The 71,762-nt window shown below is 46.7% G+C and overlaps 3 protein-coding genes across 4 annotated transcripts; all 3 read left to right on the plus strand.

The window, feature by feature from the left end:
- Positions 1-27,860: 27,860 nt before the first annotated feature.
- On the plus strand, positions 27,861-33,628 carry LOC112902645 (receptor protein-tyrosine kinase CEPR2-like). Of its 2 annotated transcripts, none has more exons than XM_025971789.1 (3): positions 27,861-28,192; positions 30,355-32,978; positions 33,052-33,628. In XM_025971789.1, exons 2-3 carry the CDS (start codon positions 30,440-30,442, stop codon positions 33,426-33,428), a joined length of 2,916 nt encoding a protein of 971 aa, XP_025827574.1. In that variant the 5' UTR covers positions 27,861-28,192; positions 30,355-30,439; the 3' UTR covers positions 33,429-33,628. The 2 variants fall into 2 exon arrangements, with proteins under 2 accessions (XP_025827574.1, XP_025827575.1); XM_025971790.1 differs by lacking the exon at positions 27,861-28,192 and adding an exon at positions 30,127-30,246.
- Positions 33,629-41,611: 7,983 nt separating this feature from the next.
- LOC112902879 (aquaporin SIP1-1) lies at positions 41,612-45,014 on the plus strand. The gene is made up of 3 exons (XM_025972069.1): positions 41,612-42,089; positions 42,236-42,514; positions 44,643-45,014. The coding sequence occupies exons 1-3, from the start codon at positions 41,775-41,777 to the stop codon at positions 44,796-44,798; spliced, it is 750 nt and encodes a 249-aa protein (XP_025827854.1). The 5' UTR covers positions 41,612-41,774; the 3' UTR covers positions 44,799-45,014.
- A 1,974-nt stretch (positions 45,015-46,988) lies between these two features.
- Positions 46,989-48,973, plus strand: LOC112872468 (60S ribosomal protein L18a-like). The gene is made up of 4 exons (XM_025935557.1): positions 46,989-47,087; positions 47,206-47,321; positions 47,419-47,482; positions 48,369-48,973. The coding sequence occupies exons 1-4, from the start codon at positions 47,073-47,075 to the stop codon at positions 48,708-48,710; spliced, it is 537 nt and encodes a 178-aa protein (XP_025791342.1). The 5' UTR covers positions 46,989-47,072; the 3' UTR covers positions 48,711-48,973.
- The last annotated feature ends 22,789 nt before the right edge of the window (positions 48,974-71,762 follow it).

Raw genomic sequence — 71,762 nt, forward strand, 5'->3', positions numbered from 1 at the left:
GGGGATAGCCTGGTACGATGCAGGATCCGATCTGGAGTTCGACCCCAACAACGACGGATGGTACGACTGAGGCCCGAGCTAAGCTCAAGTCGCCTGTGGAGGAGGTTCCCAAAGATGAAGGACGGTCGAAGACCTTGTCAGACCCGGGGCCACCGGGCTGGGCACATTATGTAGTCTAAGAGATTGTCACACCCGGTTTAGAAAAGGTAACCGAATGCATCCCATATATGCGCTAGGATCAAGTTCCGCACATACAGTAGACGTCACAAGCAAATATTCGAGGCAATGCATTAACGAATAAGAGTATAATAGTACTTTATTACATGACCGACAGTCTTAATCTTAACCGAATAATCAACGTCGATAAATAGCAGCGGACTTCAACTTCACAGGCAGTTGACTGGGAGACACTCGCCTAGAATTCTCTAATATCTTCGGGAAACTCCGGAAAGTTATCTTGTTCTGAGCAGCATTGGTTTTAATAAAGCAAGCGTGAGTACACTTATGGTTGGTACTCAGCAAGTGGAGTAAATTATATGACATGCAAGGCCAAATCAAGGATAAGCTGACATGGTTTGACTGCGATAAGCATTTTAGTTGGTCAAGTTTTATTTAGCAAGCATTGACTAGTTTTAAGTTTATACCAACCCTTATACAAAATACTGATTAAATAAACAATAACATCAAATAAAGAACAACAGCTTAAGTCATCTTTAAGTTCAATTATCATGTGAGGGTCCAAGCCGCTCTTAACCGTGAGCACGGCTGATATATCAGTTTTCACTCTGCAGAGGTTGTACACTTTACCCACAGCTCGTGTTTCCCTTTATGCCCGGGTTTGCAAGGCCCTTAAACACTTCCAAGGTGAGTGGCAGGGATTCACTATGAGGCCTTTACAAAGATTCCCTAACTTATGACAATCCGCTAAGGTTTCAAGTCAAAGCGGTCATAACTCCTCCTAATGAGGTGGACGCCTTACCCAGGATCATATCACACCTTCAAGAGGACCGAGCAATACCCCGACGATGCAACCCCTCTTGCCCTTTCGGTAAGATCATCATAAGACAAAGTTTCTAATTAATTAGCCAAGACCAGAGCCATATAGTACTGTGGTTATACTATTTTCCTGGGTGGTTCTCCAAGTTCCAATTCATTCAATAATCTTATTCATCGCCATAACAGTATACCAAAGGACATGAAGGATACAGGAGGTAACATATTTTCCAAACATCCAAAAACTACTAATAAGCAACTAGCGTAGCTATAACATAAGAAAAACAACCCAGGTTTGAACAAGGAAGTTTAAATGAAACTAGGCATATCCTTAATTTGGGATTCCAGCATATTCTAGACACATGCATGCATATAAAGTAAAGGTGTGATTGTGATATTAATAGGATCGAAAACATGATCAAGGACCACTTGCTTTCATTAGCAAACTGTTGCTGCTCAGAAAATTCTTCAAAGTCTTGTCCCTGCGGATCCTCGAGCTGTGCACCGTCTAACGTCGCACACAAGCACATACAAACAAACAAACAAAATAAAATAAGAACAGTACACCAATCAATGGAAACAGAACAAAATAATATTTTAGAAACATTGTATAAGTCGTAAGGATCGCGTGAGCGCAAGAATCGATGAAATCGGAGTTAAAACGGAGAAGTTAGGGCTAAAACAGGGTTTTAGGGGCCTATGTGCGAAGATTTGGATCTAAAAGGACCTAAAACAAAAAACCAGGGGCTAGATCATAATTAAACCCTAGACTGAGGGGTTAGAACGCTAAACCGAGGAATATAGGACGGCGGGTTCGATTTTGAAAAACTTCAAGGGCCTAAACAGAAGAAAAAGGACCTAAACGCGAATACTTTTGAACTGGAAAGGACGACGGGTTGAATTCGGGAAAACTTAAGGGCTAAACTGCAAAACTGGCATGGTTGACCGGTATCTAACTTATTTGACTTGGGTTTAGATCTGCTGCGGGCCGTCGGATCTTGATCCGACGGTGGGGGGTGCGCTGGCGGCGGCGGGGCGCCGGCGGTGAGGTGGAGGCGGCGGCGGCTCGCCGGAGACGTGCGATCGTGCGCTCCCGGCCTCGGTTTCGCGCGCGGGTTGGACGGGGAGTTGGCTCGCGACGCGGGGGTTCCAATTGGGGCACTTGGAAGAGGCGAGGACGGCTGTGGACGGCGGCCAACGGCGAGGGGCGGCGCGGCTCGTCGGGAAACGTCGCGCGGGCATGGGAGAGCGGGAGGAAGAGGGAAAAGCGGCCGGGAAGCTTCCTCACCACCACGTGGTGCTCCGGGGGCGGTCGATTGACGGCGAGCGGCGGCGGGGCGGCGGTGCAGCGGCGGCCCGAAGGGAGGACGGCAAAGCGGCGGCGGCGGCTAGGGTTAGAGCGGGCGGTGGCTGCGGCTAGGGTTTAGAGCGGGCGGGGGGTTGGCGGCGCTTAAATAGGGGCGGCCCCGGGCGCCTGGGCGTGCGGGCCCGAGGCGGAGGCGGCGCGGAGGAGCGGATCGAGCTCGGACTCGAGCTCGGGTCCGGCTCGGGCGCGGGGGAGGGGAAGACCCCGACAGGTGGGGCCCCCCTGCTAGCGCCAGAGAGAGGGAAAGGGAGAGAGCGCGAGGGAGGAGCGGGGCGCGGATCGGGCCGGGGAAGTGGGCCGTGCGCGCGCGGGGAAGGAACGGAGCTGCGGGGGAGAGAGCGGGTTGGGCCGGGGCGAGGGAGGCTGGTGGGCCGCGCGCTCGGGAGAGGAAGAAAAGGGAGCCACGCGCGGGGGACTGGGCCGGGCTGCCAGGGGAAAAAAAAGGAGGAAGGGAGAGAAGGAGAAGAGAGCCGGCTGGGCTGGGCCCAAAGTGGAGAAAAGAGAGGGAGGGAAAAAGAAAGAAAGAGCAAATACTTTTGAATTTGAACATGGAAATTGAATTTAAGACTTAAATCCAAATGAACTACAACCAAGGAAACGATGCAAAGAGCATGAATGCACATATCATATACTTTCCCTTACATTTATTTTTATACTTTAAGAAAATTGTTTATCAAAATCTTGTAACCCTTTAACCTACCATGTTATTCAATTTATTTTTGTACTTGCAAAATTTAGGGTGTTACAAACCTACCCCCCCTTAAAAGGAATCTCATCCTCGAGATTCGGCTGGGCTAGCAAAGAGCTGGGGAAATTCTGCCTGTAACTCATCCTCTCGTTCCCAGGTAGCCTCATCCTCTGAATGGTGACTCCACTGAACCTTGCACATCCGAATTCTCTTACTCCGGGTAATTCTCTCTGCTGTATCCAGTATTTTGGTCGGGTGCTCCTCATAAGTCAAGTCCTCCTGCACATCCAGTTCCTCTAGTGGTAGCTGCTCCTCGGGTACCCTCAAACATTTCTTCAATTGAGAGATATGAAACACATTATGTACATCTAACAACCGTGCAGGTAACTCTAGTTGATAGGCCACCTCGCCTTTCCGTTCTAGAATCTTGAACGGACCAGTGTAACGAGGCGACAATTTCCCCTTGACTTTGAATCTGCGCAAACCTCTGATAGGTGACACCTTCAGATATACGTAGTCACCTTCCTCGAAGGTCAACTCTCGTCGTCGAGTATCTGCATAGCTTTTTTGCCTCGACTGAGCCACCTTCAGGTTCTCACGAACAACCTGTACCTGCCTTTCAGCTTCTTTAATGATCTCAGGCCCGAACAACTGACTTTCACCTATCTCACTCCAATACAGCGGAGTCCTGCACTTCCTGCCATACAGTGTCTCGAATGGTGCCATCTTTAGACTGGCCTGATAACTGTTGTTATAAGAGAACTCTGCAAACGGCAAACTCTTATCCCAACTGCCTCCATGTTTCAATGCACAAGCTCTGAGCATATCCTCTAACACCTGGTTCGTCCTTTTGGTCTGTCCATCAGTCTGCGGATGATAAGCGGAGCTGAAGTTCAACTTCGTATCCATTGACTCATGCAATTTTTGCCAGAATCGAGGCGTGAACTGAGTACCTCTGTCTGATACTATTTTCTTAGGTACCCCGTGCAAGCACACAATTCGCGAGATGTACAACTTTGCCAATCGTGCACCTGTGTATGTAGTCTTCACCGGTATAAAGTGAGCCACCTTGGTCAGTTGATCCACTATAACCCATATCAAGTCGTAACCATCTCGAGTACGTGGCAACCCCACAATGAAATCCATACCGATTTCTTCCCATTTCCACTCCGGCACCTTCAAGGGCTGTAACAAGCCGGCGGGTCTCTGATGTTCTGCCTTAACTCTCTGACACACGTCACACAATGCCACGTGAGCTGCAACGTCACGTTTCATGCCATACCACCAATACCTTTCCTTCAAATCCTGATACATTTTAGTACTGCCAGGATGGATAGAATAAGCCGAGTCATGGGCTTCCTGCAAAATTTTCTCTCGGAGGTGGTCCACATTTGGCACACATATCCTCTTTCTGAACCATACTGTTCCCTGTTCATCTTCAGTAAAATCTGGTGCCTTGCCTGCTTCTATCGTTTCCTTTATCTCCTGAATCTTAGGGTCCTCAAGCTGACCCTTTCGTATGTCTTGGTCGAGGGTCGGCTCCACCTCTATAGTGATTCCTTCCGTATGAGCGATGAACCCCAGGTTGAGTCGTTCAAATTCCTTATACAATTCCCGAGGCATCTGACTAATCATCGTCGCGTTCACATAGCTCTTGCGACTCAAGGCATCCGCAACCACATTTGCCTTCCTTGGGTAGTAATGTATCTCCAGATCATAATCCTTGATAAGCTCTAACCACCTTCGCTGCCTTAAATTGAGGTCATTCTGAGTGAAAATGTACTTCAAACTCTTATGATCGGTGTATATCTGGCATCGGTGACCCAATAAGTAGTGCCTCCAAATTTTTAGAGCATGTACCACTGCTGCCAACTCCAGATCGTGCGTGGGGTAGTTCTGTTCATGCTTCCTCAATTGACGGGACGCATATGCAATCACGTGTCCCTCTTGCATCAATACACAACCAACACCCTGCTTAGATGCGTCACAGTAGATATCGAAACTTTTGTAAATATCGGGCATAGCCAACAATGGTGCAGTTGTCAGCCTCTTTTTCAGCTCCTCGAAACTGTCCTGACATGCCGCTGACCATATAAATTTCTTGTCCTTCTCTAGAAGTGATGTAAGGGGTTTCACTATCTTAGAGAAACCTTCAATAAATCTCCTGTAGTATCCCGCAAGTCCTAGGAAACTCCGGATTTCCGAAACTATCGTGGGTGGCTCCCATTTCAACACATCTTTTACTTTCCCTGGATCCACTGCAATACCTCCGTCTGTGATGACATGACCCAGGAATGAGACGTCATTCAACCAAAATTCACACTTGCTGAGCTTAGCATACAACTGATTATCCCTGAGCTTCTGCAAAACGAGTCTCAAGTGCTCCTCATGTTCCTCCTCATACTTGGAGTATACCAGAATATCATTAATGAATACCACCACAAACTTGTCGAGATACTCCATGAACACTTTATTCATCAGGTACATAAAGTAAGCCGGAGCATTAGTCAACCCGAACGACATCACCGTATATTCATATAATCCATATCTGGTAGTGAATGCTGTCTTGGCAATATCTGAAGGCCGTATCCTCAGCTGATGATAACCTGACCTCAAATCAATCTTTGAGAATACCTTGGCTCCCTTCAACTGATCAAACAAGTCTTCTATACGCGGCAATGGATACTTGTTCTTGATAGTTACCTCATTCAAGGCCCTGTAGTCAACACACATCCGCTGTGTACCATCTTTCTTTTCAACGAATATCACGGGTGCTCCCCAAGGTGATGAACTAGGACGAATGTACCCCTTACCTAGCAATTCTTTCAGTTGTTTCTTAAGTTCCTCTAATTCACCAACTGACATTCTATATGGCCTCTTAGCAATAGGTGCAGTGTCAGGTAAAAGATCTATAATAAATTCAATGTCACGTTCGGGTGGCATACCTGGCAACTCATCCGGGAAGACATCCGGGTACTCGCTGACAACTCTGATATCCTCCATCGAACTTGCCTTTAACTGATTCACTGCACAATCTGCTGCCGACGGAAGCGTTGCAACAAACTCGAATCTTTCACCTTCTGGACTAGTGAGAGTACTGACCTTTTGGCACACTGAATTACTGCATCAACTTTGCTCAGCCATCCCATTCCGAGTATGACATCGATTCCGTTGGAATCCAGCACCACAAAGTTTGCACGGAACTCTCTGCCCACAATCTTGAAATTGACTCCAAGACACTGATACATGGCCCTCATATTTCCCCCAGGTGAACTAACTAGCATGTGGTTTGACATAGAATGCACGGGAATGCCATGTTTTGCAACAAACTGAGCGGAAATAAAAGAATGCGATGCGCCGGAATCAAACAAAACTGATGCAGGGGCAGAGTTGACTAGGAACATACTGAACACAATGTCCTGAGCTTCCTGAGCGGTCTCCACAGCGACATGATTCACACGCCCGTGGACGTAGTTTTGCTGACCCTTGTTGCTCTGGGGCGTCTGCATGTTGTCTCAGGGCTGTTGCTGCTGCTGCGGTGTCTGCCTCTGTCCGCTGTTGTTAAACTAGCCTGGAGTGTTCTGGCCATTTCCCTTGGGACAACGGTTTGCATAGTGTCCTGCTTCACCACATCTGTAGCAAGTATTACCACCGGCGGGAGCAGTGGCATTGTTTCTCATCGGTGTGCCCGTGGGGGTGCCCTGGCGATTCTGCTGAAAGTTGGAGCGCTGCACTGACTGACTTAAATCCAAATGAACTACAACCAAGGAAACGATGCAAAGAGCATGAATGCACATATCATATACTTTCCCTTACATTTATTTTTATACTTTAAGAAAATTGTTTATCAAAATCTTGTAACCCTTTAACCTACCATGTTATTTAATTTATTTTTGTACTTGCAAAATTTAGGGTGTTACAGAGATTAAGCCCGTCTTATCTCTTATTCATTTCCTTTATCTCTTGTTTATCCCGTTTAAATAGGAGATAGAGCTAACCAACACGGAGAGGATCTACTCGAGATATGCTCTGGTATGATCCCTTGACGGAGGTTGGTTAGCATCTTTGTAACTCTGACCTCTCGGATATATAAGGGAGGTCAGGGACCCCTCTCAAAATAGAACATCATTAGGTCATTCTACACCAAAGGCAATACAAACCATACAGGACGTAGGGTGTTACGCTCCGTGCGGCCCGAACCTGTCTAAGTCTTGTGTTCCTTGCACCTTCGAGTTCCTGATCTCGGCGTCTCCTCACCCAAAACTTACCACCTTGGGTATATCCCTCGATGAGCAGCCGGTTAAACACCGACAGCTGGCGCGCCAGGTAGGGGGGCGCGTCGAAGATCCACCGGCGAGCTCGATGGCATCTTTCAACTTCATCAAGTCAGTTCCCTCTCAGGGCACGACATTCGTTTTTGGCTCGTGGGTTTGCATCGCAAATGGTGCGGGCAACTTTCAGCGATTCCTCGTCGACATGACGCCAAAAACCTTCGCTGCGGATCCCCGCAACGGCCTCGACAAGTTCGTCGACGAACTCGACAACTTGCCGCTCCATACTTCTGTAGCACATGTCGAGGTGAAATCTGCTCCAAGTTCGACTTCTTCTGGTGTTGTGGCAGCTTCCCCTGGTTTGGATTTGTTCCAATCTAGGGATCTGCATGGTCAAACTCAAATCGGTCCATGCAAATTGGCCACTGATCTTCAGGAGGCCAACATATCTGGATCCCTCTCCATGTTAGAGAAGGATCTGGACTTGCTGCTCCAGGACGGAAATCCTGAAGCCACCGCACGTTGGGGGGCTTCGGGTTGTTCTGGTCCCGGTGATTTGGTAATCACCTCCTTGCCGAAGGGGCGCATTGTGCATTGGAGGGGCATGACGTTCTCCAATCTACCCGAGGCAGACGGTCGCCTTGTGGCTCACCTCGAGCCATTGCCCTTCCAGGAGGGCAGGCCATTGGCCACCGCGGCGAAGGAGTCGACTGAACTAGTCGACGAAAGCTCTCATGACCTTTCCGCCCGCCAGGTGCTGATGGCCGAAGAAGGCGAGGACGGTGGGGACTTTCCCATCGACAACTTTGAAGCGATCTCCGAAGATGAGATCACGGCCAACGCCGGTAACGAGAACGACACCGATCGCGAGGCGCGGAGGGCCAGGAACAGGGCCCGCACAATCCAGCGGAGGAGGGCTAACGAGCGAAGGCTATCTATGCATTACGAGCTCGACCCTGAGTTTGCTGCCGTAAGCGAGCGGGGTTTCAGGACTCCAGTGGCCAACATCGCCAGGGTAACGGCCATCCTCGAACGCAGCCATGATCCGGAGGTACATCAAACACTCCTCTACGTGCAGAGGGCTTGGATCCAGCAGGATCAATACAATTCGGCGTCCATTATCCGGGAAGAACGCGTGGACGAGAGTCGAAGTAAGGCTCGCAGTCAAACGACTGGTGGCCGTCCTCAACATCAGATCAGCAACGACAACGCGCGTGGGAGCCAGGCCCCTGTCGAGAGGCAACAGCCACCACAAGGGGGTCATCTGCGACAAGACAATCGACGACCTCCCACGGAGGACCTGCGCCAGCACATCAATGAAGGTCGCGACGCGCGCACCGTGATCTCCTCCAGGCGCAAGACCCGCGAAGAAGTTGAAACTGAAGGTACTGACTGTAGCGATTGATTCCCTGCTTTCTCTGCTCGTTTCAGCAGCTACAAGTACCCAGAGGGCTTCAAGCCGATCGGTATCACCAAGTACGACGGCAAGCAAGCCCCCCAGCAGTGGCTCCGTTGCTACTCCACGGCCATTGAGGTTGCAGGGGGCTCAAATATAACCAAAGTCGTCTACTTTCCGATGGCTTTGGATCCCGCACCGCTCACTTGGTTGGAGAGCCTCGGCAGCAACTCCATCGACTCCTGGGAACGACTTAAGAAGGTCTTCATCGACAATTTCCAGGGAGCGATCACCCGTGCAGGTACTCGACATGATCTTGCCCAGTGCAAACAAGAGCGTAACAAGCTTCTGCGGTCCTACACGCGTCATTTTTTTGACGTTCGCGCCACCATCGCGAACATCTCGGAGGACGACATCATCGATTGCTTCTACAACGGCATCACCGACCTGGGCATATACAGGGATTTCGGGCGGAACAGGTCGAAAACTATTGCGGGCCTTCGTGATATGATGCACGATTGGTCCGAGCGGAGGAGAAGATGCGGGAACGGTTCCCGTGGTGTCAAGATAGCAATCTGCGGCGCCCAAACGACAACCGTAGCGACAAAGGCCAGCGGGACTTTTCGGGGCCACCCCGGAAACGAAAGCTAGATGATGTCATCGCGGCTATCGATCGTCCTTCGCGGGGCAAGAAGTCGACAACGCAGGAAGAGTTCGAGAAGCTCCTGCAGAAGAAGTGCCCATGGCATCCGGGCGCCAACCACACTGCCATCGACTGCTACCACCTCCGGAGGACGTTCAGCAACTCCGACAGCGGAAAGAAGAACAAGAAGCCTGCTGACAAAGAACCCGAGGATGCTGATCTAGAGGATCACGGGCGCAACTCGAAGTTCCAAGACACGTCAAAGGTTGTCAACGTCATCTTCGGGGGAGACGAGGATTTTTGTTCCAGACGGGATCAGAAGCTGCTACTCCGGGAGATTTTGTCCATCGAGCTGGCGGTACCACGACCACTCCGTTGGTCAGAGGTCCCCATCTCGTTCTCTCGTGATGACCAGTGGACGAGCTTTTCCGAGCCTGGCAAGTTCCCCTTGGTCCTGGATCATGTGGTGGCGGAGGTCAAGCTTACTAAGGTCCTCATCGATGGCGGGAGCGGACTCAATCTCATCTTCGTCAGCACTCAGGATATCATCAGATTGCGCTCAAGGAGGAGGATCAAATCAAGACTGCTTTCATCACCTCGTACGGGACTTATGCCTACAAAACAATGTCCTTCGGGTTGAAAAACGCAGGAGCAACATACCAGCGCACGATCCAGATGTGTTTCGCGGATCAGCTGCACCGGAATGTTGAGGCCTATGTGGATGACGTGGTCATTAAGACCAGGGATTCCGATAACTTGATCGTAGATTTGGAAGAAATATTTAGCAGTCTGCGCAGATTTCGGTGGAAACTCAATCCCACCAAGTGCGTCTTTGAGGTACCTTAAGGGGAAATTGCTTGGGTTCATTGTCAGCAACCGGGGCATTGAAGCCAACCCTATAAAAATCATGGCCATCACTGATATGGAGGCTCCGGCCACAATCAAGGATGTGCAAAAGTTAACAGGTTGTATGGCGGCCCTGAATAGGTTCATCTCCCGACTCGGGGAGAGAGGACTACCTTTCTTCAAGCTCCTGAAACGCCAAGATAAATTCCAATGGACGGAGGAGGCCGAGCGGGCATTGCAGGACCTGAAGCATCATCTGCAGTCACCCCCAATCCTCTCGGCACCGTTGCCCAGGGAGGACCTACTACTTTACATCGCGGCGACAACCCATGTTGTCAGCAGTGCTATTGTAGTCGAGCGAGGCGAAGAAGGCCATGCGTTTGGAGTGTAGAGGCCTGTCTACTTCGTCAGCGAAGTCCTCTCCGAATCCAAGGTACGGTATCCAGCTGTCCAAAAGTTCTTATATGCAATTTTAATCACATCAAGAAAGCTACGCCATTACTTCGACGAGTACAAGATCACTGTGATCACGGACTTCCCGCTGGCGGATATTCTTCATAATCAAGATGCCACGGGTCGCATATCCAAGTGGGCAGTGGAACTGGGGGCTTTGTCAATCGACTTCAAGCCACGCACTGCAATCAAGTCACAGGCTCTAGTCGACTTCTTGGCTGAATGGAGGGAGAATCAAATCCCAACCCCAGTGGACAAGCCAGAGCACTGGACCATGTATTTCGATGGGTCTCTCAAGCTCGACGGCGGCGGTGCTAGGGTTCTGCTTATTTCTCCACGAGGTGAGCAGCTGAAATACGTCCTTCAGATCCTGTGGGCGGTATCCAACAATGAAGCCGAGTATGAAGCTTTGCTTCACGGGCTTCGTTTGGAGATATCACTAGGGATCAAGCGACTACTTGTATATGGCGACTCTCTTCTTATCGTTCAACAGGTCAACAAGGAATGGGACTGCAACAAGGAGACAATGGATGCCTATGTACAGGAAGTACGCAAATTGGAAAGCAAATTCTCCGGCCTGGAGGTTCATCACGTATTACGAGAACACAATGTTGGCGCGGACACCTTGTCCAAATTGGGGTCCACGCGTGCCCAGGTCCCATCGGGAGTCTTCGTCCAGGAGCTTAAACAGCCATCCATCAAGTCTTCTTCGCAGGTAGCCATCGACGTGGGTCCCCAACAACCCGGTCGAGAGGTTATGGTGCTGGAAGAGGACTGGCGAGGGGCTTTTATCGACTTCATTCGAGATCAGCGATTACCAGCGGGAATCGACGCCAGGAGCGCAGAAGCAGCTCGCATCTTACGACGAAGTAAGGGTTTCGTCCTAGTCGACGGCAAGCTCTATCGGCGAGGCGCTCGGTCAGGGGTTCTCATGAAGTGCGTCACAAAGAAAGATGGTTACGACATACTGCGGGAGATCCACGATGGCGTCTGCGGCAACCATGCGGCTTCAAGAACGCTGGTGGGGAAAGCATAGAGAGCCGGTTTCTGGTGGCCCACCGCAGTGACCGACGCGGAGGATCTCGTGCGCAGGTGCCAAAATTGTCAATTCTTCGGCAAACAGACGCACGTTCCAGCTCACAGCCTCATCACCATACTGCCATCCTGGCCTTTCGCCTGTTGGAGTCTTGACATGATCGGGCCCTTCACGACGGCGCCAGGCGGTTTCACCCATGTTCTGGTGGCTATCGACAAGTTTACTAAGTGGATCGAGTACAAGCCGATAGCCAAGCTCACGCCAGATCGGGTCGTCGACTTCATTTTAGATATTTTACATCGTTTCGGCTTCCCCAACACCATCATCACGGACTTGGGATCAAACTTCACGGTGAACCAGTTCTGGGAATTCTGCGAGAATGCTTGCATCGAAGTTAAATACGTCTCAGTCGCACACCCAAGGGCCAATGGACAAGTCGAAAGGGCGAACGGCTTGATAATTGACGGCCTCAAGAAGAGACTTCATGATGAACATAGCAAGAAGGGAGGCAAATGGGTGCATGAGCTGCCACATGTCATCTGGGGGCTTCGGACTCAGCTGTCCAAAGCCACAGGACAAACACCTTTCTTCCTTGTGTATGGATCTGAAGCTATTCTACCAGCCGATATCATGTGGAAGTCTCCAAGGGTCGAAATGTACAACGAAGGCGAGGCGGACGAGGCGCGGCAGTTAGAGCTCGATTCTGTGGAAGAAGCTCGCTGCACCGCTCTTGTTCAGTCAGCTCGGTACCTGCAGGGGATCCAGCGATATCATGATTGCAACGTCAGGGAGCGGTCATTCAGTGTTGGTGATTTGGTCTTGCGTCGTATTCAGGACGAATCCGGCCTACACAAGTTCAATTCAAGGTGGGAGGACCCGTTCGTCGTCAAGCAGGTTACAAGGCCCGGGTCTTATCGACTACAATATCCTGAGGGTCAGGATGTCCCGAACTCCTGGAACATTCAGAACCTGCGCAAGTTCTACCCTTAAGTCGAGGCCCGGTGATAGCTGAATCCCCGGGGGCTGAGACAATTTCTTTTCCCCGATTCAATTTGGAGGCTACGAGCTACAAGACTCGGGTTGTACATCCCTTCCTACTTGCATGACGGCCATGGTCACGTGCAAACACTTATATAAAAATCGACTTCTCGTCGTGAATAATGCGGGGGCTATGGCCACGCTCATCCCCCTTCGACTTCAGTTCCTGACGGAACCCTCGGCTCCGTCTAACTCCTCTATATATCGAGTCCTGCCGCGACCTCGGATGCTCGCACGCGACAGCAGTCGCATTTTTTCCAACGCAGTCGATCCGCTCGACTAGCTTAACAGCAGTATGCTGGAAAGGGCTCGCATAAAGAGCTATCTCGACTACATCCTGAGTGGCTGCACTCAGAACAGTCTTATTTCTGCCAAAAAGAATGGCAAACTCGCGGCACCGCTCGCACCTGCTCCCTGCAAGCTTGATCCGTTCGTCCGGGTCTTACCTAGCTAACGGAGCACGCTCACAACAGGAGCGACCTTCGACTACACTCCGAGTCGCCGCACTCGGGGTAGTCCCCTTCCTGCCCTACGCACGGCAATCCCGCGACGATGCTCACGTTCTTTCCTAACAAGTTTAGACCCGCTCGATCGAGTTGTGGCTAATCTGTTAGACGAGTGTTAGCTACCCGTCGGTTCGTTGCACCCTGGGAAGCATCTACTACTTACGCCTTGTGAGCCTGGATATCAACTCAGCACAGGCACACACACACACAAGTAGAGACATCAAAAGAAGCCATATATACAAGGAAATGAATACTTGTTTTCAGTACCCTAATCCTGCATTACACTTTGAACTATGTGTTCTGATACAGGTTGGGCCTCTAGGAGGTATTTGTCGAACTGCTCCTCGGTGCAATCCGCCGCCATGCCTTGAGCAAATATCTCCAGCTTCGCGCTCGGCAGGAAGGACTTCACGATTGCGAGGGCATTGTTGACGCACGTGACAGGTGCCTCGGAAAGAAACTTCATCACTTTCTTCAGGGCCTCACGAAGACGCTCTAGCAGGGGCTGGGGGTCCGCTTCGCCTTCTTCTGGCGGGTCCACCACATCGACCAGCTCCCGGGCGGCCCCCCTGATGCTCTCGAGTTCCTCGCCCAGCGTCTTGATTCGTTGAAGGCTATCGACGAACTGCCACTCAGTGTCGCCGATCACCTTCCGTAGCCTCTCGACGTCATCTGTACGGCGATAGAGCAGGTTCTTCATGTCAGTAAGTAGCTCCTCTTTACTGATTAAATTTCTCCTAAGCTCTGTGGCGGCAAGCATTTCAGAACCCAGGGTGAGTCATACAGAGCAAAATACTCGAGGAAAGCAACAGTTTACCTTGGTGTGTCTTCTTTTGCTCCCTGAGCTGCTCCTTATGCGCCTCGAGCTCCTTCTTCTGTGCCTCGAGTTGTTGCTGGAGCTCGGCGTTGACTCTCTCAAGATGTACATTCTCCGTCTTCTCGTCGTCAAGGCACTTCCTCAGGGCATCGAGTTCCTTACGGTTGCGGGCAAGGATCTTCAACTCCTCCGCCTGTTTCCGGGAGCGGGCGATCATACTCTGCATAAAAAGGACAAAGCCAGATTAGCAACTCGACTCAGCCACTGACCGAAAACGCTCTCAGGTTTTACCATGGTCAATTCATGCACTTTCTTGAGGATATCGACATTGTCATCCGTCAGTAGCAGGTCATCTGTCAGGTCTGTGGCAACGGCTACCTGACTACCCGACCCGGTCAGTAGCAGCTCATCGGGTCCCCCGGAAGTTCCCACGGCTTCTTCAGTAGTCAGACGCTGGGCACCTGCAACCACAAGTGTTCTCAGCACACATCACGCGGATCCCGGCAGCTGGCTGGGGCGGTCAGACACCAACCTGCGTCATCTGTTGGAGCGGCGCCAGGGGCCTCGACCTGTTTCTCGCCACCGGCCCCGGCCTCGACTTGTTGGAGCTCGGGAGGCGGCAGGTCGGGCAGCGCGATGTCGGCCCCGGGGGCTGGCTCCGTGGGCATCGACCCCTCGGGGGCCAGTGCCCCGGGGGCTGACGCAGCGATGGCTGGCCTAGCACTCGGTGATTCTTCCCGGGTCGAGGACTCGGGGGCTGGGGCAGCCGAAGTCGGCATCAGCTGGAGGTCCGCAGCACTTGCAGCACTAATGAAGTCGAAGTTGTCAACACAAAAGCCGAAAGATCACCTCATTTGCAATGCACCAAGAGGCAGACTTACAGTACAGATTTTTTCTTAATGGCTCTCTTCATCCGCACGGCCTGACGCGGCGTCTCCGTTGCCGGCGGCGGGGTTTCACCGGCTTGTGGCGTGGTCCCCGCCACGGCGATGGTGATAGCAGCGGCGATCGCTGGGCTTGCCCTTCCTCCTTCGGGCTCGGCCCGAGCGGAGGATGTGGAAGGACTACAGGTGGATGGTATAAGTACGACTCAGCATCAAGGCAACACATTACAACAAGCAAGTAGGCTCGTACCCGGTGGACTCGAGTTCTTGCGCCTTGCACTTGCGCGCTAGTCGATGGCCTTGTGGCACCGGTGGCAGAGCGCTGGTCAACTCCACGCTCTGATTGGAGGAGTTGTCCTGGGGCATTTTTCCTTCGGACCCTTCTCCCGCCTGCAAGCTCATGCCTTCGGTCAACTCGCTGCTGTGTAGAGGTGCAGCAAGGCGAGCCCTCTTAGCTTCAGCGGCGGCAGAGGGGAGGAGGTGGTCCGGTCGGGGGACGTCAGGTCGTGGCGGGTAGCTGCGATACAGCTCCGTGTGTCCCAGCAGAGAGTTCTTCGGTCACGCAACAAAGCAAAAGCGGTTATCTTCAGCAAAAGAAGTCGAATATTCACCGGTTTGGGTGGATTCCGGGCGGAAAACAATGTGGGCACGTATGGCACGGCATCCACGTCTAGCAGCACCCGCTGAACTCGCTGCAGCACGACTTCATCTGGCAAATCCTCTGCGCACATGCGAGAAGGATCAGCGGGGCCTGTGTACTCGAATCCCAGGCGATGGCGCTGTTGGATGGGTTGGACGCGGCGTTTGTAAAATGCGAACATGACGGAGGCACCGGTCACTCCCTTCTTCTTCTGAGCCTCAATGACATCCAGCAGCTCTTTGACTTGGTCCATTTCCCCGCCGGAGGGCTCCAGGTTCCATTCCCCCCTGATTACAGGTGGCCTGTTCAACTTCGTCGGCAGATGGGGAGCATGGTTTTCGATGTAAAACCAGTGGTTTTTCCATCCAGGAAGGTTGGAGGGGAATTTGTATGTGAGATATTTGTCGCCGGCCTGCTGATGCAGTTGGATGCCGGCGCCCCCCACAACGGAAAGGTTCTTGGAGGTGGGCTGTGGTTTGATACGGAAGAGAAAGCGGAAAAGATCCTAGTGGGGTTCGATTCCGAGAAAAGCCTCGCAGTAATAGATGAAAATTGAAATGTGGCATATAGAATTTGGGTTGAGATGGTGGAGCTCAAGCCCGTAGTAATACAGAAGGCCTCGGAAGAAGGAACAAGAGGGGAGGGCTAATCCCCGTTCGGCAAAATGAAGAAATGTGACGATTTCGTCAAAATTTTCCATGGGAAAGGGTTCGCGGTAAGAGGGGCGCTAGTTGACAAGGGTTTTCTCTTGCAGCAACCCCTCGGAAACTAGGCTCTTAAGGTGGTTGAGGGAGCACTTACTGTGTGACCACTCCGCGGTTGAAGACTGCGCCTCCTCTGTCTTCTTTCCTTCGATCTCCGCCTTCTTTGGTGCCATCTCCGATTCGCTGGCCACGAGACACTCGGGGGCTGTGGGGAGAGTGGCGGGGAGGTTGGAGCGGGACGATCTCCTTGGGGGGATGACGGTGGCGCTTGGCTCAGATTGGGGATTTTGGTGACTTTTGGCGGAATGCGGATTGAAAGCGTGGTTTTTTTCTACCGTTCTCGCGGGGTTAAATAATCAGCGAGGTGGGGAAAAGTTATTGTTCCGAAGTTCAGGAGTCACCTCCGGGAATATTATGAATCTGAGGGGTCGTTTGGTGGATTATTTGGATTGAATATTCGATTAATCATTTTTTCAGGGTTTGTTGGCCCGAAAAAAGGGGTTTTTTGAATTAATAATCTAATACTCATCATCTGTACCATCATTTTAGTAATTTTGCAAGTTGTCATTTTTTAGCCTGCATGCCACGATTGTCGGATCCTTATCTCCAAATTTTGTGGGATTTGGATTCAAGGCTCGGGGGCTGTGGGGTACGTGGCATCGACTACTTATTTTTTCAAATCTTTTGAAGGATAAGTAGGGTTACAGACAAATAGGACCCTCAGCCTGACTCTCCGATTCAACCTAAGGCTCGGAGGCTACTCCATATGGAGTGCGATTTTTAAATCGCACACCATAACAAAAATTCGGGGCATGAGCACCTCATAGCTTCGACGCCGCCAAACAAGTACTCGAAGGAGGACTTCAAGATGAAACTTCAGAAGAAGTCGAAGACTGCTTCGAAAGTACTCGATAGGCCTGCGGAACTCAGCTACGAAGAGCTCGGGGACTTGTCAGACCCGGAGCCACCGGGCTGGGCACATTACGTAGTCTAAGAGATTAAGCCCGTCTTATCTCTTATTTATTTCCTTTATCTCTTGTTTATCCCGTTTAAATAGGAGATAGAGCTAACCAACACGGAGAGGATCTACTCGAGATATGCTCTGGTATGATCCCTTGACGGAGGTTGGTTAGCATCTTTGTAACTCTGACCTCTCGGATATATAAGGGAGGTCAGGGACCCCTCTCAAAACAGAACATCATTAGGTCATTCTACACCAAAGGCAATACAAACCATACAGGACGTAGGGTGTTACGCTCCGTGCGGTCCGAACCTGTCTAAGTCTTGTGTTCCTTGCACCTTCGAGTTCCTGATCTCGGCGTCTCCTCACCCAAAACTTACCACCTTGGATATATCGCTCGGTGGGCAGCCGGTTAAACACCGACAAATCTAGCTACCGTTTTGTGCCTTCTGCTTGTTCGATCTAGCCGAGAGGCTTGTAATAAATTTCGTACTACAGATCCTTTGAATTTATGTAATAATTAAACCCGTGTTTGACCTTATAATGAGTATGACTGTGATATTATGCCTGAAATGAGTTCTGTATGTGATAGCACTTGATCCAGGGACTATCACGATGATACAGGGAGTCGGATTACTCGATTTGGGAATCCGGTTCGTTTCAGCATGGCTGTCCAAATCGGTTGTCCATAGTTGCAATCTTATTCTACCGGAGACGAAAAGAGAGAGCTATCTTAGTTCGCGCAGGCTCCGTACCATCTTTGGGTCCGCCACTGTACGCATCTATGCATGGAACCTGCATGATCCCATCATTTCACAAAGCTGCAAATTGCTGATAAAAAATCATATTTATTTTTTAGTAACTGGGATGCATTAAAAACATTGTAGATAATTTATAAAAATCATAGAATTTATTAGTTCAGTTGTATGCACAGGACCAGGGCATGCATGCCCCATGGCCCCATAACCATAATGAAAGCCAGCCGGTCCCCTCACAATATTCTGTATATACATAACTGCAAGTCCAAACGTCGATTAGGAGATATATCGAGAGATGAGACTTGGTCATTTGCAGCCCGCCTTCGTTGCGTGGATTCTCTCTCCATGAACCTGCAGTGTTCCTGTGTTGTGCAAGTTGTTGGCTTCATTCAGCATCCTTGCATGAGAAAGGAAGAGACCTAATTATGTTGTAGCTTGCATTGGGAACTAAAATTCTTGTTGCTGTAACTTTCTAGACTAGATTGAAGAAGATAATTCTGTTTGATTCACATGGACTTGTTTGTGCGGTTTCAGTGCGAACCAGAATGGAATACTGGATAAAATCACAGGTGCTGGTCAAGATGTAGCCAGAAATCTGCTCCGACGACTCCGCAAGCTATCAACAAGAAATGAGGCCTGAGCATCATGTAAACTTACCGTGCGCCAACGACCTGGATGGTCTACCACTGCACAATCTTTGACCACAGCAGAACTGTGCTCACAGCTGGCTTGGTCACTGCAAGCCAGCCCATGCAAGCACAAATCCAAAGAATTTTTTTATTTTAAATTAAGCAAAAATATGTGTTAAGTTCAAAAATTAGCAAATATGCCCCCCCTGATTTTTTGATATAAATAGCCCACGAAGGGGCCAAGGTGAAAATATCGCACCCTTAGTGTGCGGCCCATATGGATCTGTGCGATCTATATTAATTTTACTCTAGATAGGTGATTATTTATTCTATTCTGTATGCAGCACATCTTTAAAAATCATCACTTTTTCATATGAACTTGGGTAGAGATAAAATTTATAGCAAGATTGTAGAACTCAATGAGATATACAACTTTGTAGCTCACCAGCTTTTTATTTGAAGCCATCTTGATGCCGAATGAATCTAAAGTTGAGGCGAAGCACAAAGTTGTAGACAATAATAGTATTAATGTAATATATGAGGTCGTGTGAAAAACTTAGGACTTTTGAAAGATATGTTGCATACGTGAGTAGATTAATCACCCACACAGAAGGGTATCTCTACTCGGCATATCTTAAAATATATAAATATTTCAGATGATTTAGAATGAGGATGAAGTAGTTTAAATGAAAATTGTATGGCTCAATGATATCTATAAATTTGTGGTTTATCATAGTTTCTTATAGTGCCTGGGTCAATGGATGTCAGCCCATGCAAGCACTCTCCAAGGCTCCGAAATTCCAACGCCCATAAAGACCCATCTGTATCCTTCTTCAAGAATGGAGCTCATATCTTGGTCCAAAAGTTGGGATGAATTACAAAGCTGTAGATCTCATCGAACTCTACAATTATGGTATTAATTTTATCTCCGTATAAGCTCATGTCAAAAACTTATGACATTTTAAAGATACACTGCATATGGGATCGGAGTAGATGAATCGCTCACTCAGATGGCTCGCAAATGATTTTGGATGAGGAAAATTTTGTACCACCTCCGTCTCAAAATATAACAACTTTTAAACTTGGTCAAAGTTAAATATTTTTATCTTTGACCAATAATATCTTCAAAAATAATTATTTTTTAAATAGAAAATATTAAATGTTATGATAGTTGGTTTCATTATGAATATACTAATATCATTTTTATGTTGTTAATCTTTATAGTCTTTTTCTATCTATGGTCAAACTTTAAAAGGTTTGACTTTAAAATTTGGAAAAAACTTAAAAGTAGCTATATTCTAGGATGAAAGTAGTATGAAAATTGTAGAGATCAACAATTTTATTATTCATTATAGTTTGCGTTTTTTAGGGATTGTAGTTATATACTCCCTCCATCCTATTATATAAGGCGTAACCACTTTTTACTCGAGGTCCATAATATAAGGCGCGTTCTCTCCATATACACATACATCGATGCAGTAATACTAGTGTTGATAGAGAGAATTAAATACGTTCTTTGATCTTTGGTCTTTAAACCAGAGATGGTTACGCCTTTTACTGGGATGGAGGGAGTATGTCTAGCGCTGAAAGCACTCTCCAAAACTCCAAAGTTCCAACGCCCATAAGGCCCATTAGTACACTTCTTCAAGAATCGCAAACCCATCTGTTGGCCCAAAGCAGGGGCACTTGTTTGTAACGCTGCATGCTCTTGAATTTTTTTCTCTCTCTCTCTCATTTTTCTTTTGCAGCTTTTGCATGCAAGTCCGCCCGGATGCCTTTCCTGCTTCTTTTCATGCGTAGTAACAGCACTATAAGAACAAAATCCAATACTGTGGGCTTTATGCATGCGCACATATTCTGCGCAATTCTATAACCAACAAATCATACTTTTACCCAGTGGGATTTATTTCCTGAGGTGACTTTTACAAAGTTACCGCGCAAAAAAGCCCAAGATCTCGCTCGTATATATTTGTAAAATGCATGCGCACAAAACCTCAGATGATTAAACTTTGATCCAGTCACGCGTCATGCCTTCTCATCCACCACCACCTCTCCCAACAAGAGGCATATTTGCAATTTATTCCCTGATAGGCAAGCAACTACTTGTTAATTTGCTAGTGCAAGGAATTGGCAACAAACCAAAAACACTGGAACAATCTGGGGCGCCCTAAGCATATTGTTTGTATCATGGAAGAATCATACACTTTTTTTTTCCTTTGAACCATATGTACCAGAGAGATGCGAAGTAATTTATTAGATCTCTGGACACTTTTTTCTAATATTTGTGTTGCTATTTGTTGGTCGCCCCCTCTTGTCTCTTGTCCAAGGAACTTGTGCTGTGATAACAGACATGTACTGTTCTTTTGTGAGTGGTGATCTCACTGATAGTGGTCCATTTGGTTTTCATGCGTGTGCATCCTTCATGCATGCATTTGGCCCAATATGTGATCTTTCTATCCTAGCTTACTTTTCATGAGAGGAGAGATAGAGGCCTGACCGCACGAAAATTAACCAATTAAAGCATTCGTTGACAGGGACCTGACCTCATGTGGCATAATTCCCAAAGCTCCTATCCTCAACTGCAAATGTTACACCTGTGTGGTGCTTAGCTTCGCTTCCTTGAGGCTCTGAGGTGTAGCCATCCACCTGTACTCATGCACAACCAGGTGGCGCCAAGTGTAATCACACCTATGCGTGGTCGTGATTAATTCATATCTTTGGATTATATGTTATTTTTAAAAAATATATGCACGAGTGTTGAGTAAAATTTGAGTTCAAGTTGTTGAGGGAACTAACTGTACAAAAGCTGAACCATCTTGAATTTTGATCAAACATGTTCCTTTGTGGCGCCGTATCTTCCTTTTTCCTATTAAAAAGAACTCAGGCTGCGAATTCCAGCATAATAAATCATTCCAGAATTTTCATATACGATCGACTTGCTTGCGGAAAATATTTCCAGACAAGACATTAATAGAAAGAAAATTCTGACGAGACGACACGGCTTTTTGCACTAATTTGTCATGTCAATACAAAGAACATGGCACCCTTAATCAGACACTGATGTGCTCAGTTAAGCTACTATGGTAAAATAGTGGTTACCTGATAAGCACATAGCGCGGTGCGCCGGGCCTACTACTCCCGTCAACCACTGGCGCCTATTCCAACTAGCAAGACAGCTGCGTTTCATCCGGCTAACCGTGTGGTAATTAGGTGGATTCATTTTGGAATTTCAGCAGATGCATTGTCTGGATACACCAATGCAGGAAACTTGATGAACAGAAGCCTGAACAGATTTCAGACACTTTTCGTTGATTTAAGATTCAGTCATCAGTGTATGTTCAATCACACGACTGCACAGATACATCGATGTGATTAGAGCCTAGCACTCTAGCTAGCTCTCTCTGTACATGCAATTCATTCATGAGTTTATTTTATTTCCACGAAGGAGATGTCATGCCGTGGTCCACGAACACACACTTCCAAAAGTCTCACGAAAGGACTTTGATCAACCGCATATAGTTGGCATCTACTCAATACTCCAAATTGGACCGAGGATCCATCACTGGCGCATTGGTGATGAAAGGTTGGCGGGCACAAAGCTTATAACCACTAGTTCTAACCGCGCTGCACCATCCGTTATGCGCCGGTCGGTCACTACTTTTTTGTGGTCACAATTCTGTACCGACATAATTTGGAGCAAGTGACCCATTTACCAATCCACATCAAATTTTAATTACCTCATCTTGATCTAATGCAAGGTTTACACAAATTACAAGGTTTATCTTATTTTTGGGAGGCACGTCTACCTGCTTTATTTCCTCACAATATATATATAATTCAAGAGAAAAAAACCATGGTTTGAATAAACTGGTCCCGACAAAATTTTTTGCATGCATACTCACCACCAATTTTCTGCAAAACACAGTACAAACGCAGATAATCTTTTACAAGCACGGGCATGCATCCTCTCTGAATGCACACACGTGCATGCACCCTATTCCTATATATGAACACCTCCGGTACAACTGGGATGCACGTTCCGGTACATCTATATAGAACAGCTGAGCTGAGGGAGGTTACTATTTTTTGAAGGTCACACTCTTCTCGTTTATGGACAAATTATTTTTTAGTGAAAAATGCATAAGAATAAGAAAATAAAGACAACCAAATTTGCGAAGCACATCTAGTCTAGGATCTAAGGTCTACACGGCTGATCATTGTAGATACATCCAGGAATGGTAGGTGCGTTGCGTGGTAGATAAGCTGTCAGCGCTGCATGCGCTTACAAAACCATCTCGTCCAAGGATATTGATCCTTCATGTTTCCTCTCCTCTAGAACTCCCGTGGAAATCATGTGTCATCATCCCTAACTAGCCAAGAAGCCCAAATCAGCAGTAAACCTCCAGGACACTCATCACTTAGAATAATGCCCACACAAATGGCAGCTGCCAGTCTAGCCATCTACACAATGACGAATCCGAATCCTCTCCGTGTGAGTCATCGACATCGCATTGCGATTCTCTAATCATGTCATGATCCCTTGTTCATCCAAAACTACTCGCATACATAAAAGTATTAGAGAAAATCCTTTCAAAAAAAGTATTAGAGAAAAATCACAAGAAATCTGTACAGAAATGGTCCAGTTGGTTTGGTTTATTATGTTATCATGTGTTTCCACATCGGTCGAGAGCACTAATTAATCATGGAGATTACACTGGACGCTTTGGTACATTGCAGACGTACACATCATATCCGGCTTTATTTGTTTGCTAGCTCGCGTTTGCTTGCCGACCTCGCCCATCAGTTTATGCTGTCCCCGTCTCGTTTGTTTAATTAGCATTAATGGCCATGTAACACAAGACGCCCATCATGGCGGCCCCAGCTGCGCCTTCGTCGATCATGTGTAGTGGAGTGTGTCACCTTCTAACAGCAATCATCTGTTGATGGATGGATGGTTGTATGACATGATGACCATTTGGCGTCACGGAAGGACGGCTGCTCAAAGCCACAATGGGGGCTCTGCCAAACGTTGCCTGATAGTAAGTTTTTTCTGCATCACGAGGAATTTTCCAATTACTAAAATACGTAGATACTCGCTTTGTCTGTTTGTGCAAGTCATGTCTTGATTTCAAAAAAATCAAAAGATACATCTTTCACCAACAAATAGTAAGATTATATACATGTTTAGTGTAGAAAAGATATGACAAGCATTTTTATTAGGATGACCTTGATTCTGTAGGAATTAACAATGTTGCAAGAGAAATTAAAGATGAAAACACTTTTGAAAACTTTCTAAAAATGGGCATTTCTATTTTTTTCTATTTCCATTTTGGGCCCCTCAAATGGGCCCAAGTTATGTGAGGCTGCAAATTAAGGATGGATGAATTGGTTAGGTTCTTTGTGATAAAACTTGTCAACCTAGATTTTAGTCTCGACTCAGCATAAGCACTTGCATTATAGCTATTAGTGTTTTATTGGTAGGCTCGTGGAGCTAGATGGTATCATATAACCAATCTGCAGTTTGGATATATACGAGTTATGTGTACAATTAGTCCAACATCATTTCTTTTGCAAAATACGAGTTATGTGTTAAAAATTGACGCCATCATATTTGTTAACACTACTCCTTCCATTCTAAAATGAAGAGCCAAACATATTTAACGTTGGTCAAATTTATAGAAAAATAACCAACATCCACGGCACCAAAATTAAAACCGCATACATTTTAAAAGGAGTGAGTAAGATGCTGCTACAATCGATTAATTGACAGAACAATAAAGAAGAAAATTAGGGTTAAGCATCTGTTTTGCGCTTAAAGGAAAACGCGCTTTGACAAACTGAATGGACGGAGCGCTTGTCATTAAACTTCTGCCTCCCCGATCGGTCATAGTTTCTCTCTACGCGCTGGGTGGCTGAGAGCGTCCTACGTACAGTACATGATACACCTTCTTTCCTCAAAAGGTTGGCCAAAACCAACCATACCATACCATACCACGACGATGCCCTGACACGTGCGTGTCCCCAAAGTGGCGATCAGGCGGGGGCCTGACACACGTGGCACGGCCAGGGGCGGCATCCGGAAGCTGCCGACGTGGCGCGCGCTGAGGTGTCGTCGCAGCGCCGCGGCCAATGGGAGGGAGCCCCCGGCCAGCGGGCACACGTACGGTCTCGATCTGCCAGCCAGCACCGGCCAGAGGGAAAACAAAAAAAAACTTCCCATCGAGATTTTTCACATCACATGACTTTGTAGCAATATTTCCTTTTTTCCATTTTTAACATATTTATATATATATATACGGTACACGTTATATATTGCCACATGTACAATATTTTTTGCAGGAGATCGAGCTGCGTTGCGTGCTGCTCCAACGCGCGCGCGGCGAGCTGTAGCGATCGTCACGGGAGGCGGCAGGCGCTTGCGTGCATCGCGTCGAGCCAAGCATGCGAGCGTATGTACTGGCAATCATGCCGCGATTGCTTTCCGAATTAATGACGGCGCTGCTGATGGACCTCTCGAGTGCACTAATTATTGCGACTGATGATTATCGGGACGCGTCATTAGCTATCGTCGGTCGACAGCTTGCTCTCTGCTTTAATGCGGGAGTATAATTTTTTTTTTCCTGCGAATAATTACTGCTGCTGCTTACATTACCATAAGTTCTGAAAATGACCATCATTCTTGCCTTTGGTAACACAAGCATCTGAAGAAAATACCTCCCCACGTTTTTGGATGAAGAAAAGTATATTTCTTGCAAACACTCTATCCTTGCTTATCTTTCATCAGTGGTGGTGCCAAAGGCAAGGGTCGGGATCCACACGATGCCTAACCTTACCGCGGTAGAAAAGGAGGGCATGGTGGTAAGGCAGAGGCAAGAAAGAACGCAATGGCACCTCTTGTTGTTCTTAATTATCTGTACCCGGTCTTGTTTCACATATCCCAAATTGGCCCTCTCCTCACAAGACCCAAATTGGACATTGATGAGCGGTCGTAAACATGAAAAGAAAAAAGGGCATACATGCTGCAAGTCAACTGTATTCGGTGGTGGCACTTGATAACCGGATTCGGTGCACGTAGCTCTTGTCGCGTTTGATTTGTTTCGAAATCGGCAGTTTTTGGTTTTCTCGATTATGTTCGTTCATTTCATTCAACTCTAACTATACCCATCCTGCTCCATCCCCTATGTGCATTGCACTCACAAATGGTTTTTAGGGCGGACAAAAATATATTTTTAGGGGCGGGTGCGGTACCCGCCTCTACTTCTCACAGGTAGAAATACTATTTTCAGATGCAGTTAATGCGTCCGTCCCTGAAAATAATTTCTAGGTGCAGCCTTGAAAATCGATTTCTAGGGGCGGCGAGCTATTATTTTATATTAACTCTGGAATTGATTGGTAGGGACAGATGACGCTAATTCTAGGGGCGGGTGATGCCATCACCCGCCCTAAAAATATTTTTCTACTTTATTCTAAAAATTTATTTAAATCTTTACGTATAGCAAAATAAATTAAAAACTGAAACTTCTACACTATAGTTATTGTGAACTGTAGATAAAAAAATATGCCAAGTATAATTTAGTGTATATAAAGGTTAAGATTGTGGAAATTTTAAAGTATGACTTGAGCTGCATGAGATACTATATAGTCATAGCTATTAGATAATTTATAATAATTTTTGAACTAGTAAATAATAAAAATAAAAATTTATCAACTACAAAATTGTAGGCCTCGTCAATCTCTGCAATTTTGGTATAAAGTTTGACTTCATCCGAAATCATATGAAAAAGATTTTGAATTTTTTCGTAGAACTATTTGTATGGGCGGGTCACGCCATCACCCGCCCCCTGAAATGCATTTCTAGGAGCGGGTGATGACGTTAGCCGCCTCTAAAAATAGTGGTTATTTTTAGGGACAGGTGACGTCATCACCTGCCTCTAAAATGCATTTCCAGAGGCGGATCAATTACTACTGTAACCTTACTCCATTTGCAGTCCTATAAAAAAAATAAAGTGTTACTACAGAATAAAAAATAGGATGTTGCTACGAACGGCTAGCTATACTCAGCTAAGTACGTGTGCTAGCTTCTAGCTAGTGCTTAGAGACGGTGACGTGCAGCCTAGCTAGCGCACGAGATCCAAATCAAAAGCCTGCAATATCTACGAGGAGAGCATAGTAGTAGCAGGAAGCAGTGCATGGATGATGCATGTGACCCGATCGATCGCCGTGGTGCGCGCTTGCTTGCATTGCCTCACCGCTGACCTCATTTCCGGGCCCCCTTTTTCACCGGCCCTGACGCCGACCGCGCCTGCGCTCTCGCCACTCGTGCTCGTGTGCTCCCAATGCAAGGAGCTGCCGCCACATCGCGCTAGCTGCCCGTGCCTCAAGGTCACTCGATCGCCCGGCCGGCCCCTAGCTAGCTCGTTAAGTAAAATTCTTGTTCTAGGGGGCAACTAAAAGATAGTTGCGGACACGGTAATTTTCTTGCCAGTGATCTTGCGTCGTTACCGGGAGCAGTAAGCCCGGATACTCTGCAGCCCCTGCACGAAGGGTGGCAGAAGTAACTCTCTTCTTTCCCCCCTTGAAACCTATCCTTGGTGCCAGCCATCCACTCGAGCATGCACGACGCGATCTTCTCATGTGACGATGTGTTAAAAGGAGCTGCGTTGCACGCTTATTAGGTACGTACCACTAGTTAAAGGCAGCAGGCGACTTATGACACTGCTGTATAATTCCCGGCGTCACGTGACCAACAAAAAGTCCACCACTCATCACCCGCAGCACTCGCAAGTACTCATCAGCCTACTAGGCACAAAAAAAAAAAGAAAAACTCATCAGGCTACTGGATTCTCTGCGAGCAGTTCACAAGGAAAACATCAGGAGCTTACCAGTTAGCCTCATTACCTTATTATACTACTACTTAGCCATCCCATAACAAAAATACCTTATACTTGGCCAACACGAGTAACCAAGCATTCCGGCGCAGAGGATCCGGTCGGGTCCTCCATGCGGCCGTCCCAGAGGCCAAAGAAAGCCAGGGGAAGGAAGGAGGCACGGGGGGGCCGGGTGCCACGGCTGGAACGGCAGCCCCGCAAGCAACAGCCTCCGAGGGGCGGCGGGCCTTTCTGTCCCGTCGCCGCCCACCAATGCAATTTGATACAGCCTCTTGCCTATCTCGGCTACCTCCTTCCATGGCCGTATCAGAACCCGCCTCGTGACTCACTATATCATCGCCGATCGAGTCAGAACCCCCCCCCCCCCCCCCCCCAACCAGAGTCAAAAGCCGAGACGACGGCGATGACATCGATGAGCTAGAGCCAGTTTACTCCTCTTCCAAGCTTGCGAGCTCAACAGGCCAGCCTTTCCATCAACCTCCCTTCACTCGCGTCCACAGCTCTCTCCTCCCCATTCCACTCCGTGCTGCTCCATCGGTAACCCTTGCTTGCTCCTGCCCCCGTGCCACGTACATGTTCGTTCGTCGCTCGGTGAGCTGAGGAGATCAAGAGCCGAGGCGCGCAGCCACAGGATCGAGAAGCAAGCTCGCTCGTCGACAAGAACAGACCCGACAGGTATCTCTCTACTATGCGCTTCCGCTAATCATGCTTGTTCCTGCCCTCTCCGCTCTGAAATTGTGAGCAGTGGCCTTGCGTGCGTGCTGTTAGGCCACAGGCTTTGTTCATGGTGGTTAGCAGGGAGTGTTTGGTTCCGTAGATTGCCTCGCTAGTTGCGACCTACCTCTCTACTGGCAGTTCTTGCAAGAGCTGCCTAACCCCGATCCGCTTCTTACCTCGCTCTTTTGTTGCCTGAATTGTAGTACCATCCTTTGAATCCTGCTGCAGGGTCTCCAAAACTCAACTCCGTTTCGCTTCTACTTTATGTCCATTTTATGAGGCCTCTATCTGTCTAGCGGAAGCTTCCATAACTCCAATCATTTTTGTGGTACGCAAGAGTAGCTTGTCCAAGAGGAAACATCAGTGAGTCGTTGGGGTGTTCTGCACCTACATTCCAGAGGATCTAGGCCGCTACCAGTCCTACTGCACAAGTATATTTCCCCTGTCAGCATGTAGGATATTGTTTTCTTTCAGTTTAGAGTTTACCCGGTAACTTTGACTTCTTTCTTTTTCTTTTTCTTAGTGAGCTTGGACTTGAGTGAAATGGCCTGATTGAACCATTATATATAGGGGATCCGGAACTAAAATTTCTGCATCTGAATGCAATATATTGTTGCTTTTTTTTCTGGAGTCGTGTCAGTGTCACCAACAGAAATGCCTCAACAGGGATGAAACCTGCATGTTGCTGTCTGGTTGCATGATACAAACTGATTTGACGACTCTAGCTGATTTTGCGGCATGTGTGGTTCTAAAAGTCCATCATGTTACACCCAGTCCAGCGATATATGCACCTGTTCTTGGATTATGAATATGCTTTCCAAGCGTACTGATCACAAATAGTATCAGTTCAAAAGTTGTTAGATGCATTAATTTTTTAATAATAGAAGTTCAAAGAAACAGCAAAGATGATGGGTGGGGTGCAAACTCTTGCCAAATCTACGCTCGCGGAACATAGTTTAATTAGTATGTGTGTATAAAAGTTCATGAAAAAGTGAATACTATATTAGTATGCCAAATCTACAATATTGTATTTACTTGACATGATAAGTAAGAATCAACAGATAGATATCAAATATCATATTCCATAACAAAAAAGTATTCCAACATGCAACATATGTCTAAAGTTTAAGCCAAAGTGGTAGATTAGTTGTCACGTTTCACGCAGTGATCATGCAGTACATGATACTCCGAAGAATTAGTAGATGGAGTTAGAACCGAAAAACATTTTCTTATAGCGAGGCCAAAAGGCACAGATAACTCTCCTTTTACAATTCGGTCATGGGGCGAAACAAGTTAGGTCAAATTCTTCTTTTCTTCGCTGTGCCTCTAGGAACTGATACCAAATTTGGATCGAATTCCGCCACCAACAAGTTTCTCTTTACAGGCCCCCTCGCGACGTGTCGTTTCCAGCTTGCGCTTGTTATCCAGGCAAAGCACTATGGCCTTGGGCCATTTGTCATGTTAGACACTGATGGCTCGCTAAAATAGTAAGTGGAATAGTATGTTCCCACTGAAATGGCTTTGAGCCCTTGACCACCTTCTTTTTATCCCGGTGATGCATTTCATCATCTGATCCCATTATACATCTGGTGAGTGCTCCGGCTTTTCGGGCCCGGTTTCGCGACTAACTCGGTGGAGGTGAATATGGGTGGTGTGGCAGTGCCATGGGGCAATCTAGTGCATTTTTTCTGGTGTTGGTGAAGCGAGGGCAACAGAACAGAGCAGAGGGAGTGGAAGGTGGTAGCTGGCAGGTCATCGTCTCTGAACATGTTAACAGAGGAAAGCAACTTTGGGGTGTCCAAATCACATACCAATTAAACACAGCGTTTGAAAACGACATTAGCCTTTTCCTACGATCTTGTAGCAGTATAAATTTTTAATCAAGAAAGAGCTGAGTAAATGTTCTAAATTTTGTGTGTTCCTTTGTGTGGGCCTGAAGCCTAATACTGAACTAATGAAGGGAGTTCAGAGTTCAAACAGAGCAGACAAGTGAGAGGCTTGAAAAACAGAAGGAAAGGACAAGTGTAGATCAATCCAAAAAAACTGATTGTGTACATCAAGTTTGAATATGCTAAGAATTGGATGGATTACTAATTAATTTCATCTATCTTCTTTTTCAGGTCTTCTGAAGCACAGATATTCAGGACAGCACCAAGAATCCATGTAATCAACATCTTCAGAGATCTGCCAACACAACATCTTGCAATGAGAAGGCACATCCTTGTCTGCCTCCCTCTGATCACACTCCTCTCCCTCTTCGTGAGCTCGAGCTGCCAGATCGACCCCCAAACACAAGCCCTCCTCCAATTCAAGGCCGGCCTGAACGACCCTCTGAACCACCTCGCGTCATGGACGAACACCACCTCGCCGTGCCACTTCTTCGGCGTCCGGTGCAGCGACGCCTCCGCCACGGTCACCGAGGTCTCGCTCTCGAACATGAACCTCTCCGGCGGGATCTCGCCGTCCGTCGGCGCCCTGCACGGCCTGACGCGGCTGGAGCTCGACTCCAACTCGCTGTCGGGGCCCGTGCCGCCTGAGCTGGGCAGGTGCACTCAGCTCCGGTTCCTGAACCTGTCGTGCAACGTCCTCTCCGGGGAGCTGCCGGACCTGTCGTCGCTGGCGGCGCTCGAGGCCCTCGACGTCGCGAGCAATGGCTTCACCGGGCGGTTCCCGGCGTGGGTCGGCAACCTGTCCGCCCTCACCACGCTCAGCGTCGGCATGAACAGCTACGACCAAGGGGAGACGCCGGCGAGCATCGGCAAACTCAAGAACCTGACGTACCTGTACCTGGCGGCCAGCAGCTTGACGGGGGTGATGCCGGACTCCATCTTCGGGCTCACCGCGCTGGAGACGCTGGACATGTCCATGAACAACCTCGCCGGCGCGATCCCGGCGGCCATCGGCAACCTCCGGAACCTGTGGCAGATCGAGCTGTACAAGAACAACCTCACCGGCGAGCTCCCGCCGGAGCTCGGGAAGCTGACCAAGCTCCGGGAGATCGACGTGTCCCGGAACCAGCTCAGCGGCGGGATCCCGGCGGCGTTCGCCGCGCTCAGGGGCTTCACGGTGATCCAGCTCTACCACAACAACCTGTCCGGGCCGATCCCGGAGGAATGGGGCGAGCTGCGGTCCCTGACGGGCTTCTCCATCTACGAGAACCGGTTCTCCGGCGAGTTCCCGGCGAACTTCGGCCGGTTCTCGCCGCTCAACAGCGTCGACATCTCCGAGAACGGCTTCACGGGCCCGTTCCCGAGATTCTTGTGCCATGGCAAGAACCTCCAGTACCTCCTCGCTCTTCAGAACGGCTTCTCCGGCGAGTTCCCGGAGGAGTACTCGGCGTGCAAGAGCCTGCAGCGCTTCCGGATCAACAAGAACCGGTTCACCGGCAGCCTCCCGGAGGGGCTGTGGGGGCTCCCCGCGGCGACGATCATCGACGTCTCCGACAACGGGTTCACCGGAACCATGTCGCCGCTGATCGGCCAGGCGCAGAACCTGAACCAGCTGTGGCTGCAGAACAACAACCTCGGCGGTGCGATACCGCCGAATATCGGCCGGCTCGGGCAGGTGCAGAAGCTCTACCTGTCCAACAACTCGTTCTCCGGCTCAATTCCGGCGGAGATCGGGAGCCTGTCGCAGCTGACGGCGCTGCACCTGGAGGACAACGCGCTGACCGGCGCGTTGCCGGCGGACATCGGCGGCTGCGTCAGGCTCGTCGAGATCGACGTCTCCCGGAACGCGCTGACGGGGTCGGTCCCGGCCTCGCTGTCGCTGCTGTCGTCGCTGAACTCGCTGAACCTGTCGCACAACCAGCTCGCCGGGCCGATCCCGACGAGCCTCCAGGCGCTCAAGCTTAGCTCCGTCGACTTCTCCTCGAACCGGCTGACCGGGAACGTGCCACCGGGGCTGCTGGTGATCACCGGCGACCAGGCGTTCGCGGGGAACCCCGGCCTCTGCGTGGACGGAAGGTCCGAGCTCGGCGTCTGCAACGTGGACGGCGGCCACAAGGGCGGCCTCGCCAGGAAGTCGGCCGTGCTCGTGCCGGTCCTCATCTCCGCGACGCTGCTGCTCGTGGCCGGCATCCTGTTCGTGAGCTACAGGAGCTTCAAGCTGGAGGAGCTCAGGAGGGGCGACCTGGAGCGCGGCGACTGCGGGCAGTGGAAGCTAGAGTCGTTCCACCCGCTGGAGCTGGACGCCGACGAGATCTGCGGCATCGGGGAGGAGAGCCTGATCGGGTCGGGCGGCACGGGGCGCGTGTACCGGCTGGAGCTCAAGGGCCGCGGCGGCAGCGGCGGCGTGGTGGCCGTGAAGCGGCTGTGGAAGGGCAACGCGGCGCGGGTGATGGCGGCGGAGATGGCCATCCTCGGCAAGGTCCGGCACCGGAACATCCTGAAGCTGCACGCGTGCCTGTCGCGCGGCGAGCTCCACTTCATCGTCTACGAGTACATGCCGCGGGGCAACCTCCACCACGCGCTCCGGCGGGAGGCCAAGGGCAGCGGGCGCCCGGAGCTGGACTGGCCGCGGCGGTGCAGGATCGCGCACGGCGCCGCTAAGGGGCTCATGTACCTCCACCACGACTGCACGCCGGCCATCATCCACCGCGACATCAAGTCCACCAACATCCTGCTCGACGAGGACTACGAGGCCAAGATCGCCGACTTCGGCATCGCCGTCGCCAAGGTCGCCGAGGACTCCTCCGACTCCGAGTTCAGCTGCTTCGCCGGAACCTACGGCTACCTCGCCCCCGGTGAGCCTTGCTCTCGCTCTCACTGACGCCATGGATTCGATCTCGTCCCCTACTGATCAGCTGGAGTTCGCAGAGCTGGCCTACTCGCTCAAGGTGACGGAGAAGACGGACGTGTACAGCTTCGGCGTGGTGCTGCTGGAGCTGGTCACCGGGCGGAGCCCGATCGACCCGCGGTTCGGCGAGGGCAAGGACATCGTCTCCTGGCTGTCCGGCAAGCTCGCCGCGGAGCGCCTCGACGACGTCCTGGACCCGCGCGTCGCGGCGTCGGCCAGGGAGCGGGAGGACATGGTCAAGGTGCTCAGGATCGCCGTGCTCTGCACCGCCAAGCTCCCCGCGGGGCGGCCGACCATGAGGGACGTGGTGAAGATGCTCACCGACGCCGGCGCGGGGCCCTGCAGCCCGCGCGGGCAGCCGCCGGCGAGGATCTGCAGCAGCAAGAGCTGCCGCTGAATTTTTTGAGCAGGCTCTGCCGATTGCCCATCCACGGATGCCTCTGCTCCTGCATTGAGCTCCGAAATGTGATTTTTACTGATTTCCTTTGTGATAGAACCATCTATAGGGTCATGTACCTAAAGGTATTTTGTACAATTATAATTGAAAGTGGCTCCTCCTTGCATTAGCCATATTTTGGTAGAAAAAATTCTAAATTATATCTTGACCTCTAATTTCTCCAACAATATATTTATAGTTGTTGTAAAATCATAATTACTTTAATAGTATATAAAATTGGATTGATTATCGGCCAACGCTGGGAGTTTGAATTTACCATTTTTTTCTAACTAAATGTGTCCAGGTTGGAGTCCCTCTGAAGTGTATCGATAATGTTTTTTTGGTGATAAGGATTATGCCGCTTGTGCATGGCACAAATGAATGCAACTCCCTCCATCTCAAATTACAACTCCTCCTTTTGGTATTTTTAGATACATAGTTTTTCTACGTATCTAGACATAGTGTACAGCTAGATGTATAGTAAAATATATGTATCTAAAAAAATCAAAACGAATTGTAATTTAAAGCGGAGGTAGTACATGGTAACATCAACTCATCCTAAGACCACTGTTTTAAGAAACAACTACGCCCTCCATTCTAAATTATTAGTTGTTTTAGTTTTCTAGATATATATATATTTTATTATGCATGTAGAATAATACATATATATATGTATGATAAAAATTATACACTTATAGAAACAAAAATAATTAATAATTTAGGACAGAGAAAGTATCTGACTATAGGAAACACTTATGCTGGAATTTTTTCTAATAAAGGGACTTAAAATTTTGGTCACAACCGGTGTACTTATCAAGCTTTATGAGACAATTTTGCACCGTAAGAAATCATGTAAATACTTTAACTAGAACCACCGTAGTACCTGGAATCATTTCCGTAACAGGTCTAGTTTGGGCCCAGACAAAATACCGCAGCCCGCGTTGTAAACAACGTTAGTAGCAGCCCGTTGGCGATTCGTGGGCCGCGTGGCTGTGTAATATAGAAAAAATTATTTTTACCTCTATGAACTTTGGACCGAATTTAAGTTTGGTCCATAAACAATGGAACCGTCCGCTGAACTTCTCAGACTCGCGATACCAGACCTTCCTGCCTGGTTTCTCTCCATAGATTTTTTTTCTTTTCTTTTATATTTATTTCGGCTGAATCTTTGAAGAACATAGTAAAAAAATCATAAAATGGAAAATTCAATTTTGTTGAATTCCACATGAGTAAATTTATACGGTGAATATATTATATGATATAATTTTGCAAAAAATTTCTGTTATACTTTTAGATATATATGTTTATATAATTAATTCATAGATACAGTTTTCAAGTTTCAATTATGATAAATTTTTTATGGTGGACTAATCATTATATTCTGTTATATTCTTGAGTTGTAGTAAAAATTCCATGCTCATTGGATCATTTATGCTTGAGTAACTAAATTTAGTTGCCCAAACATACATGATTCAATGAGCATGAAAGTTTTACTACTCAAATATATAATGGTAATATAATGGTTAGCCCACCGTAAAAATTTCATCATAACTGGACTACAAAAACTAAAACTGTAAAAGTACAACAATTTTTTTACTAATTTATATTATAAATGTTCGTTGCATAGATCTACTCATGTGAGTCCAACAAAATTTAATTTTTCATTTTATAATTTATTATAATTTTTAAAGATTCAGTCAAAATAAATATAAAAGAAAAAGAGAAAAACCACTAAGAGAGACCAGCTAGGGAGGTCATTTGCTCAGTATCATGAGTCCGAGAAGTCATTGTCCAGAGGCAAAACTCAAATTCGGTCCGAAGTTAAACGAGGTAAAAATGAGTTTTTCCTTTAATAAACGTTGCAGTCCCAATAATGACTCTTGCAATAAAACTCATGCGGAAGACAAATAGACAGGCCCAGCTAGCCCCCGCCGGCACACAAAGGACGCCGCCGCCGGGGAAGCCGGAGCGATGATGGCCCACTGACGTACTGACGGCAGCGAGGTAGCCCACGCCGCCCGAAAAATGTATTTCTTTGCTGACTTGGTAACAAAACACGAGTAGTAACGAGGAATCATATATCATAAATTACCAACCCATATAAGGTGGAATTTTAATTAATAATTTCTTAAAACATTGTAATTAAAAGGCATACATATCTTTACCTGCAATAAAGATGAAAGTAATCTTCACGGTAAATATAGCATCATATATCATAAGTTACCAACCCCAGTAGTTTTTTATATATCAATGGCAAAAGTTTTGAGAAAATAACTCGTAAAAATCCAGAAATAGCATATATTTGAATAGGATGGAATACAATAGATTGTCAGTATGTGAATCAAATCTACGGGGAGCCGCTGCTAACTGCACGTTTGCTAACCTCGCATTTAACTCATTTCATAGCATGTTAACTCAAGTCCCACAATCATATGCAAACCTAGGCTTCCTATATGGTTTATATGGTTTAGAAGTTATCAAAGTTGAGGTCTGCCGGTGAATTGAGCTTAGTTCAGCCGGTAAGATTTTTCTTATGGTGAAACCTACCTATTTAGTTTGGAGTTCTCAACGACTTACACGTGTACTCGTATTTTCTTAAATTTATTATATGATTTAATTACGCTATATTTTTTAGTTGTAGGCTATTTAGCCAATAACAAGGAGACGTAGGATTACGTAAGTGTATTGATACGATGAGTACGTGTGAGTGTACATGAACATCTGCGTGCTATCATGTGTTTAGAAAAAAATAAAAAAACAGCGAGACGTGCTTAAATTCAAGCCACGCCGAGCCGCTCACATGCTCCTCAAGTCCACATCGCTAGTCCGGTCTGGCCACATGCTGCATTGCGCCGCGGTGCCTGGTGGACCCCATTCGCTGGAATCCTTTGCATCAGAGCATCTCCAAGAGTGACTAAAAAATATGATAAAAAAACTGGTTTTGGAACCTTGCCAAAAAATATTGGAAGTAAAACGAGTCCTCCCATCCAACAGTTTCCAAAAAATTGTTCCCAAAACAAATTAATTGCTGCCACATAATCCATTTGCAGGGCCATCCTCATCAAAAAATTTTTAACTACCAGAATGTCAGGAAAACGAATGCTGTAGGGAAAAAAAAAGGAGGAGACAGAGAGACGAGGAGGATCGAGTATGGTACCGGAGACAAGCCAGACAAGGACAAGGAAAAAGAAGGCGCCGAGTACTTGGATTTGGATTTGCGATACCTGCAGCTAGCGGCACATGGCAGTTCCAAAGCACCGGCACCTCGACGCACCTTGAGGAGAGCCGGCGGCCTCTGTCTGTCGCCGGAAGACGGATGGGTCGTCGGGAGCTCATGGCGTGCGCCGTCTTCGTCCGTGAAGAAGAACAGATGCGGCGGAGTGGGCCGGACGAGCAAAAAAATGGCGCGCAGAGATGACGACGAAGCGGCAGGAGTAGAGTTTTGGCGGGATCCGGCGTTTTCTCACCAAATTTTCAGAATTAGGAGTGTAATGGGCCGGCGGAAATTTAGCCACAAACAACATCTCAATTGGGCATGCGAAAAGATTGGATGTTGGTTTGGACCACTGTTGGAGCAAGGTTTTTTTTTTGTTTCGTTCCCAAAACAGATTTTTCGGCATGGATTTTGGACAGTCTTGGAGATGCTATTACCAGCTGATCTATTGAAAGGTACGGGTCGAGTCGTGACAGGAAAGTTAGTTCAACCGTTGCCGATTGGCAAGAACCTTTGGCACACGCTTCGAGGAGCAAGCTTTTAATCTGGGCAGCCGGCTCCGGCCGGCCATCTCTTTTGACGCTGACGATGATGTTATCACGGCCGCTGCCATTCCTCTCGCTCTCAGCACTGATGTTATGCCGTGCCGGCTTGTACGTTGTCCCGAGTCCCAGGGGCGGATCCAGGGGTACACGGGGGCTCCAGTCCCCCTACCCCATACAATCAACGGAGCCTCTAATAATTTTCAACCATGAACGAAGAGAATGAGGAGAAGAAGAAAAAAAAGAGGAGGGAGGAAAATAAGCCCTCCCTAAATTCGCCACCATCGAGTCCTGACAATTACACCGTTGAGCGTGATTAATATATATGAATTCATGCTAATGTATGATGATATGGACTGCATCAATTTAGTTTCGGGAAAAAAAACTACCTCCCAAATTTCACTATCTTGGACCATGTTTAATGCCATGCCTCTCGTTATCATTTGACAAACACCAGCAAAGCTGGAGCCCTCTATTTCATTTCGTGGAATCATTTCGTCAAACTCTATAACTTGTTTGTTTGTTTGTTTGCCTTCTAGATTATATGAAATAACCTACTACCTCTATTTCAGAATATAGCTATTTTTAGATTTTCTTCAAGTCAAACATTTTAGATTTTGACCGTACATGGTAAAAAAATATAAAGATTTATGTCGGTGTTTTACCGTCAAGCGCACCGAGAGATACCCCCGAGGTGGTAGATTGTAGGTAGGATGTTACCGAAATCAGGAACTCGAAGGTGCAAGAAACACAAGATTTGGATAGGTTCGGGCCGCCGAGAGCGTAATACCATACGTCATGTGTGGTGATTTGTATTGCCTTAGGTGTTGATTGTTGGTGATCCTTTGGAGAAGATCCCTACCCGTCCTTATATAGTGATGGGAACAGAGTTACATGGAAATTCTAACTTGATACTAGCTTAGAAATCCTATCCGAATATTAGTCGGGTAGTTTCCTTCATTTCTGACCAGTTCTACTTCTGTATGAGTAGTTACAATTGGGGTAGGGTGTGGACCATATCTTATCCCTTATCCTAGAATATGTACGCTATGTGCGCAGTCCCGTGGCTCCGGGTCTGACAAGCCTCCGAACTTTTAGTAGTCAAGTACTGCAGGCTTCCGAGTATTTCTAAAGGCATCTTCGGGTTCTTTCGAACTTCGTCTTGAAAGTGTCTTCCGAGTACTTCTTTGGCTGCATCGAGGCTGTGAGGTGCTCATGCCCCGAGTAGTTTTCAAGTCTCATTTTATATGGGGTGGATTAAACTCACACTCCATATGGACATATGGAGTAGCCCTGAGCCTTAGGTTGGATTGAAGAATCAGGTTGAAGGTCAAATTAGTCTTGAATCTTCCATCCTTATCTTCCAAAAGTTTAAAAAATAAGCCATCGATGACACGTGTTCCGCAGCACTGAGCCTTTAATCCAAATTCCCAAGTTTGAAAAAAAGGATCCAAAAGGTTGTGGCATGGGTTGTGTAAGAGAGTAAGAGTTTGAATTGATGGTTAAAATGAGTAAATTGGTTCGGAAATTCGAAAACATCTTTTTTGGAATGAGATCCCTGAAATGGTTAAACAAATAACTTACCCAAGGAACCATAAATTACCGCTCAAAACAAATCTTATCATGATAAAATCTCTTCAGCTTCCGCACAGTGATACGCCAACTTGTTTCCTGCGCCTAGCCCCGAGTATAGGAGCCAGACGAGCCGCTGAAAGCATGCTGAGTACCCTGTTGCACCCAGCCACCGAGCATAGGAGCTAGACGAGCTGTCGAAGGTACTCCGATGCCTTATCGCACCCAGTTCCTAAGCATGGGAGTCATACGAGCCACCAAAGGTACGCCGAGTAGCGTAGGTACCGGCCGAGTCAGAGGAGATTCGCCACATGGTCGGCGAGCCAGCCTCCGAGCTTGGGGGTCGGTTGAGTCGCCGTTAGCACGCCAAGTGGTCTGTGCCGACGATGTGATGGCCAAGCAAGGCAGCTCTCGGAAGCATACCTCATCCAGCGGCATGGTCCAGGTCTGGTCCCCTGCAAGATAAACATAAAAATATATTGTAACTGATATACATGATATCGAGTCGGGAGTGGATCCAATCATTATAAAATGCATGATAAAAAATCGCATCTTACTCTTGTCAGGCTATGTAATTTCCTCGATTAGCTAGCCTGTTATGTTTAAGCACCTAATCACTGATAGCTGTAGCCCGTAGTGCAGGGAGCTGATCACATGCACACGTAGGAACATGGGCGTACAGAAAAGTCAAGGTTTCACGGATTAAGGCATGTGCTACCCGAGTACTTTAACAACCGTTAAGAGAAGACAACGAATGCAGAAAAAGGTAGTCGGCATGCGACAAAGCTCGTGTTGCAGCGCGCATGTCCGTAGAGTATAGCCGCTATGAGCCCGACACAACTCAGTGTAACAAGCGCGTGGACGGTGCCCTACGAACTCGATGTACCAAGCGTGTGGGTTGTTAGTCAGCAAACCCTAAAAGTAGTCGATCATGGTGTAACCCTCGAGGGTAATTTCCGTCGAGAGGCGTACCCAAAATAGTAGCCGATCCTATGAAGAACAAGTCGGCGAAGGTATGAGTGATTTAGCTTGATTCGTGGGTGATTGTCGACGAAGCCGCAGCGGTCGTCGATGAAGCCGCGATGGTTGTTGATGAAGCCCGACTAGTCAGAATCGATTCCGATTAATTTATTGACAGTGCGAGGTTTGTTTCCGACTAGTTTTCTAGTCGAAACGAGTAATTGAAGTAGTCGGCGGCGGTTCGCCGAGCGTTCTCGCGAAATTGAAGTAGTCGTCTGCGGGTCGCCAAGTGACCTCGTGAAGTCAAAGTAGTTTGAAGATAAGGTCTCTCAAGCTCTCCCAATGATCTCATCAATATGCGAACTCGTGTGATCTTGTAGATCACGTAATCTTCTTACTTTCTTTGTATGGGCCGACGTCATGCATGCATGCATAGCCTTGCAACAGCCGGAGCACCTGCCGCCCGCCCGTGAGATGGTTGCTCCGGCTTGCGTGCGCTGCAGGGCCTGGCCGCCTGCCTGTCTCCCGCCCGCGAGCGCACGGGCCGCCTGGTCGCGATGGGTCGCGCGCCCCCGCAAGCCGCACGGTTGAGCGGCCTGGTGCAAGCCCAACGCTCGCAGTCGAGGTGCCTTAGGCAATGACGCGTCGTGGTCGTCGCTGACGCGAGCTGGAGTCGAGCCGGTTCCGAATAGGAGCCGAGTTGGATTTAGAATCGTCCACGTGGTTTTCGATTAGATCGGAAAGTTGAATTTTATCGAGATCATCGGCGAGATCGTCGATATCACAGCATGACGCTGGAGCAGATGCCTCTAACTTCCTAGTGTCGGCGAGTTGGATGTTGAAGCCACCGCGGCCGCTGGTGATGAAGACTTAGAAGCCGAAGGTGAACGTCGTGCCCTCGTCGAGCACAGCGCCAGTGAAGTGGATGATGCTATCGAGTTCTCCGGTAGATCATAGATGAGCACCCTTACCTGGGACGCCAGCTGTCAGTGTTTTACCGCCAAGTCCACCAAGAGATACCTTCGAAGTGGTAGATTGTAGATGGGGTATCGCCGAGATCAGAAACTCGAAAGTGCAAGGAACACAAGATTTAGACAGGTTCGGGCCGCCGATAGCGTAATACCCTATGTACTGTGTAGTGGTTTGTATTGCCTTAGTTATTAATTGTTGGTGATCCTTTGGAGGAGATTCCTACCCGCGCTTATATAGTCCGGGGGGACAGGGTTATATGAAAATCCTACCGTTTTCTTCTATTCCGACTAGTTCTACTCTTGTACGAGTAGTTACAATTGGTGTAGTATGTGGGACATATCTCATCCCTTATCTAGAATATGTACACCATATGCGCAGTCTCGTGGCGGTGGCTCTGACAATTTATAACATAAAAATGATATTAGTTTATTTGTAATAAAATCAACTATCATAATATGTATTTTTTTTCTATTTAAAAATAATTATTTTTGAGATATTATTGGTTAATGATAAAAATATTTGACTTTAACTGAGTCAAAAAGTTGTTATATTTTGAAACGGAGGTAGTATAGTCTAAGAACGACACGGTAAATATCACCCCCAACCATCGAGATAATATGAAATAAGAAAACAAGATCATAATCTACGCTTTATAATCCGAGAGAAAACAAACGGGACCCTTACAAAATAACTAAAGTCCTTATATAAATACTGAGTCATACATCAACAACTACTGTTGCATAAACACAAAGACTTCGGCGTTTATTAACTGGTAAGTCAAACAAGTGGCAAGTATACATATTCTTCATCATCATGGAAAAAAGATTTAAAAACTAGCATAAGTTAGAACAGATAGGCTTGGGTTGTTGAGAGAGAGAGAGAGAGAGAGAGAGAGAGAGAGAGAGAGAGAGAGAGAGAGAGTGGTGACTAGGGGCACGGCGAGACCGTGCTCGTGTCGACCCTTCTTTCGTCGACTGGAGTGACCGATCGAGTTGCAGTTTCCAAATTCCAAATCCCCGATCGCGCAGCGAGAGCGAGCCGGCGCCGATGGCGATGGGGGCGGCGGCGCGCGCGGCGGCCGCGGACGCCGTGGTGACCTTCCTGTGGGTGCTGTGCGCCTCCGCGCTCGGCGCCGCGACGGCGGCCGTCACGTCGTTCCTGGGGGTGCAGGAGGTCCCCGGCGCCGGCCACTACGCGCTCCTCGTCACCGCGTGCCTCCTCGCGGCGCTCCTCTTCGCCTTCGATCTCCTCTGCGGCGCGCTCGGCGGCGCCAGCTTCAACCCCACCGACTTCGCCGCCTCCTACGCCGCCGGCCTCGACAGCCCCTCCCTCTTCTCCGTCGCGCTCCGCTTTCCGGCGCAGGTGGCGAGATCGATCGGCTCGACTCCTTTTTTTCCCTTTCTCCCCTCATCACGTGCCCACCCACCCAGCCCTCCATGAATTCAGTTGAATCAAGCCGAATTCTGACTTCTGAGGCCTCGCCTGACCACCGCACGTTGTCTTGCCAGGCCGCCGGCGCCGTGGGCGGCGCCCTGGCGATCTCGGAGCTGATGCCGGAGCAGTACAAGCACACGCTCGCGGTCGCGTGGCCCGCGCTCAAGGTGGATCCCCACACCGGCGCCCTCGCCGAAGGGGTGCTCACCTTCTTCGTCACCCTGGCCGTGCTCTGGGTCATCGTCAAGGGGCCCCGCTACACGGTCCTCAGGATCTTGATGCTCTCCGTCTCCATTGTCAGCCTCATCCTCGCCGGCGCAGAGTACACGGGGCCGTCCATGAACCCAGCCAACGTCAGTATCCTACCTTTCCTTCCAATCTCCATCCGTTTGCGTCGGTATTTTTTTTTTTGTTTGCTACGTGTAGCATCCCGCACACAGCGCCACCGCGCCACGAGGCAACCTCAAAGGAGGTGCTCCTGCCCCTCGCGTGTTGCATGTGCCTTTTGGCACCGTTTGCGTCAGTATTAAGGTCGACTGTTAGTCTCTATCACCATGACACCATAATCACTGCAAATTGCAACACTCTACGCCTTTTCTTCCTCCCAATTTTGTCACCAAGCAAAAAAAAAAGTTGCTTTGTTTTACCAAAGTGAAGAACATGATTACATTATGGCATAGATGCAGGGCATGAGACAACCAAAACAGATGCTTTCTTGGGCGCGTGCACTTTTCAAAGTACCATTAACAAAATCTAAGGACAAACAACCGGAATGGGTATATAGAAATGAAATGGTAGCAAGTATATGTTCCTGGGGATTGTCAGAGACTCAGGGCCAAAAATCATACCTTGGGAATCTTCTATTTTAACTATTTTAGTGTACCTATTTTTCTGTTAAAAGATAACATGCTATCAGAAGTATAGTCACAAGTATAGGTTTACATATTTGGTACAAAGTCGCTCTTTCAATTAGTTTTTGACATCATGATATTATTTGGAGAAAAAATATCTAGACAAATTGCAACTCCAAGTCTCCAAAGCATTTGTGCTGCAATTTCTGGTTATTCATTTTCCCTTTTGAATTGCCATCTGCGCGTGGGCAGTCCAAGTCTCCAAGATGCTTACAGAACAATCTTGGTCCCATCGACTCATTCATTCTTTCTTTTTTCTTTTAGCCAAAGTGAACACAGGACCATGTTATCTTTATGAAAGACTCCCTCTGTTTTCAAATACATGACATTTAGAATAAGTTAACTAGTGTTTTTTTCACTAATTAGCTTGTCATGAACTTCATATATTTGAAAACCGAAGGAGTAACCAAATTAAATGTTTGTTAATATATAACTTTGTATCAAAAAATTGGAGACAGCCTTTTTGTTTAAAGTTAGTTTTATATATAGGGTACATAAAAATTATACTAGTTTGGTCACTGAAATAATTTCATGATATTGTAATTTTACTATTAGATTCATGTAAAGTTATAAAATGTAATGGTCAACGTTGTATCACTGAGATCATGACAAGTTAAATGCGGCAAATAAAACGAGGGGAGCAATATCACTAGATTGCTTGTCACAGGAAGGTGTGATATTAAAAAGCCACTCAAATAGATGGTTGTTATAGATGCACCACCAGAAGTTCTAAACTTATGTGTGTATGTATGTGCCATTTCAAAGTGATGCTCCTACTTGTAGCATCTCCAACAATATAGTTAGCTCCTACTCCCTCCGTTCCAAGTTATAGGTCATTTTGATTTTTTTTAGATACATATCATTTGCTGTGCACATAGATATATGCTATATCTAGATACATAGAAAAATCTATATATTTAGAAAAGTTAAAACGACCTATAATTTAGAACGCAGGAAGTACCTATAATTTGCTTATCCATATAGGACAGCACCACAGATAACCCATCTGCAGCGCAGAATGGCAGCCATTCTTGCCTTACTTTGGTTGTTAGGCGAACTAGTCAGAGTAAAGCTCGACTACTCAAGCCTTCTTGCTGTGAATTGAAATTACTCAAAGTACAAGCACTTACTCAGCAAACAGCTACAGTGGTATAATATTGAAGCTTTTGGCTCTAGGTACACTTCACGCACTCATGAAAGGGCAGCTAAAAGATAATTTGTTGAAGTGAAGCCTAGGATAGATCTTAGTCCAAAGGAATCACCACAAATCATAACATAGGTAGATAGGTTCTTTTTATCGATGACATTATGAAAGCATATTTCATACTTGTGTTGATCTTAAACAATGCTAGATTTTGTTAAGTATGCTTCACACAGTACTGCTTCTGAATATATACGCTGTTACTGATCTGATAAGAACATATTTTAAGTCACTTTTCCTTCTGAGAAGCATCAAGATATATCTTTTGTTTGTGTCCATTTTCATGCAGTTTCGGAAACAAGCATTTATCCTCATTTGGTTTCCTTATTTCTTCATAATGTGTGTGTCTTGGTCAATTATCATGAACAGGCATTTGGCTGGGCATATGTTAACAATTGGCACAACACATGGGAGCAGCTATATGTGTACTGGATATGCCCCTTTATTGGGGCCATGCTTGCTGGGTGGGTCTTCAGAGCGGTGTTCCTACCATTGCCACCTAAGCCCAAGACCAAGAAAGCATGATCAAGTTCAATCCTGGATTCAGATATAGTCATCATTTGGTTGTGGATGCTAGTTTTGAAGAAATCGGCAAACAGAGGAATATCAAATAAGCTTATGATGTATTTGATTTCCTCAACTTACCACAAACATGGTGTTGTGCTCTATTACGTATTTGTCATTAATAAATTATTTGTATAATATGAATTTAGGTTAATCAAAATGTCTTACTTGTCCTTATTTTTCTTTTTGAGTACGACAAAATTATCAACCTCAATTGGAAGTAAAAATTTTGCTCTTGGACATGTCATAAATGTGGAATTTGCTATCCAGCATCGTTCAATGTTAGTTTTGCTACTGAACACTTAGTCGCAAAACACCGCTAGTAATAAAATATTCATGTCTTGGTTTGTGGAAGAGAGAAACGCATTGAATAGAACAAGTACCCTTGTATCCAACTCCAGCCTATTCCTATTAATTTGGCAGTGGGTTGAACCCCACATGTCAGCACCCCTAAGTTGATTTCTTCTTACTCCAGATTAATTAAAGCCCATTCAAAAATGAGTATTTTATTGCCGCTAGCATCCTACAACCAATTAGCATGTATCCATCAGCAAAACCAGCATTAAGCAGAGCATGTCAACAAATTTAACGTGACACATGATAGGATGCCCAGGAGCAAAATTTCCCTAACTGAAACTACTATCTACACTAGAAGGATAAAAAACAATTAATGGTACCTGGTACTTCAGTATAAGCTCAAACTATTGTAAGGTCCTTCTAGGTCTTCTAATAGATAAAGTTTCCTTGTCTAACCCAAGGGCAAGCTACCCCCATCTTCACACGTTGGGCCCTATACCAACTAGTGCATGTGTCATGGCAACAACAAAAAATAACTTTCTTGTGCTAGATATATGAGTGATTCTAAATGATGTTTGGTGGCATATTATATTTGAGCGTGATTATTGACTTGATTCATTAACTCTCCACCTTCAATCTCAATGAACATCAAATCCTTTCCTATCTTAGATTCATTAACTCATTAACTTTGATATCAGTGCACATCAAATCCTTCCCTATTTTAATCTCTTTGATTTACATTAACCCTCTAACTTCAATCTCAATGCACTAGCCGCTATCGTGAATTTAGAAGCCCCATCATCTTGAAATAGGTAAATAATTCACGTATATTAGCCCATCATTGTAATCAAGGACATATTAAAACTTCAAATAAACCTAGTACAGTTACTATTACATACAAGTTCAAGTACTATAGCTCAAATAAATATGAGGACTGAAAGAAGCAATCATTTATAGCACCTATGTAAGGGAAATTCCACATATTATATATTATATAGGGAAAAAAAATCCATTTCGCTTCCTTGAATAATCCAATTTGTTCATTTGATCCATGAAATTCGCTCAATTTAATTCCTCAAACTATTTCAGACAGTCTCATCCACCCATAAATGAGATCTATTTTCTTTTGTTTTTTCCCCCATAAAGGACACGAGTTGTAAAATATTTTAATTATTTATGGGGTGATAGAGGAAATTTGGGCTTACAATTGAAAACACTACGAAATGAAAAAAATCTCATTAGGCACAGATTGCACCAATTGAAGTAGTTTATGGGAGCAAATTAATCCAAAAGTTTTATCAAAGGGTCAATTAGAAAAATGATTATCCTAGATAGTAAACATATACTCCCTTCGAATATTTATAAACAATATTTTTCCATGGAAAAATGAAATTTTATTATCTGTTAATTACTTTATCTTTTGTTGATATATATGCATCCTACTTTGCAATAAAATTTCAAATGCACGTATTCCTCTCGTAATAAATCATATAAAATAATACATTTGCTCTTCCTTTTTTAAAAATATTTGTGGGATGGATTGACACGAAAACTATCAGAGGGCAGCAACTTTTTCTTGAGAGGAAACACAACAAATGACCCAGAATTATCAGAGGGAAGAAGGCCGAGCAGTCGTCTGTCCAATCTTACTATTTTCTTTCTTTTTCTCTCTCTATTTTTTTAAGATAACAGTTGTTTTCCTCAAAACGATGCTAACTAAGGAGAACGGCCCAAAATTACATGGGCCCAACACACTCCATGGAATTGAACAAATCAATCAAGCCCAAACTTAGCGGCCCGGCCTACTAGGGTTTCTCGCCCCCATCGGATAAATATCCTCCGCTTTCGCCTCCTCGCCCCTGTCGGCCGCCATCTCCCCCACTCTTAGGTTCTAGGTCCCCTCGCCGCCGCCGCCTCCGGCCTCGCGAGCTTGCCGAAATGGTCGCCCACAGGGTAAGCTTCTCTTCCGCGCCGCCGCCTTCTCCGCCTCCTCTCGATGCACCGCGTGTTTTCTCTACCGGGCGTGGGTGCTGACCTCGGCCGCTTTGTGGGATTTGTTTGGAGCGCGCAGTTCCATCAGTACCAGGTGGTGGGTCGCGCGCTGCCGACCCCCGGCGATGAGCACCCTAAGATCTACCGCATGAAGCTCTGGGCCACCAACGAGGTCCGCGCCAAGTCCAAGTTCTGGTCAGTGTCTTGTGCCCTCATGGCGATGCTCGCATCCTCTGATTGTTGCTTTGGTGTGCTTTTCTTGAAGACGGCTTGTGGGCTTGTGCGCGCGCAGGTACTTCCTGAGGAAGCTCAAGAAGGTGAAGAAGAGCAATGGCCAGGTTCTCGCCATCAACGAGGTACGACTCGTTCACCTCTTACCGGCAATGCTGCTTTGCTTTCTGAATTCATGTGGATCGAATGGTTTTGACGTTGCAAATATGCAGTAGATAGGTGTGTTGCGATTGCTAATCCAATGTCTTGGGGTTGATGCCCGCTCTAGCTGCATACATAATGATGTGCGTCTCTACCGATGGGTTAAACGCATTTGGAATGGTGTATTGTTGCGCTACTTACTACTAGTGAGTAGTGATTTGTTTAATATAGGTGCGCCCATTTGAGTATAAGATCTGAGATGGTAAACTTGTAATGATGAACCTTGTCTCAGGTCGATTGTGCGGAATGGGCTTTGCCCTTGGATTACTAGAGAGATGAGTTTGTGCTGTTCCACACTTAAGTGGTGATTGGATCCATTTCTGCAGAAGTTGCGATATATAATACTAATTTTCAGAAATAGAGTGTTTGAAACTTGTAAGCTTCCAACTTGCTAATGCATGCCAAAATCCTGCTGCAGCTGTCTGTCCAATGTAAAACATTCCACCTAGTAGTCCTGCTGTTGCAACTCACCCTACCCTACATGCTATTGTATGAGCCCTATTGACCAGACTTCGTAATAAGATCAGCGGTAGTCTGGCACTCTAGCATCATATTAGGTGATAAGGTTATGACAAGCTGATTCAAGTTTTTGAATAGGTTTCCTTGGTGATATTTTGACTAGCTGCAAGTAAATGTAGCTGTAATAGAGCTAGGTGAGGACAGGTGCTTCCTAGTTAATCAGCTGCTGAAAAGTTGTAGAAAATTTGAACTTGTTACATGTTGCTTCCTTCTAGCATTGGTTCTCCTTTATCATTGTAGTATTTGTTTTCTTTGTCATGTATACTTCTAAACATGGTTGGTACTTTTCAGATCTTTGAGCGTAACCCTACCACAATCAAGAACTACGGCATCTGGCTGCGCTACCAGAGCAGGACAGGTTACCACAACATGTACAAGGAGTACCGTGACACCACCTTGAATGGTGCTGTGGAGCAGATGTACAACGAGATGGCCTCCCGTCACCGTGTGAGGTCCCCCTGCATCCAAATCATTAAGACAGCAACGGTCCACTTCAAGCTCTGTAAGAGGGACAACACCAAGCAGTTCCACAATGCCAAGATTAAGTTCCCTCTTGTGTCCCGCTTGGTCAGACCACCAACCAGGAAGCTGAAGACGACCTTCAAGGCTTCAAGGCCCAACTTGTTCATGTGATCCAACTAACCCTGACTCCCTTCCTAATCTGTAATCGCAGACAGTTTGGAGGGTTGCTAGTTGAGGTTAATCGTATCTACTGCAACTTATTGTTTCTATGTTTTAGTTTTAGGTCCTTGTGGTGGCCTTTATTAGCTTGATGAATATCCTCTTTTCATTTCCCCTGTTTATCATAGCTGCCTTATAATGGATAATTCATATGCCTTCTGCTTTGGTGTTCATCATAAATGGTATTGTTTTCTTATGGCCTTGTGGCTGTAGTCTGCACAGTTGTCAAGTCTGTAGCAACATGATGTGGTTGACGTAGTTTTTCCAATGTATCCGTCATTTATATTTGTTAATCCGATAGTTTCTTGTTTTATTGAGTGTTTTCTATGCTTGGTAGTGGTAGTATTTTGGTGTTTTAAGTAGTGATGCTTTGTTGTTCATAAAAATGCCTGTTACTTTGGAGGGCAACTTTGCCGAGGTTACCAACAATAAATTTGGTTTCCTTTTTTTCCCTGTTGCCTAAATTGCTGTTGCTGTTGGATGTTTCAACTATTCTATCCATTAACTGATTGGTTACATGGATGAGCATCCTTGCCAACATTGTCTAGTAAAAGAACATTTTACTTCCAGTTCTTGAAACTTGTGGCCTAGTCAGCCCAGTTGTCAAGTCAGTAGCAACTTGATGTGGTTGAAGTAGTTTTTCCAATTTATCCATCATTGTTATCTGTTAATCATATTGTTTCTTGTTTTATTGAGTGTATTTCCTATGCTTGTTACTGTTAGCATTTCGGTGTTTTAAGTAGTAATGCTTTGTTGTTCACAAAATGCCTGTTACTTGGGAGGGCAACTTTGCCGAGGTTTCCAACAATAAATTTGGTTTCCTTTTTTTCCCTGTTGCCAAAATTACTGTTGCTCCTGGATGCTTCAACTATTCTATCCATTAACTGATTGGTTACATGGATGGGCATCCTTGCTGACATTGTGTAGTAAAAGGACATTTTACTTCCAGTTATTGAAACTTGTAGTGCTCAATTTGCTTTTCTGGTATGAGTTTACTGTAAGATCCTATTTTGCTTTTTGTTGAGCCAATTGTGTTAATGCTTAGATGTTTCATGCATTAAAACTGAATTAGTTTCTTAATAATGATGACATTTCTCATTAACATTGTTATAATTTGAGGCAACTTTGCAGAGGTTACCAAGGTTTAGTTTGGTTTCCTTTTTTTCCCTGTTGCCTATATCATCTATTGCCTGGTTGCTCACTCTCACTGACCTTCATGGTTCTGTGGTAGGCATCCTGGCAAACATCAATTTGATCAATTCTATTTACTGTTTTTTGTTTTTCGACTTGTACCATTGATCTCGTTGAGATCCTGCTTAGTGGTGTTTGTTTAGTGTGATATAGCTCCTTTTCTTGAAAATTCTGAATTGATGCAAATGCTGTTTTTTTAACCAACAGAGGACGTGTCTTTTAATCACCAATGCTGTTTTCTCTCAGCGTCGATTGGTCCATTACATGCTGACTGGCACTGGTCCGGTAAACTGGAAAATCTTGCAAGAATGTATAATGTATTAAGTCTATCATTTAATTATTGAATTTCGTTCGCTTTGAGAAGCCAGTTACTTTATATTTGGTTGGTTTATGCCGGTGACCCAGCGCTATTTCTATGTTTTGTTGGGTTACTGCTATCTGTTTCGGCTGTCATGATTGCTTGCAGATGCAGTGGCGCTGCTAGAGCCTCCGGGAGACTATTTATTTCTCTTCCTAATATTAAAATATTATTTTTTCGGTAATGGAAGATGCTCCAGCGAATTACCAATTTTATCGCTAATATTAAAATACATTTAGTGATTGTTAAAACACATCTGCCTCTACAGGGGATTCATTCCTCTCTACTCTATCATTAAGATTTGCTACAATGCGTGTAATTAAAAGTACAAACAAGTACTATTGGTAATGGAGTGAAAAATATATAGGATATCAAAGGTGAATAATGTACTGCTGGGAGATTCTCTTTAGGAGGGCCATAGGTCAAACGACGAAAGTAGGTTACGTGGCCGAGCACGGTTAGGGTGGTGTGAGTTTTGGTCGAGCATGGTTAGTGGAAATTGAGCGTAGGACCACTAGTGTGATTTGTGCAAGTTGAGTCGTATGCGAGTCGGTCATGTATTAGCTTTATGTGGCACGTCGACGCAACCATGATCCATATATTGGATGATTATAAATTTTATGTGATGATGTACTACAAAGTAACCAACATTATCACTCTTCACACCTAATGTTTGTCACAATCAATTAAACAATGTGAGCCTAGACATTGTTTCATTTTATTTTTCCTGAATAAAAAACTAGGGGATGCTTTCCTCTGTTGTCCTTTGGTTACACGAGACCATTCATTAAATGCTCATCCGGTGACATAAGTTACGTTGACTAGATAAAGAGTATTTGCATTAAAATCATACAGCTGTAAAATTATTTGAGTTAAAATCGTACAGCTCTAAGAATTTTGTTAATTAGAAGCTTGTGGATACAATATGATCACAAAACATAGATAATAATATATTCCCACCTTAGTGTCCTTTAGTTTCACATGACAATTCATTAAACATGGTGATGTCCACAAAATGACAATAAGTGAATATCCATGTGCTATTCTACACTTGTGTAACTGCGCCTAACTAATTACTGAATAAACTTTTAGTAATAACTATTGTGCACCATTACAGACACCTATTTATTGAATGTGATTTAGTAATATGGCAATTTAGTTCAGTAATTTCTTATTGGTTTGTTTAGTAATTTAATTGCTAGGTGTATAATAATTAGTACACATAATGTGTAGAATAGCATTACCGTGAATGAATAAGCATGAGCCAGAGGATATACCTAGAAACCTTAGAGTTTTTAGAGCTTTATAGTATTCAATATTTGAATTGAAAGCATGTTATAAGACATGATCACCTAATGCTTGAATTGAAAGCATAAGGATACGACATGATCACCAAACATGGAAAAAATCACATGCTTTTCTATGGTGCCCTTTAGTTTCAAATGACAATTACATACTTGTGATGTCCACAAGGTTCTCATCTGCATGAGCTGGAGGATAAATCTAATAACCTTCATAGTTTAGGGCTTTATGGGTTATATTTTGCCTTACCAAAAGGGTTTGGTTGAGGATATGAAATTATCACCAACATAGACAATAGCATATGCTTTCCTCTATTGTCCTTCAATTTCAAATGAGCATTCATTAAATACTCATGTAATCTACAAGGGGCTCAATCCACTTAAAGCTTGTTAGTGATAATCATCGGATAAGCATGAGGCGAAGGATATATCGAAGACTTTTAAAAGTTTTGGAACTTTTTACGTTTAATTTTCTTTGTCTAAATGAAAAGCTAGCTTGAGGATATGACATGGTCAGCCAACGCCTAATGGAAAGCTTGAGGATATGACATGACCATAGGGAAAGGACAACACTACATGCTTTGCTATGGTGCCCCTATGTTTCAAATGACCGTTCATTACACACTCGTGATGTACATAAGGCTCTCATTTCGTGGAAAGCTTGTAAGCAATAATGATCAGTTAATCATAAGTGGAGGATATATCTAATCTAACAACATACAAAAGTTTTTGAGCTCATGGGTTTCATTTATATGCCTTACCAAAAGCTTCAGGATATGAAATTACCACAAAAACAAAGATAATGACACATGCTTTCCTCTAGTGTTTCTTCAATTTCATTGTCGTTTAATGTATCCACAAGGTTCTCGATGCAATTTAAAGCTTGTTTGTGACAATGAAAAGCTTGACAATATGACATGATCACCAGATGCCTAATGGAAAGCTTGAGGATACGACATTATCACCGAGCACAAACAATAGTACATGCTTTCCTCTGGCGCCGTTCAGTTTCACTAGGCTAGGTACGCGTGAGTTGGAGGACATATCTAAAAACCTAGAGCGTTTAAAGCTCCTGGGCTTTGTTGCTTTAATGAAAAGCTCAAGGATACGACATGACCACAGAATGCGGACAATAGCCCATGCTTTCCTTTGGTGAGGCGATGTACAGTTAGTCGCTTTCTGAAAAGGCACCTTGAAATCCTATATAAGCCACCCAAACCATTGTGGCTCTCCTATCAATTACTTCTATTTGATCAACAATTCCAAGCAGAAGTTGGTCGAAGCTTAAGTAAGGTAATAGATATACCTTGCTAATTTTGTAAGTGAATTCACTTTTGTATGGGTTGAGGTTGTAGTTAGTCTAAGTGTTATTGTTCTATATTTGGAAAGTAATTCCTCGATTGTGACAATTTTATGTATGTTTTGGTGATACCGTGCATCATTAACTATCACAAACCAAACACTGCCTAATTGAGTATATGTGTATCAAACAACTCTGTTTATTCAGGTGCTAAGCTATGTCAAGTGGATCAAAAGGAGGAGCTGGACGTCCACAAGAGTTGCATGGATCGCCACCAACAACGTTGCCATCATTGCAACAACAAGAACTTGATGAGTTCTGGAGGAAGGTCGTGGGGGATATTGAGAACACGGTGAACTTCAACAATCACACTATACCAATGAGCTCTGTTGTGCAGATCATCAGAGAGCACCAAGGTGGCTTAATGATGTCATCTGAGACACCACCGGTCGTCACAAAGGTCCTGGAGATATTCGTCGAAGAACTTACGGTTCGTGCCTGGATGTGTGCCAAATCCCATGACCGCTCCAGCATACTGGAATCAGATATCTATGAGGCCATTAATTCTAGTGAGTCCTATGTCTGCCTCAATGATGTGCGCCAAAGGGCTGTGACAAATCATGATCAGGCATCCATGTCCAGCAACGCGCCCCAACTACAACAGGTTCATATGATAACTTGCATAACTCAATTCCTTACCATTAAAGTTGACTAATTCAGTACATGATGCTAATTTTCCATTTTCTTTTGTATCAGGAACCTCATTTTGTTACAGCAACTTCCACACTGATAGAAGGCGGTCCAACCGATCATCCGTACAAATCAGGGGAAGAAGCTTCCCAAATCCCTGAAGACAACCTTGCTCCAACAACCAGCGCTCAACCTGATGAAGACCCCAACATGCTGACCACCTCAAGTGGTGGCACTGAAGAAACCAAAATAAACAGCACAAATGGTGGTAGCTTCAATGTCCCTCCATTGTCTCATCAAGTACATCAAGTACTCTAATAAATGATGTGGTGGCTGCTCAACCATGTATGCATGTCGTACATCTAGAGATAAATGATGGGAAACTTTGTATGGAGTTTTTGTGTGTGTGTGTGTGATGCAATCAAGTAATTTGCTTTGTATTTCCATCCGTGTATCCAATTTACTTTAATAAGTAAAGGTTGCTCCATTTTGCTACCCAAGTTATGTTCCATTCGGAATATAACATTTTTCACAAGATTTCGGAATACAAAACCATCTTGTACGACTCAGTAGAACTGTTGGCGCTTGAGCATCTCTTGCAGGGGCCATTCATGGCGTCATGGTCCTAAGGCCTCTCTCTCACTTTTTGATTGTGCCTGCTCAATCCTTCTTTATCCCTAGTCGACCTGTCCCCATGCAGCTTCCGAGGCCCATGACTCGGCCCAACAAACGAGCGGGCCCACATAATGCTAGGGGCCGCACAAAGCCTGCATGTCCTGCAAAGTCCTGCACGGCGTCAACTTGGGGCTGCAGGCTGCAGCCATGCTTGCACTGCATCCTCGCTTCGGTGGCGACGCGGCCGCCACCATCCTGCTAAATTAAATTTAAAATGATGTTACCCCCGTAATTTTTTTGTCAAAAACTATAACTAAGCATTTGTGAATGTAAATCATTGCTAATTTTTTCAATTACCTTCTTACTCATCAAGATGATCATTTTTTTTGTTTTGTAATGTCAAAAATTTACAAATGAAAATTCTGAGCTTCATTTCCAAAGGGACTGTGTCATTGAGATGTCTAGAGATAACCGAGCCATGCTTGGCATGCAGGAAGGGCCTCAAAATTGCCTTGTCATGGCTTGGAGTCTGACTAATTGCAACTTGGACCGTGTCATCATGCTAACGATTTGTGCTTTGGAGAAGATCTTTGATTCAGCTTAGCCTGTTTCTGTCATAGTTTGCTTCTGGTGATTATTTTTTGTTCCTTCGTCCTTGTACTGTTTCCTGGAGTTGATTCTTGTGTAGTTGCAATCCTTGCGTGTGATATGCTTTCATCGATTCACTCATTCAGCTGAATAGTGCAAACTGGCCTTCGGGTTTGAATTAGAGGTCATGTTTGAGTTTTCGTATGGCAAATCCATATTTTAGAAGACTTGGTGAAGAAGCGGAGATCATACTTTGCAGATGTTGACGTGTTTGATCTGCTAGAGGAAGAGGTCTCGGAATCTGAGCTTGAGTGAAAACTGAATCTGAGCCCTACTTGCAACACAAGGACGAGGCAGTGTACCATGTGATCAGGTGGTCCTTACTCTGTTGCTCCCACTAGTATGTGTCCCTTTTACCAAGCTTGTAGAAGCTTAGTAGTATGGCAGGCACTGAGATCTGAAAACGAGGGAAGCTTTGGCAGTTAGGAAATGAGCTAGTTAACACAGTAGTAAGCGCACGAATTTCAGATCGGAAGCAGCTACTCTTGATTATAATTTGTGCCGATTTTTCTTCGAAGTTTCTTTTTGTGTGATTAGTTCTGGAGTTGGACATGTGCTTTCCACACAAAGCCATTACAAATGTACTAGGTCTTGGTATGATAATATTATGGAGAATCAGAGTACAAAAGATGCTCGGTGGGCCCTGCGATGATACGCCTGTTGAGGAACGAGAATCATAAATGGTTTATCTCAGTAGCGGAGGACGAATTAAATTTGAGGTATGGCGGGCAACAAATTTGAGCACGTATTATCTATTAGAGTATAGAAAAATAAGGTAGATAGATAAATATGTAGTGTGTTTATCAAAAAAACAAGGTATGGCAATGGCCATACCTTGCCATGCTGGTCCTCTGCAACTGGTTTATCTCGAGGTTCGTTGAACAACACAACCATGCAATGTCAGATAACCGCGGAGAAGCAAGGCAATGGAAGTCTCACAACCATATAGACCCGGCTGCTAAAGAGTTCATCCGCAACGCGAGGGCTAAGGATGTTAGCCTTGGTAGACCGTATGGAGTGCTTGATTCGACATGTGGACGGAGCACTGGTGCTCCTTTCTCAAGAGCTGCACTGAGGAGATTCTATACTAGGATCTCTCAGGAAACGGTCACTGATGATATAACAAAAACTATGGCCTTGCTGCAGAGAATGCAACATGAGGATGCAAACTTCTCGCTATCAGTCATGACTGACCATGATAACAGGATCTCTGGAATGTTGTGGTGCAGTGGCAAGAACAGGATGGGGTATGCAGTATTTGGAGATGTGGTAACTTTCGACAATACCTACAAGACAAATTTATATAACATGCATTTTGGACTGTTTGTTGGTGTGAATAACCATTTTCAGTCAACCGTGTTTGGGGCTGTTTTGTTGACAACTGAGACAATCGACAACTTCATCTAGGCATTTCAAACCTTTATCTCTTTTATGGGTGGCAAGGAGGCCGCAAACTATACTAACAAGTAGTGATACTTCACAATCGAAAAAACTAAAACTAGCCATCCCAATTGCAACTCGTAATTAATTTACCGTTTGTTTTCCGATTTTGTAGACCAATGCGCATCAATGGCTGGAGCCATCAGGAACATTCTACCAAACACTCAACACCGGTGGTACTGGTGGCACGTGCTGAAAAATGCCAAGGAGAATCTCAGGAGTGTACACAGCTAGTTCAGTGGTTTCAAAGGTGAGTTTCATTCCCTAATCAATACGATGCTTTTGGCAAGGGCAGATGATGAGCAAAGGGAAGAGCACGTGACAAAACAGGTGCGACTCGGTATGATGCTTAGATTTAGGCTTGTCATTTACTTTGGTTTTACCTTTTGATACGTCTACGTGAAACCATCAAACTCGTGTCATGTTCAGTAAATTCTCTAGCGAACTGCACTTGTCTGGACATTTCACGGCTTTGGGCAATGCTGATGGAACGGAGCACGTTGTGAAAAAAATTGCAACGACGGACTGATCTACACGTGCAGGCATATCCTTAAGGTATGCATACACTGAATTTCAATAGCTTATCATCAAAAATAATTATTCAACTAACGTCCTACTCGCCTATATGTTGTAAATATCGCCTATATGCGCTTGTTGCGACCAACTCAACTGAGATACCGTCTGCGAACATTTGCTGCGTCTGGACAATAGTAGCGAGCGAAGTATGACATCACAATGCCATGCTCGGCCCTACACCGGGCATAAAAGGCATTAAATACGATTGAAACCATCAAACTCACGTTGAATCTGGAAAACGACATGCTGGGATTGATACGGTAATATATCTACGTACAATCACTAACCCTTGTTGGAGGCAAGTGACAGGGCTGAGCACAAAGGTTCCCCAAGCAGCCGGGTCACCTGCATCGTAATTTTCAGATAGATATAGGCATGTAAGGATTACCTCTTTGATAATTGGATCGCCGCTTATAGCGAACCAATCCCAATAAGCTTCTGATTTTAGTAGTGGCACCGGTGCGAAACAGTTTATTGAACCAAACGGATTGTTGGCAGAGATATGAGACCCTCGTGCCATTGGCCGCGTCTGATACTGTGAGAACAAGCTACTACCTGCTTTTTTTTAAAAAATTAGCGTTATGTATGGACGATGAATCTTATTTCCCACATGCTGAAAAAAAGTTGTATTTGTTACCTATACTGCAAATGGGCTCTGGCTTGACGTTGAGGAGCTGACGAAGCCTGTTGCACCTGAGCGGGACCCTAAAAGGTAATGTTAATTTACTGTTAGCCGTGGCTGTTGAGATGAAAGGGCTTGAAGAAACAAAATGCTGCTAGCAGTTAGCCACCATGCAATCGTACCTTTGCTGGATATGTTATGGCTGAACGATCCAGTTGTGAAATTCATTTGCCCGGCTTGGCGGTTCAGCCGTGACTGGGCTGCACTGGTGGAGTTGAAATTTTTTTTATGCGGTCAGAATACATCCATTTTCCAACAAGCGCTAGACAAGATAATATGGGTCTTGGAGTAATCTACCTGTTGGGATACCGTCGTTGCATTAATGTTTTCAGCTGCCTTTGACCCGGACCCGGCATCTGGAATTACGGTTTCATGCTCAACAGCGGTCTGGTCAGGGGTTTGCGGTGTGTCTGGCCCAGTAACAATCTGCGTTTGGAAATGAGCTAAGAGTTGGCTCTAAACAAGCTAATTGCACAATAAAAAAAATCATAACAGTAACTATGGTGTGTGCATCATACGAACCTCTGGATGGAGGTTGGCAGTTGACGTACTCCCTTCGACATCGTCTTGTACCATCTCTTCATCAAACTATTTCGAGATAAGAGATACAACGAATAATTATGCACGCTATAACACACATTGACGGTTATTCCATATTTAGGTGTTTAAATCAAACTGTTTCGCGGCACCTTTATCTGTGCTGGTTCAATCCTTGCAAGGATGCGTAGAGTTGACTGGCTATAGATGGCAATCCTAGGTTGACAACTGATTTTAGCATCTACAAAAATACAAGAATGTGAAGAGGGTTTAGGCAAAGCTTGGTAATTAGTAAATATTGTTTACACCGATGCATGCTGTATGCAACACTTACCTCAAGTATTAGAAGACATCCTCTCAATTCTGCGCCGGAATACCCTTGATTGGTGTACTCCCTGTGCGCACGTGCTGATTGCAACGTCTTTCGTCTTGGTGTGATCTTGCAACGCGATGTAGACCTCGTTGTTGATGGTATCTAGCTTCTTCTCAGGGGCCAGCACGAGTGCAACAGAGACAAGAATAAAACAGTAGCACATAGCCTTGATAGCTTCTTGGCTGTTGTCACCATCCCTGTTGATGGATCTTATATACCAAATCCAGACGGTAAACTCCTGCATAAACACATAAAAAATAAACATTAATATTAGTGGTAGCGGTTATTACTAACAAATTTTTCAAGTGTTAGTGAATATTTGTATGCAGGTCCATTAGAGAAGAAAATACACCTCAAGAGCAAGGAAACACACTCTCAATCCAAGGCAACACCCTTCTGGCGAATTAGACGCAAGCACACGGATTGGAGGGCCCACATCAGAGGTTAAACCATCTAAACTTACAGCTAGTCACTCTATACCCACTTGGGGGTCCACCTGGCAGCGTCCCGGATGAAAGGCGGCGCGAGGGGAGCCAACCAGGGGTCGGCCGAACCTAGTTCGGCCGAACCACTCTGGTGGCCCCTCGAGCCCATCTTCCACGTTTCGGCATCTCATGACATCCCAAAGGCGGTTATGGCTGCTTCACCGTGAAGTTGCCGTCTCAAACAGTGCTAGGTGGCACAAGAAGAACAGTTGGAGGAGAATATTCCCCTTGAGATGCTTGGAGGAACTCCACTCTCCTAAGGCACCTCCCCCTATAAATATTAGGGGGGGGGGGCGCTCATTATGAGGACACACAACCAGCACCAATATTTGGAGAAGCACCACTCATGAGTAGAATTAGTGCTTAGAGTAGGAGAGAGTGAGGGATAGTTTGGGGAAGCGCCGGGTTTGTCGGCGCTCTTCTTCAAGCTTGTACCTCTACGGATGCTAGCTTCCATCGGAGTAAAGTAAGTTAGTATTCATGATTCCTTAGTGATTATATTTAAGTGAGATCAGTTGTCTTACTTGCAGGTTTGTCGGTCTGTATTTATACAGAGTGCCGTAGTTTGCTACGTGATATTAGACGTAGTTAGACTGCGGTAGTAATCGGTAGCATAGACGTGGTGTCTAGGCTAAGGATTATCCTTCGTTTGCCTTACATCTCACTGATTGCTAGAGGTAGGCCGTAGGTGGTGATAGCCCTATCTGTTCTTTGTAACTCTCCACGTTCGGATATAGCGTAGAGCTATTGGCCGGAGTCGCCTGGCAGACTAGGAGTAAGCCGGTGCCCGAAGCGAGTATTCTGCCCGAGAGATCTACCTTTAGGAATCCTCTCTACCCTCGCCACCTATCTGGAGTGTCCTTGGACCTACTAATTAGAAGTTAGTACTCACATGTTTTCTTGGATTCGATACCCTTCGAATACTCTAAGTGATATCCGTGCACTTGCGGATTTAATCGATATCGCTAAAATACGTAACAAGCTTTCTGGCGCTGTTGCCAGGAAACGGTTACTATATCTTTCTTCGTACCTAGTCATCCTGATATCTCTTTCCCCCTTCTACATTTACCTCCGCTACCCATGGAGAAGCCATCCTTTAAAAGCCTCTCTATCCTAAGAAATTTGTACACCACCCTTTTTAATTTTCTTTCTACTGTCTTGTTGATGCAAAACACCGGCAATCGGCTTCCAACGTGACCCACACGAGGACCTAGGAGATTTGCTTTACTCCGGCGCAGGCACCAAATAGGTTCTTGAGGTCCAGGGTATGCCAGTCAGTTTGACCATTCAACTGACGAGGTGTGTAGCGATGTCGTATCGGCAAGTTAATAGCATCATAATGCTGAGCTGATACAACACTTGGACAAATAAAATGTATGAAGATCTGTCGGCCAGATAATATAATTGATGATCAATGGCCGATGCGATAGTTAAGCATGTATGCGCCCATCGGCCGTTTGAATAGAATTAACAAACTGAGCAATCACTAAACAAATAAATCATCATAAATAGATCCAGCAAACTGATGACAATTAATCTAGCGCCACCACCTATCGGATTGGACCTAACCGAGACAGTGCTGGCAGCCGGACGGTAGACTTAAAAGTCACTAGGTGATGAATCTAAATGCAGCGAGATAAAAGTTCAGTAAAAGCTCATCAAAGGCAAAGAATAAGAAACTATCGGCTAATGAGAACTAATCTGATGCTCTCGTCAATGAAATAAATAAATTGCTAACAGCTAAGCAACAAATTCAATAAATATAAGCTGATAGATCTAAACAAGACCAAGATAAGTGTGATTCTGTCAAATCTAGCAAGAGGTCGAACGATGCAGCCTTACAAGACATGATAGAAATCGATAACTGGTAGATGAACTAGACGAGATTACAGCGATACGCCGGCAATCAAAGCCTAGACCATCTAAGGATGAAGATGCTTGCAAGTGAACTGAAGGTCGAGGCGATCTAGCCCCGTTCACCGAAGAAGGCGTCAAGTAGCTACATTACTTCTACTCCTAGGATTTGGCGTGAGAGCTAAAAAGATAAATTGTATTGATATATTGATCGAGAAATAAAAACTTTTTCAATGGCTTAGAGTACATATTTATACCTGGATTAATGACTTCTAGTAGGAACCGTACCAAACTTGGCTAATACTAAATATCTAAACTAAAGAAAATATTAAAATACATGGACTCTAGTATCCCATCTTCCCATCTTTGTAGAGTCACGATCCATGAAAGTTCCCTGCCTACGCCAGCTTCCAACTCCATAGGCTGCACCTTCCGAAAACCATGTCAAGCGCAATTATACGTGTGTATGTATAATTAGCCACATAATAAATGATTGCATGCATCTTCCGTGACCACGCCTCTGCCTGCACATAGCACTAGCCTTTCCTTCTCGACGCTTGCCCCTTTCTTTATTCTGATCAGCTTCGCATGCACGTATTGACCTTCCTTCATAGTTAATCAATCCGGCCACCCATCTTTAATAATCTTGCATGCAGATTAGGAGCATCTTTCCAATGCACGCACGCATGTGTAGAATCCTCAAGATGCACTCAATAACCGCACTTAACTCACAGTACACCCCTTGCAGGCCTCGAACGCCGTCCGTACGCACCTTCTTTATTTTACTTCTTTCTTGTTCAGATGATGCCATCAAAGCCCCCCAGACATGGGATTCCCCCCCAGTTTCGGAGTATGAATATTCATGCTTCGAATTTTGCAAACTCGTCGCCTTGAATCTTCCAGCTGATATGATTTATTTATTGCTCCATAGGCTCGATACCATGACTTCTCTGTTACTGATCTTCCATAGATGATGTTTCTTCTTAAACTTATAAGAATCATGCCAACTTTACTTCTCCTGCTCAAATAACTTGGAATTTTTGAGTTATTTTTAAATCAAAAAATAACCTTGCTCCTCAAATGATACTTCCAGACCGCTCAATGTGTATGGTTCCTTAGCAAAGCATTGGTTTACCTCTTTTTTCTATCTACTTCTAATAAAACTTTTTTTGGAGCTTAGGGTAGAGGACGAAAAGGAAGCATACTTGCATTCCATATTTTGCAAAGTTAAAAACCGGATCCAATAGAAAAAATAAGTCATACAATCAGATCAAGATGTGCACGTGTGTGGAATGAAACTCCTTTTTTGCATGACTCTTCCTTTTATTTCCTTTTTCGGATACGGGCTATCTTTCTTCCTCTTTTTTTATCACTTTTCTTATGCTTTTGATCACGGATAATTTTCTTTTCTTTTTCTTTCTTCTTTTTGCATAATGAATATAAGGAGTCATGTCAAAGGGATGGAGTATCTTCGTGTAGATGGGAGGCATATTTTTGCATAACTTTCAGTGTAGAAGTCAGCATCTGAGTATGTGAATCTAGACAAAACCGAAGCGATGCACTCGGTAGTTAATACCTAGAATACCCAGCAACGGCAAAACAGGTGGAGTGTACGTGATCTTGATCTTAAAAATATGAAATGAATCTCACAAGGGCCACAAACAATTTGACAAAAATCAATGCAGAAACAAGCAGCATATGTATAAGGTTTTTTCGAAGATATCATCATATGGCTTTGGTAAAAATTTATCATATCATTGAGGAGCTAAGATACTATTTTTGCAAGATAAAATTCCCAATTATTTGTGCAGTAAGAACTCCTGATAGATCAGCCGATGCCTCCAGTGTGATAGCCATGAGATACTCCTGTCATCGTTGATCATACCCATCATCTCTAGCATCCTCGTGCCGTCAGTGGCGACATCGATAATATCTGGCACCTCTAGTAGTCTCATGTCGGCAGCGGCCAGGCCATAATGAGTTGGCGGCACTGCTACTCCACGGTTGATGTGAACGAAGCGATCGGCGGATTCACAGAAGGATCACGTCCTTCAGAGCTTTACTTGCTAGTCTTCTGGTCATCTTAAGGTACAATCCACATGAATGCGTGTACGTGCATGGCCTTGCATGCTGGAGGACGTAGTTCTTCTTACTTGTACACCAACGAGTATGCTAGCTTTTCAACTGTGCACATAAGCGTTTCTATCCGTCGGCGTGTGTCGGTCGCATGATGTCATGGCACTATCGTGGCTGTGTTGCATCGTTGGCCACGCCATCTTGTTACCTCCGGCATCCTCGTGGTGCCGATCTAGTCTCGATCATCCCGGCACTGCTCTCCGTCCCGATGGCCTTGTGGCATCATGGGTATTAATAACGCCTTGCCGTTGGCCATGATGAAGTTGGAGTCCCGTCAAGATATTTATATTTTGTTGAAGAAGTTAACTCCTCCACCGGAGTCGATGCACCTTGAGCGGAACTGCATCGGGTCATCGTTAGTCTGGAATGTGATCTCCTTGAACCGGCCGTGTACCGACAGCCGCGGTGTGGTGCCGTTGATTCGTAGTTGTTAAGTGACGATTTACCGAGATCACGGCTCTGGATCGATGGCTCTCCTCGGCATCAGCGTATCGGTAATGTCGCCGGCGACGCCGTCACTGTTGTCATCATGTCGGGAGCGGCGCGTCGACTTGGTCGTTGATCATCTCGATGATGTGAGTCACCTCATGGCCTGCAGCGTCCTTCTCGTCTTTGAAATCATCTTCTGGACGCCCGGCGGCCTCGTCGTCATCTTCACCGTGGCTTCGCGGCGTCGTGTTCATCGGCGATGTTGTCTTGTTACTCCAGCGTGGTCCGACGGTCTAGCAGCGGTATCCGAACCACCCCTCACGGCGTAACCTTCGCTGCACTTGCGGCATTGTTGCTGTCAGGTGTGAATTTTGTGCCTCCATCATAGGTACGCTCCTTCCGTAGCTGATTTGATCACAAGCCGGAATCCTTCGGCTATCCTTCTTTATTTTCTTAGTTACTATCGGCTGTTTATTTCAACAAAACAATCGTAGCCGATTAAAGAACTCGAGAGTTGTTCTACCAGCCGTCTTTGTTTTCCAGTGACTACATTAATTGGTAAACTCAGCTTGAGCCATCGTCATCTACCAGGCAACCACATCGGCCGTAGCGATATTCTCAGGCTCATCGGCTGGCATGAGGCCAAGAAGAAATAACTGTGCTCCACACTTGGTCCATGCAGCTATATAGCCGAAAGTTCTGACTCCTGGTGACCACTTCTCACGTGAGACATCAAGTCACGTTAATGCGTCAAGTGACCCGCAAAATATTTCTTTGCTCATTAAGTCAAATCCAAGGATACGGTCAGCCGATCTTTTCTATCGGCTATCGTTGGCAAGGTGTCCGGTCCTCAGACACTGTCAAGCGTGATTAGGACATATGTGGATGCAGTGCGCAATCATACTGACTCCCGCTTATTGTTTCCATTGTTATATTCCTGAAGTTATCGGCTCCATTGGATAATTAGTATAATACTAACAGCCGATACCTCTCACAGCGCGTCATTGTGGCAACTTATGGCATCGTTGCCGTCTTCCATGGCGCCCTCAGCAGCCTTGCGGCATCATCGCCATACGTCTTGATGTATGATAGCTTCTGGGCTGCCACCATGTATAGGGCTGCCATAACTCCCGTCGTGCTGTAGTTTGAGGTGCTTCGCCGGCTTCAAGTTGACTTCCAGCACGATCATCGGCCTTAACGGCAAAGGTGTAGAAAATTTGCAGGTTCCGGATTGTCGGTCTTGACAGCAAAAGTGGTCTTTTTTTTTATATGTTTGGAATAATGTGTGCAGGGGACTTGAAGGACTCCGAGTGAACAATAAATTAGTCATTTTTTAGTTTAATGATGTTTAAGGAGCTCGTCCCGCTTACTGTTAAATATTGTTCTCTGATCGGGTGCGTGGCCCAAGGAGATTCACAAGGGAAGTCGGAGCGTCGCCCCGCTTGTCGCGCCCACGCCATGGTCGTGGTGGGCCCCGCGCCGCGCGCTGTGGCTTGTCGGTTGGGCTTCCGCAAGGTGCCTCCCTTTAAGGGGGAGGACCGGGGTCGTCGTCTTCCTTATTTTTCTCCTTGTCTCGTTCCAACTGCCGCCGCCAGCTTTCTTTTCTCCCGTTTATCAATCGCCGTTGCCCCTTCCCTTCTCCGCCCCCGTCATGCCTGAGGAGGAAGAGGGAGAGAGAGGGAGAGAGAGAAGAGAGAAGTTGTTCCGCCGCCTCTTCCATAATTGCGATGTCGTACTCGAGGCCGTCGACCGTGGAGGAGTCGCAGCTGGAGGATTTTATGGTGAAAGATTCGGCGGCGGCGCACTAGAGGGCTCCCCTGGTGGAGCATGAAGAGTCGATGCCTGAGGATGGTGAGATCGTGAGCTTCCTCACGTTCCACGAGCGCGGCCTCGGTGTCCGGCACATCCGTTCCTGCTCGGTCTGCTACACGAGTGGGAAGTGGAGCTGCAGCACCTCAATCTGGGGGGTGCTGCACATCGCAGGCTTCTACACGCTTTGTGAGGGCTTCCTCGGGATAGATCCGCATGTGAATCTATTCCGAGCCTTCCATGGTCGAGGGTTGACGGTGAAGGGGGATTCAGAGCTCGCGCCGGTCGGGGGCTTCGGCCTGCAAAAGAGACCTCGCTCATTGGAGGATTACCCGGCATACAGCCCCGCAGATTCGAACCAGAGGTTTCATGAAGGATGGTTCTATATTAGGAACTTGGCCAAGGCGCCGTTCCCAGCATTCACCGGGGCGCGTCCAGTGAAGCAGAACAGCTAGGCATGGGGGCCCGACCCCGGAGAAGGGGCGCGTGGTGTTTCTTGAGAGGGCGCTGCGGAAGCGCGTCACGGAGGAGGGGCTCGATAGGGTACGGCTCTTCAGCACCATCCATGACCACCGTGTTGTTCCTCTGGCCGTCAGGACGACCAGGATGTGGGAGTACACCAGCCTTGCGGATCCCGACTGAGTGTCACCGGAGGAGATGCCCGACGACGAGGTGTGGTCCTGGCTAGAGTTGGTCCTCAAGGTGTGGAACTAGCAAACCATTGGCGGTCCAGACACCTTCAACAAGGGGCACCCGCCGAATTTGGTGAGTTTTTTCCCCTCTCCTTCTTCCTGTTGGTTCTCCTACGCCCGATTGGCTCCCGACTTCTTCTCAATTTTCAAGGGACTCGGTCGTCCTCAATCCCGCCCTCATTTGACTAAGGGGGCAGCAGGCCGCTCAGGTGGAGGCTTCTCTGGCCAAGAAAAAGAAGAAGATCGAGAAGGCCGTGGAGGCACGAGAAGGAGATGGAGATTGCGCGTCGGGTCCGAATGGGAGAGAATCGCGACGTCGTCCAAGAACAATACGAGTCCGAGCTCTCGACCGATTCCGATGACAGCGACTGTTTTGAGGAGGAAGAGTCAGAGTCTGGGGACGCTGACTCATTCGTGGTGAAGCCTCGCGGCACTGCAGGGTTAGAAATTCCAGAGGGGTCCGGGACGTCCTCCAGCGCTCCGGAGGCGAGGAAGCACGTCGTGGAGGACGACGTGGCATCAACGGAGGAGGCGAAGCGGGCCCAAGTCGAAAAACACTTGGGGGTGCCGCAGATGCCATCTCCCTCGTATTCAGCAATGTTGTTCGAAGCTAGGAAGTAGATGCGGATCGCGTAGCGGAGCTTGTTCCCCTCGGCGGAGATCAGCACTACGCCGGCCCCCGCGCCGGGTGCCATGACCGACCCATCAAAGTACAGGGTGCAATATTCATGGGTGATTTCTGGAGTTGGGGTTTGGACCTCGGTCCACTCGACGATGAAGTCGACCAGGGCCTGCAACTTGATGGCGGTGTGGGGGGCGTACTTGATATCGTAGCCCATGAGCTCGAGTGCACATTTGGAGATCCGTCTCGTTGTATCGCGGTTGTGGATGACCTCCCCGAGTTGGAATGAGGTGACAACAGTGACCTTGTGGTCAGTGAAGTAATGCTGCAGCTTCTTAGTCACCATGAGCACGGCGTATAAGAGCTTCCGCACGTAGCAGTCTTTGGTCTCACTGAGTACTTCGCTGATGAAGTACACCAGCCGTTGGACCTTCAGCACATGCCCCGGTTTTTCCCTTACGACCACAAGAGCGGCGCTGACCACGTGGGTGGTCGCTGCAAGTTAGAGTAGGAGGGGCTCTCATCGCTCGGAGTGACGAGGACTGGAGCCGAGGTTAGTAATGTCTTGAGGTTGTCCAAAGCCAGCTGGGCCTCTTTCGTCCAGACAAACATGTCCGACTTCTTGAGGAGTTTGTACAGGGGCATTTCCCGCTCGCCTAGTCAAGAGATGAATAGACTGAGGGCGGCCAAATAGCCGGTGAGCTGCTGTACGCCTTTCATATTGTGGACTGGGCCCATCCTAGTGATGGTCGTGGTCTTTTCAGGGTTGGCTCTTATGCCGCGTTCGGACACTATGTATCCGAGTAGCTTCCCCTTTGGAACCCCGAAAGTGCATTTTTCGGGATTCAATTTGAAGCTAAACCTTCGGAGGTTAGTGAAAGTTGCGTCTAGTGTGGCGATTAGATCTCTCGCGCGAGGCGCTTTCACCACTATGTCGTCCATGTAGACGGTGACCGTGGGCTTCGGTGGCTCAAGCTGGTCGGGCTGCTGGGGCGGGTCAATCTGATCAGCCAAATACTTTTGCATGCAATGGCATGGTGACGTAGCAATACGTGCTGAACTGGGTGATGAAAGAGGTTGCGAGCTGGTCAGACTCTTTCATCGCAATCTGGTGATAGCTTGAGTAGGCATCCAGAAAAAAGAGGATTTTGCATCCTGAGATGGAATCGACTACTTGGGGCATGCCTTGTTAAGGCCAGTATAGTCAACACACATTCTCCATTTCCCATTCTTCTTTATTACAAGGACGGGATTGGCAAGCCAGTCGGAGTGGTACATATCCTTGATGAAGCCGGCTACCAGGAGCTTGGCGATCTCCTCGCCTATGGCCCTACGCCTCTCATCATCGAAACAGCGTAGGCGTTGGTGCACGGGTTTGGAACCTGGCTTGACGCGAAGCTCGTGCTCAGCAACATGCGCAGGCATCACGATTGGCACGCAGGAAGTTGACGAGCGCGCTTTCCTATTTGGCCGGAAGCTGGGCCCTGATCCGCATGGTCTTGGTCAGGTCGTTGGGGTCGACACCGATCGCCTTGATGTCCTTGGTTAGGCGGAAGGCTTTGGACGAAGTTGGCTCGTTGGAGTCAGGGGCGCCCTCCATCACCATGCGGCGAAGCTTCTGGAGCTTGACGGAGTTGGCGATGGCGGGGACTGAGGGGTTTGGCTACTGCGAGCGTGCCTGGCAGGAGGCCGCGTGCTGGTGGCATGACGTGGAGCTTTCTGCCTGCTATACTGCGGCACGCTCCACCAACGTCCGGATGTTACGGTGGAGCTCTTGCTGTTGAGGGTCTGCAGGCCCGGGCAGGTTGTGCAGGAGCATCGCTGTGGTGGCGATGTTCTGTCCGGCCTGCGCAAACTATGGGGGGCCGTTGGCGTCCATGACGATGGCCTATTGGACTTGACGGGCACTCGCCCGCGCGCTGCCTGCAACGTTACGAGTATTTGGCTCGGAGTTGCGTCGGGGGTGCACCGATGGGGGCGGCTGATGCTGTTGCCGCTGGCATAGGTCCTCGCCGAGGGCTTGCACGTTAGGCAGCGGACCTGCGCCTATCTCCGGCTGCTCGACGACCCCACCGCCAAGCCACCCTGCCCGCCGCTCCTAGCTCTGGTCGAGCTGCCTATGGTTCCGCCGCCTTGAGCCCTCACTCCCTGCAGGTTGCTGCCTACTGCCATGGACAGGCTACGCTATTTTTGAGCTGGCTCACAAGCTAACCGAGCCAGCTAGAGCTTGCAAACGAGCCGAGCCAAGCCCAATTTCTAGCTCGTCTCGATAATGAGCCGAGCCGAGCTAGCTGGTTACCATAACGAGCCAGCTCAAGCTGAGCTGAGCCATGCCAAGCTGGCTCGATATCCACCCTTAGTTATTCATAACTACGGAGCTTGATAATCTAAAAGTCATCAAAGGAAATAGAGGGATGCAAAATTTTGCCCAGCTTTCTCCAGTCACGAAGAAGTCATCGCGATTCATAGTGATAGCCAGAATACCTTCAGTAACCCGCGCAGGTTCCACCGCAGGGTCTTGCGCAGGCCGAAGGTGTTAGTATCAAAAGAATATTACAACCTCAGTCCCAAATTAAAATGTTCCACTCTCCTCACACCTCCCCGGTATTCGAAGGAGTGCCAAGCGCGTCGCCGCCGCAGTCGGGAGCCATTTCACCCTATTGCGCTTCGGCTTCCTCGCTGGAAGGTCCATCAGTGTTCATAGGGACAGAGACTTCCGGTTCAGACGTCAGGCTTCCATGTTCTCGAAGGAATTCCTCAGCACAAGTTTCGGCCTTCCGTTACAACTGTACAAACAAGCAACAGCTGTTAGTACTCACCACCGGAGTAAGTGACCAAAACGCAATAGTTGAACACAATTCAACGCACCTGGTCACGTACGCGAAGCCCTTCACGCTGGACAAGCTCTGTTCCTCGGCCCTTGAAAAAAGACTCGATAAAATTCTTGGCAATATTCTTCGGTAGACGAGGAAGGTTTTCTGGACAAACAGCTTCTTCCGAAGACCAAGCTAAAGAAGCGTTCTGAAGAGCCCGAAGCTAAGTTTTGGACATTGTCTGGGCAGTGTCGGATTCCGTGGGTAGCAAACCGCACACCGAAGCCGCCAGTGTCCGTGCGGCGAAGATGGCGCTCAAATCTCCATACAACTTGCTTCCAGCGTCTAGCATAGCAAGGCAAATCTAAAGCCAATTGAAAAACTAGTTCACATCCAAGCCGTCGACAGCAAGCTCCGGAGCAGTGAGCCCATAAGATGACATGAAGCTCGGCATCTCCTGAAGAACCATCTCCATGGCACCGAGGGCCTGACGCAAGATGTTGAACTTGTCCTTAATCCTTTGGCGCCTTTTGGTGGCTGTGGCAAGCTCAGTTTTCACCTCGGCCATCTCTGCTCAGGATTTCTTTAGTTGATCTTCCAATACCTTCGATGTCTAGACTGCCGAGGCATGCTGTGATTTTTCAGATTCAAGTTCTTTTGCGAGGGCCGTTTTTTCCTCCAGCTTGGCAATTTTCTCCTCAAGGGTCCCCATCTGGGACGAAGGGGACCCATGGGCCTCGATTTGGCGAGCGCCGCAGCGCGTCGCGATGAAGGTCTTCCTGGCCAAGTCCCCAGCACAACAAAGCGCATTCGAAACACCAGTTTTCATCAGTTCCTTCTCCATCAGCGGAAAGCAAAATGACCCCCTGCTTCGGATAGAAACCGGTGCTCGCGATCACTACTTTCAAACCGAAGGCTCCTAAGGATGCGACCGCCGATCAGTTTAGCTCCTGATGTGTTCAGTTCAGCATCAACGGCCGCAGGGTCCTCCTGACTCACGAAGTAAGCGTCGCTCTCAGACTGACTGCGGCCTCCTTCGGAGACTTCGCTGACAGCTGAAGCCCAGCGAGCACAAGGGGCAACGGTGACGGGCTTATCGGCACTGGCATGTTGCTCTTTCTCGTCGCTATCGTTTGACGATGATGATGACGAGCCAGCACTCGAAGACTCGGAGGAAGATTGACGAGGGCGGAGCATGACAGTCTCGTGTGGTTTCACGGTCAGCGCTGTAGAATCAGCAACTTCAATTTTCCCACCCCCTTCCGTTCCATCATCACTCTCAGGCTCCTGCTCGCTCATTTCCACGTTGATGGGTTTCCGATGAATTGGGGCCAGAGGGGTTGCCAACGTTGAGACAGGAGCAGCGGAGATGGGCTCCGGGGGCTCGCCAGCATCGTCTTCAGAATTCCCTTTAGACTGCAGGGGAGAGGCGGAGAATAAGGTCTCCACGAAACGGGCACGTGAAATATACTTGGTATATTTTTTATCTATAGTTTAGCGTAGAAGTTTCACCTTTTTTATTTATTTTGCTATATGTAAATATTTAATGAATTTTTGGAATAAAATTGTAAAATATTTTTAGGGGCGGGTGGTGGCGTCACCCGCCCCTAGAAATGAGAGTTAATATAAAATAATAGCATATCCCTTAGAGTCACAAGTGACTGTGTAGTGAGGTGGAGAGGAAAGTACACGCGAAGCTTGAGGTATGCAGTTCGAAATGCAAGTGTTGATATTTCGTCAAAAAAATCGTAATTCGATAGTACAGGGGCTTGTGGTGGTGGCTAGTTGGCTGCAAATTTTTTTATTTTTTATTTTCTTTTTAATTTTTTAGAAATTGATTTGTAGAGGCGGGTCATGCTGTGAACCGCCCATACAAATCGATTTTTAGGGGTAGATCACACCGTGACCCGCCGCTAGAAATTATTTTTAGGGGCGGGCGCATTTTCCGCAACTAAAAATCGTATTTTTAGCTGCGAGAATTAGGGGCGGTACTACATCCGCTCCTAAAAATACATTTTTACCCGCCCCTATAAACTTTTAAGTAGTGTAGCAGTTAAATACATTGAACGGCACATATTACAAGTCACCTCGATCAAAACACAGATTTTTAAAAACATTTATGTCCGCGTTGATGTGGACAAGCTTTAACGTTTTGTATGGCTACTTGCTGAACCACCATCTAAAGCAGGCCATTTACTTAATGAAGTTGGAGCAGGTATATCCAAAGTGCAGTTTGGCGTGTGCTGTAGCAGGTATCCACAAATTGATATCCTCTCCTTTAGTTTTAATAATCTCTTGGTCCCCACACGCACCATCGGCGAGTAATTAACCTGAGAATTGAAGTGCGCTTCCTCTCTCACACCGCTGCAATCCCGCCGCTAGAAATTGTTTTTAGCGGCGGGCACGTTATCCGCACCTGAAAATTATATTTTTAGCTGCGAGAATTAGGGGCG

Source organism: Panicum hallii, chromosome 8, assembly GCF_002211085.1.
Source record: "Panicum hallii strain FIL2 chromosome 8, PHallii_v3.1, whole genome shotgun sequence".
NCBI classification, from domain to species: Eukaryota; Viridiplantae; Streptophyta; class Magnoliopsida; order Poales; family Poaceae; genus Panicum; species Panicum hallii.

Bases quoted from the DNA above. Each gene is read 5' to 3' on its own strand.
- LOC112902645 (XM_025971789.1), top strand. From the start codon at position 30,440: ATGAGAAGGCACATCCTTGTCTGCCTCCCTCTGATCACACTCCTCTCC. The intron at 32,979-33,051 runs GTGAGCCTTGCT...TGGAGTTCGCAG, and splicing joins CTACGGCTACCTCGCCCCCG to AGCTGGCCTACTCGCTCAAG.
- LOC112902879 (XM_025972069.1), top strand. From the start codon at position 41,775: ATGGCGATGGGGGCGGCGGCGCGCGCGGCGGCCGCGGACGCCGTGGTG. The intron at 42,090-42,235 runs GTGGCGAGATCG...TTGTCTTGCCAG, and splicing joins CGCTCCGCTTTCCGGCGCAG to GCCGCCGGCGCCGTGGGCGG. The intron at 42,515-44,642 runs GTCAGTATCCTA...TATCATGAACAG, and splicing joins CGTCCATGAACCCAGCCAAC to GCATTTGGCTGGGCATATGT.
- LOC112872468 (XM_025935557.1), top strand. The intron at 47,322-47,418 runs GTCAGTGTCTTG...GTGCGCGCGCAG, and splicing joins CGCGCCAAGTCCAAGTTCTG to GTACTTCCTGAGGAAGCTCA. The intron at 47,483-48,368 runs GTACGACTCGTT...GGTACTTTTCAG, and splicing joins AGGTTCTCGCCATCAACGAG to ATCTTTGAGCGTAACCCTAC.